Raw genomic sequence first — 72089 nt, 5'->3', positions numbered from 1 at the left:
AACCACGGCCCACATTTTCTTAAATCCCACTTAAGACTCCACTCATCCACAAGATCGCTCCGTTCCAACAACCAAAAACTTTTGCTTATACCACGAACCAAAACAGTCACTTGGGGCGACAGACGCTTCTTGGTGGCTGCCCCCAGACTTTGGAATTCCCTACCAATAACCATCAGAGAAAGCCCGTCCTTGATGCAATTCCGAAGAAAAATAAAGACCTGGTTGTTCGTTCAAGATTAGCAGCCGACTTAGTCTCTGGGAACTTCACGCACAGTATCTAGCGCCGAGACGCCTACGGGTATTTGCTCACGCTGTACAAATTGTAAAATAAATAAATAAATAAATAAATTTCAGTTTGAACCCAGCCATAACCAAATCAGCCTTGAACCTGCGTCTTGTCACTGGGGATGAGTGTCTGAAAAGTGTCAGCGCTCCGTCCATCATATCATTGTGTTTGCTTTGTTCGCCCTAAGTTGGCAGGGTATGCCCAGACGTGGGTCCCTTGCTCACTTTGACACTGGATTCAAGTTAACCGGGCAGGTGAGGGGTGTTACTCTAAAACCGGTCCCAGGATGCTTGTTTCTGGTCCAGGGAAGACCTGGCTTGGCAGTTTGGGCTGGACTGTTCTCATGAGGGACAGGGACAGGGACAAGTCTGATTTGCATACGGCTGGGTCTGGACTGGGGTGGCAAAGTGAGCTAAAGAACGACTATGGATTCAACCCAGATCTGTGACTGTGGGTGAGTGTCTGAAAAGACTTGGCTGGCGGCGTATTTAACCAGTCGTTGAAGTTTTATACTGTCTGGTCCAGGTTGGTGGTGATGTTAGGCTTTGTGGTGCTGAGGGTATTAGTCTACTGTTGCTGAGTAACCTTGATTCAGATGTGGCAGGGGGATGCTATGGTATTTGGGAGCAGTGCAGAGAGGTCCAATGAGGGTGAAGTGTACAATGGACCGGTCCGACCAGGTGAGTTCTGAGGTGTGACTTTACCTGATTCTGTTGTTGGGCGTAAAAATTGGGTCCATGGGTGTTCTGGTTTGTGTGTGGGATGGGTGACTACTTACATGAGGCCGATGTTGTATAATCTTTCCACAAGATTGATGGAGTTGGTGTCAATGGAGTCATCCAGGTGGAAGTTGAGGTCTCCCAGGAAGACAAAGTGTTCAAATTCAAAAGCAAGCTGGGTAATGAATTCAGCAATGGTGTCCACTGAGCCGTTTTGTGGTCCTGGCAGTCTGTATGCGAGGTTGCCTTTGATGATGGTTTTGTCATCGGTGCGGAGCTGGAAGTTCATGTGTTCCATGATCGATGTGGTATCGCCATAGATAATGGTGCAGGTAATAGATTTGGTGTGTACATTGGCAATGCCACCTCCGTGTCTGTTGGTGCTGTCGCACTGTTTCATCTTGTAGCCACTGGATGTTGCTGTGGCAATGTCTGAGGCAGATGTGAGGGTGAGCCAGGTCTCAGTGATGAAAGTCATGTTGGTTGTGGGTGCTGGGGTGGAGGTGAACTGGCAGAGGATGCAGGTGAAAAGTCCTGCTGTGGAGAATGGTAAAATGAGGCATCAGTTGTTGCATCTGGGGTCCATAACACGATAGTCTGCGATGGAGTATATGTGGGGGGTGCAAAGGGCCAGGGTTCCTGGCGCTTGGCACAGTTCAGGCATGGACAGGCTTGCCTTCGGTGCACCTTCAGCGTGCATTTGGTACAGCTGCACATCGGCCTCCATAAGTAGTCCTGGGAGGGGCTGTCCATGAGGTGGGAAGGCAGGGGATGGAAACAGTGAGAAAGCGGTTCAGGCGACAAAACAATAACAACAAGCAGTGAGAGGGAAAAATACTGCAGAGCAGTATTAACAATGCAGGTGAGGTATTGTGGAACAATTCTAATTAAATAAAGCAGTTTAAATTAGAGCAATAACAAAAGTGAAGACAGGCAACACCAAACTGCAAGAGGGACCTCGACCGTGCCTCTGAGCTACAAGGAGCACCAGTTGCAGCAGCGGCCAGTGCAGGAAAGAGCGGTTGGGCGAGATTGGGAGGGGATTTAATGACCACAAGGCAAAATGTCCAATATAATTAATTTTCCCTCATCATCGTCTTTCGATCCCACCGCCCCCACCCCCGCTCTTACCTGCAGGGGCCTCAGCTGACCTGTAGGGGAGCAATGTGAAGACCTAGAAGGTCTGCATGCTGGCTGTTGATTGGTTTCAAACTGAAGCACATTCAATATTTATTTCATGCAATAAAAAAGAAATCCGTGTAATCAGTGGCCCTTTGTTTGCTGAACAATGCAAAGGTAAGCAGAAAAACCGCACGGATAAATGTTATTTAAAAACACACAAAAAATCTCATAACATAACCAGCCATTTTTACTGCAGAAAGCAAACAATCAAATATTGAAGTGTAATATTTCAGTGCGTTAAATAAACAATTTTTTCCTTTAAAATATGTTTCATATATCTATTGATGACTACTCCAAACTAAACACCTGTGTTATGCTCCATCAACGCCATCTTGCAATTCTGTTGAAATTACTATAATACATACATACATACTCGGCATTAAACCTTCTGCTCTGTCAGCAGAGTTTCTTGATGACATGAATAAATACACAGTTTAGCATTCTGTATTACAGAGTGATTGACAGCGACCCTCAAAATTATCTTTTTGAAAACTAATAACTTTCTTTGGCTTAGTTTGAACTTGTGCAATTCCATGTACCTGCAAATAGTGGGAGTAGCATACTCTGTCTATTGCCGAGTAGGCACACAGGTCAGATACTAAGCAGCATTGTATCTGATTCTGAATGCCAATCCCCGGGCCTTGTGTACGATACGTGTAATGCACAGTGCTATGCCTTGTAGTAATGGCGAGGCCAGGAACCAAGCTGCAGGGTGGGTTGGGCTGGCCACCTCACCCTGTGCCCAGTACTTGTAAAGTCAAGCTGTATGCAGGGTCATGAGGGCACTGAAATCAAGGGAATTCACCAGAGTGTCGGTACATATCCCTAACGCATGACACCTAAACCATGACTATTGTATTCAGGAACAAGGGCAATGGGCAAAATTTGTGGTCAAAGGTCACACCCTGTGTCCTGTGCCTGCTTTTCAACGGGTCAGCAGCAGTAACTGAGGATAGGTGTAGAGGCAACTTCTGAGCAGTTGTTTAAGCATATACAAAAGCCAAAATATTTACTGAAAAAACCCTTTTGTATGTTATGGTTATCTACTAATATACATTACCAATGAAATTAATAAAAACACTTATTAATCCCCTGGTCACAATCCTAACCTTAACAGCTCTGATATTTCAAAATATGTGGTTATCCACATAACTATAAAGCCTCTAATGCACTGCTCATGACTTCAGAAGCATCACAGACCCCAGCATTCTCGTTTTATAACTTTTCTGAGAGGCATCTAAATACCTATTTGTTATTTTGAGAAAAACATTGAATGGCTTTGATGAAGTGCAAGGTCACTAGCCTGGATGGAGATGGTAAGATGACTTTTGGTGTGCTGTATCATTTTTGTTTGTAGAGAGGAAAGTGAAAGTTATCTGTGCTAATTTTCTCCATCCAAGCATCATACTTGTCTTCTCTTGCAAATAAAGATGGAAAGTCATGATTTATTGAAAAAAAAGATTACGCTGTTTTTACTTTATCATTTTAATGGTCGTGACTTCCTTTTCCTTTTTTAAAATATACAAATATATTTGGTCCCATTTGACCAATGTGTACCAGAGTCAATGTTCTCAAAATAGTTTGTTCAACCAGGGTAACGCCAGGATGAATGCACCCTCATTCGAGGGAAGATCAGAGCAACCTCGATAGTAGAAAATTACCTTCATATGAAAAAAGCCTTTTATAGATTCTAGGTCAGCAATCCTCAAAATTGGGTCTGGCGGCAGTTTGCTTTAGGCTTTCCTCCTATCAGTCTCGCCTGCCTTGCTTGGGCTGTGGAGTGCATAAACAGTTCTTTAGCTGTCGTGGCTATTACTGGGTAGGAGCTGATGACTCAAACTCGGCCTCACCCAAAGTACTTCACTGGTCTTCAAAAGACCATTAATCAGTTGATGGGTCTTTGTGTATTTTAATTTCTACTGACCCCTCTGCTGTCCCCACTCTTGTAATGGACTGTTGCAGCCCGAGTGGGAGAAGGGATGAAAGGATTTAATTTAAAATACAAATGTGGCCAAGTAGCACAAAAATACAAAGGGCCCAGTTACTGACCTGGTTTGCAACTAAGCTCCAAAACCGAAACTGAACCCTCTACATGGTATATAATTCATCATTGTAGGATGCTGGCTTTCCATATAGTGTAATAAAAATAAGTACACTGTGCAGAGAGTCCAGAGAATCCCCAAATGGTACACAGAGGTAAGCAGATAATTCTAATGATCTTTTGTGGTAGGGTGGTCCAGCAGTTAGGCTTATCAGAGGGTGGTGCTAAGCGTTTGTTGTACTCAAGAGGCAAGATATGAGACACATACTCAAGATTAAATCTGAGACCAATTAATAAAAATAAAGTCAATTTTTATATATTTTTTAAGACCAAGAAGATCGTTCTAAGGTAAGCACATCCGGAGTTACGATTTTTCAGCGTTTGGAAAATATGTCACTTTAGTGCGCAATTATGCACCATAGGAAACAATGGGGAGGAAAAGAGAAAGAATGCATATACAATCAGACAATGCTTTCATGAAGTTCACCTTCTCATTTTAGGTCAATGACGGGACCAGATCCAAAGTTCCAGCAGGAGAAGATCTGGAGCATCCCGGATCAGGCAAGAGCAGAGTGCTGAGGGTCTTGGAAACTGGGAGCAAAGACAAAGGGGGCCGCTTGAAAATGCACTGCACAAGTGGACATACAGGTAATTCCGGTGGGTCTCCTTAGAGGGAAGAGGTTGCAAGGGCTTGGGGACCACTGGAGCAGAGCTGGTTAGTCAGTTCTCGGGTCAGTGGGGTCGGGTGCAGAGCGAATAGGTCAGCCAGCTTCGTATGTCTTTAGGGTCCTCTCGGTCAGGAGCAGGCAATTTGGAGAGGCGATCACGGAACAGCTGGGCCACTCAGGAAGTGAGTCTTGGGTGTCTCAGTGTTCCTCGATGGATGCTTGCTTCTGGTGCTTTAGGAGTCTGGAGTGGACTCTTTTTCTTGGTTTTTACATTTGAGTGTTAGATACCCCAGGGATAGGTAGGCCACAGCAGGTACTGATGCCTCCAAACTTGGTGGAGAGGCAGATCTGACTCTCCAGAGCTGTTGTACCTCTTCCTGCTTTGGTGCTGCATCAAGTTAATCGGGGAGCAGCCAGTTGACAAACCAGGCTTTATGGGATTGGTGCCTGCGGTGCACAGTCCAGTACCTTCACTCCAAGGGAGCTTCTCAGCAATTTCTCAAAGGTTTTAGGTGCTCCGGCGTTCTTGGAGCCCTTGCAAGTTCAGGATGACCCACCAGGCAGAGATTGTTGAGTCCTTGGAGCAGCTGGCAGGGTTTGGCAACTTTTCCTTTTGCAGCAAGGTTTCAGTTCTCACACAGCGGGTCTTCTTTGTCCTAGTCTTCTTTGGTCCAAAGAATCTGAGGTTCAGGTATTGGAGAGCCACCTAAATACTGAATTTCGGGTCATGACAAGGGGAGACAGGTACTAGACAATGGGCTATCTACCTTTAGGGTGTCTACACCCTTTAGTGACCAACTTGAGAGGAGGTTTTATCACCATCTCAAGATGGTGGAATGTCAGGATAGAGTTTCACCTAGCCTGCCAACGGCTCACATTTCAAAAAGTATATTTCTTCAACTTGGCAGCATTTCATTTAATTACACTAAAAAGAATTTCTGCATTGGCTGACATTTATCAGGATTCACAGTTTCCAAACTTAAACTTTGAAACAATCATGCCTGCCATGACGATGCTATGAGCAGGGCTACTGATGTTATGCAATTCAAGCGTTTTTCAAAAAATATTGGATTTGCCGCATTTGCCACACAATCCTTTGTCTGCTGCATTATCTGTAGATCTGTAGATTTTGTTAAATTTGTATTAATAAGGTGAAATCTTTCAGATACAGTGTTACCATGGTGTAAAAATGACAAAATAATTAGATAATACTATCTCAAAATGTGCCGAGTTACGACACCTTATGCCACATAATTTGCCTTTTCTTGATGCATAATTTAGTCCACACTGATGCATAATTTGGTCCTCTGCATTATTCCTGTGGCCCTGGCTAGTAGTGAACCAAGAGACAAGTCAGTTGGCATGTGAACCCCGCTTAGATTTTTTCCAAAATGAGACCTGCAGGCCTCCATTACTCTGGCTCACTCATGCACATACTGCCTGTACTACACAAGCCACAAACACACACAATCCACTTGGATGTTAGTACTAGGATCTAGGTTACACATTGATGCAGAACTTACCAATAGTTGGCCAACTACACATATAGAAAGTTTGATCACAACTGTGGATTCTAAAACACAGTGTGCTGACACTACCGCTGTGCATGCTAAACCCATGACAGAGGCAGAAGTCCACTGTCAGCAAAATGAGAGCACAATGGGTGCACCCCTCTAGGTCACAGGACAGTTGCAGGATTTCATTTGTGTCAGAGACAGGGGTAGGCCTCTATACATGTTATATTAGCGTGAGCCTATAGCCAAAATCAAAAACGTGGGATATTACTGAGTCACAGTCAAGCACTCAGAACACAGCAACATGACTGCACTCCCCGCAGGGAACATTCTCAGTCCAACAGCAGGTTCAGGCAATATTATGTTTTTCCTAAATTAATAGGGCTTATCATATGGTCTTTTCACTACATATATGTTTACTTGACTCCGATAAATATGCTATTTTGTGGATACTTAACAAGCCCATATTTGCATCTCAATGTATAGTCTTTGATGTAAATAAACTAAAGGGTGAGGAACTTGGATGTTTTGCTTTCTTTCTTCACAAAAATGATGAGTTGTCAGCAATTAAAGATGAGCGGAGCCAGTAAAGTCAACACTCCTTGTGACCTGGTGGCTGCCTTGCTCAAGGGAGACCTGCTGTATGTCCTGGAGTGCTTACCTGCAGGCTGTAGAGCTGAGAGCGGCCACAAACCCTTAACACAGAAGTTTGAATAGAGAGAGACAGTGAGGGGCCTTCAAATCTGATGAGAGGCCTCAAGGTCACAAACGACAGCTCTGCTAAAAGACTTCAAAGGAAAACAGGTCCGTCAGCCATAATACCTGAAATAGTAGTATCTTAGAACATCCTGATTCCTTGGTAGTCTGCAGGCCTCATCACTACTGGCCCTTGCTCCTTGGAGGGCAAACCTGCATTACATTTCACCCACCAATTTCACTCTTTTTTAATCCCTTCCCTCTGCTCAACCACAGTTCCAGAAGCTCAATACAGTTTACCAGATAACAAAACAGAAAAACATTTAAAGCCACTCACCTTTAATTTCATCCAGGCTTCATCAGTCCTTCGTCAATGTTGTAAATGCCTGTGTGGGCAGCAGATTTGCCTGTAGACCCAAGCCAATGACTAGCTCTGCAGCCAATACAGTCAGAACAGTCAACAACTCATTGAATATAGGTATTTTCCCAAAGGAACTCTAATACCTTGGGAAAGCCTCCCTAAACCGACCAGGCTTTGAGCCAAGAGATCATTCTAACCGCTTATCAATAACAGATTGTTTTTCGTCAAAAAGATACAATGATAGAAAGATATGCCTCAAAACATATACCTACATTCAAAGAAAAGGACCTGCTTTAAGATTACCAAAACAGATTCTAGTATGGCTGAAGCAGCAGTGATTTCCACATGGGATGAGTTTAAAACAACAGTGGATTCAAACGGGCGTACCGCACGCCTGTTACTTGAACTCTCCCTTGCCTTTGATACTGTTCACCATCTCAAGCTTCTACAGAGGCTTAACAACATCAGAGTGCAGGGCGCCTAACTGAAGCAGATTGCATCTTTTCTATCAGACAAATCATCATTTCAATGCTCCTTTAATGTCAGCTCCATTAATTCACAGCTAATGTATCAAATATCTTTAACCCCTCTTTAACATTCACCGTAACTCTATGTTGCATCCAATCTGCTCCTTCGCTTTCAAGTGTTACTGTTAAGTTGGTAATAAACAAATCATATATAAGTATAAAAACTCACCTAACATTGACTCTTACTCAAGCAGGCAATATCTCAAAGTCAAATAATGAATGATTTCTAACCACTTCAAAATAAACACGCCACAAATCGAAATATCCATATGCAGTAAATGGATCAAACACCGGCCACCAACAACTTAGCCTAAGTTAGGAATCTTGGGATAAATGCCTACTCCAGTCTGTGACTCATAATACCATTGTGTTTGTCTAATATGTTTAACCTCTTTGCTGCTGGGCCTTTCCCTCTGTGCTAAGCCTTTTTAGGTCGAGCCTATGGCAGCGCGCATGCGCTGCTTTAGGAAATCGGCCTCTTGCAATCGATTCAGCTTCGGTAGAAGCTCGTGCATGTGGTGCTCACACGCGATTGGCCTTTGTGTCTGGCTTCAGTACGCAATTGGCCAAAGGTGTGTGGATGTCCCAGCTTTTCAGGAAAAGTTTACTTCCAGAGCGTTTTGCTCTCGGGAGCCAGCAGCTGAGCGCATGGGTCATGTGTTTTGTGTCAGGTGTCATGCAGGAATGCGCATCGCTTTATCTTTCGCGGCCGCGGGCATCGCTTGTTTTCTTTTCATTCTGAGGCTTGTTGTTCTGCTGGTTAAGCATTACTGGGGCTTTCAGCGTGCAAAGAAAGGACTCAGCAATTATGCACCAGCCATTTTCAATATGTTTTTTAACTGTGGAGAACTAATGTTGTCAGCTTCTTAATGTATATCTTTGACGTCTCCCAGTTTTTCTGTCGGAAGTACTGGCGGGGACAGAGAAGAGCTGTCAGTGGTTTTACTGCATTTCCGACTGACCTCTTTCTTGAGCTGGCCATCGCGGTGACGACATGTGGATCGTCGAATTTCCAAGAGTTTCGGCAGTGACGCTCGATATTCTCGACAATTGTGAGGTGGGGCAGCGCCTTTGTTCTCATCGCAACTGGAAAGTGTCCCTTACAGTTATGGCGCACCATCACTAGCTTTCCTCCCGCTTCGGTGCCGAGGCATGTATGGTTAATCCCCCCTTCAAGTGAGTAGATTTCGGGCTCTCTGTTGATGAGAGGCGGATCGCATATGTGGATCTAGTCTCCAGCGAGACATGCGCACAGATATTGTCCCTCTCTTGCCTTGTGCCGCTTTGCCCGCGAAGCTAATTCTCCAGGTCCTGAGGAAAGGGCCCTCCGGTAATTAACTCGGGATGTGGCTTTGTCGATCGAAGCTACCAAACCTTGCCTTTCTTAGTTAATGTGGCTACCGTGTCTGCACGGTTATTCATTACTCATCCTTTTCATCTTGCCCTGCCAGACTTCTTTGCCCAGCGTCATTGACCAGTATTTCAATTCACGGCCCACTGCGTCTGCTTTCAATGTGGGTAAGTGTTGGGGGTTGTATATGGTGGGGTCTCCCTACTACAGGTTTCAAAGCTGCGGCGCGGTGTATGTCAGGCCACCTCACAGCCATTTAATGAATGGCGATGCATTCCGTGTCATTCTGCGGAGCAGCCTCGCGTCACAGTCAGAAGGACTGTTGTGGCATCTTTAATTGGGAAGAATTTGAGGTGAACATTGTCCGAAAGTCAAATCAAAACAATTTGGTTGGCGCCGTGTTTTTTTACCAAAATGTCCCTTTTACCTTTTGTGAGGCCACATACCTTTGCTTCAGTGGCAAAATGAAATGCTGAGAAGCGCCATGGTGCCTTACTGATGGTATATATATGTGTATATACACGCAGGTAACTGACTTTGCTGCCTCTGAAGAAATGCTTTTGCCAGCATGAAACGCGTCAGGCAATTATGAACTTTGGCGATTGTTTACTGGGTCTGCTGCAGCTTCATGAAATAAAACAGTACTTGTACCTGCCTACCAGTGTGGGGCTCTCCTTCAAGGGAAAACCTTTGTGTGTTGATACATATATATATATATATATATATATATATATATATATATATATATATATATATATATATATATATATATATATATATATATATATATATACAAAAGCTTTCACATACTGAAGAAACACGGAAGAAGAACATACACTGGAACCTGTCATTTCAACAACGTAAAGCAATTACTAGTCTACAACAAGATGATTCTATAGTAATAAAGCCCTCAGATAAGGGCGGGAACGTTGTTATTCTAAGTCGTGAACAGTATTGCAAGGAAGCCCTCTGTCAATTACAAGACTGCAATAATTACATGCCTGCAACGGAACGAGAGTATCAGGAGAGTATCCGGAATTACCACTCCCTAGTTGATCAATGGTATGGAAAGGGCATACTAAACAGGGAGGAATACTCATTCCTACAGAATAAACAACCGAGACTACCGAGTTTTTATCACCTCCCCAAGATTCATAAACACTCCACGCAACCACCAGGGAGGCCCATCGTGTCATCCATAGGTGGGCTAACTGAGAATATGTCGAAGTTCATCGACTCATTTTTGGCACCTTGGGTTACAGAACTGAGTTCCTATACCAAGGACTCTAAGGATTTTTTGAGGCAGATACAAGACGTGGAGTGGGAGGAGGATCTCCTGATGATTACTATGGATATCTCGAGCCTCTACACGAGCATCAGTCATCATGATAGTATTGCAGCAGTTAAGACATTTTTGAATCTGCGACCCGCCCGTTACCTGCAACATAGTCAGATGATTTTGGAGTTCATATCATTTTGTTTGAACAACAATATCTTTATTTTCCAAAATCAACGATACAGGCAAGTAAGGGGGACTGCGATGGGCACCTGCTTCGCCCCCAGTTACGCGAATCTTTTCGTGGGCTGGTGGGAGAAGCAGGTGGCCTGGGCAGATGACAAAACCCCTTGGGTGGAGAAGGTGATATGCTGGAGAAGGTATATCGACGACCTCTTCCTTATTTGGAGGGGGTCGGAACAGTCAGCTCTTGAATACATTAAGATTCTTAACCAGAATGATCTTAACCTGCATTTCACCTGTACATTAAGCAAGAGTGAGGTAAACTATTTAGATCTCAGAGTTTTCGTTGATGCAGGCAAAATCCAGACCGCCCTCTTTAGAAAAGAGACGGCGGGCAACTCTGTCCTCCACGGACGCAGCAGCCACCCGACCTCCCTGGTTAAAAGTATCCCCTACGGGGAATTGTTGAGGATTAAGCGCAACAGTTCTCTGGAGAGAGATTATACAGAGGCCGCTCAACAAAGCGTTAAACGCTTTAAATCTCGCGGCTACTCTATACCTACCCTCCATCAAGCTGAGAAAAAGGCAGAGAAAGTCAATAGAGATACCCTCTTACAGGACAAGAAGGTAGGCAGCCTAAAAGGAGGAAGTGGTATCATTAGACTTATCACTAACTACTCAGTGGCAGCTAACAAGGTTAGAGCCATCATGGCCAAGAATTGGGGGATCCTGAAATCCGATAATGTAATCGGAAAGGATCTACAACCACACCCCATGATTACCTTTAGGAGATTAAGATCTTTGAAAGACAGACTAGTCACTAGCCACCTACTGAAGGGCAAATCCAAAGGAGAACTGCAGTCGATGCATGGCTCGTACCCATGCGGGAAATGCAAAGCCTGCAGTAATAGTCAGAGGGTATTGAGCTACCAGGTGCCACACAGGGACTCAAAAATTAAAATCAACAAGTTCATCACTTGTTCGACCACATTTGTGGTATACTGTCTGAAGTGCCCCTGCGGACGGATGTACGTAGGAAGCACTACGAAAGCAGTAAAGTTGAGAATCTTGGAGCACCAACGAGCCATTGCGAATAAAGATGAAAATTATCCAATGGCCCGGCATTTTGCAAGCCACCACAATAGCGACAGGACAAAACTCCGCTTTTTCAGCCTAGACTGCATCCCTCAAGACATTAGGGGTGGAGACTTAAAGAGGCGATTTAGACACTTGGAGTCCCGATATATTATCGACCTCCAAACGAAGTCACCAGGAGGCCTTAACGCAGGGGAGGAGTTACTATCACACCTATGAACACTTTTCCTCGTTTCTGAACCACGCTACTGTCTGTAGTGAAATTCCTCTTTTACTTTACGTAAGGCGTAGTTATCACTTGGCCTACAGAAGAACAAACACCCCCCCTCCTCACACCCCTTTCCTTTAGTTAGGGTTTATGTTGTGTGGTTTTGGTAACACTGGTATCTGTGTTTATGGCCATCCAGGCCTCAATTATTACCATAGATTAAGAAATCACGGGGATTGTGTTATTTCAACTGTATACCAATACGATTATAAGATCAGTTGAGCAATGAATTTTTTCATTGAAGTGGAAATTTGTGTTTAATCAGCCCATCCAGGGCCCAATAAGCTAATAACACGTTAATTGAATGTTTAATAATGTACAGTTTACTTTCATTGCTGACAAATGTGGAATGCGAATTGTAAATAGCGTTATTTCATCGTTACAAGATGGCGCTTTCATTTGTACTTTTGAACCTTCTTTTGTTTCAATGAATCTAGCCTTATTAATTGCTGCACTGCCGACGCCAGCTGACACTGACGAAGGCAAGTGCTGAAACGCGTCTGATTTCATTTTCTTTGCGCTAATAAACCGGACTTGGTTTATATCTGCTGTGAGTGCCGTCTTGTTGCTTTCTGCTGCCGGTCCCCGGTCGCAGAGTTGCGGAGCTTTAAATATATATATATGTATATATATATATATTGCAGTACTCTATGCTTCGGGAATCCAGTAGCAAACACGGACTCAGATAGACAACGCGGACCCAATTTCTTTGTGCGTTTTCTTCATTTATTTAAAGTTTTCCGCCCTGCATCATTATGCCGCCATGACGCGTTTCGGTCCGACCTGGACCTTGATCACATGACGCGTTACTCATGGACCGGTGCCAAATTTAAAGTGCAAGATACAAAAAATTGCTAACAGCTGTGACATTACATTCATAGAACTGAAAAACAGACTATGCAATGCACCATACAGAGATCAGACTGCAGAACAAATACATTAAAACTCCAGTGGAATGTACAGGTTAAAATCATCATAAAAAGATTTCATAAATGTACACCTTCATATATACAAAAATATATATATCTTTATAAAAATATATACTTTTCTAAATAAATAAAGAGAGTTTGTATGTTACTCCTCAATTAATTTTTTGGAGCTTCAAACACATCAATTCATGTGTAGAATAACCACTGGTCACACACTATACGTGTGTACAGATGCAGTCTGCAATTAGCTGTTTACATAATACTGCCCAAGTGGGCAAGCACTTAAAAAGTAGGCAACCAAATCCAAGTGTTAGATGATCGATTATATCAGCTGCCTGAATATCATAGGCAAGAAATTCTGTGATATACTTAAAAGTGAATCAGTGAACAAATAATAAATCAAAATGGATTCCAACATATAACCACCAGTGTGTTCAGTGACAGTGAATTGTTAAAAAAAACAATACTTAGTTACAATGTATAGAGCGCAGATGTATATGTAGAGAAACAAATTAGGGCATGATACGATCGACAATGGAAAGTTGTAGCAGTACCATAGTAGTATAATTAATCAAAAATTGCTCCAAACAGATAGGCAATATAAAGCTATACACATCTTAATATCCATAGATTCAGAAATCAGGAAATCATAACCTCACGTAAAAGATGAGACTTGATTTATATACACGTATATAAATCCTCTGTAGTGTTAAGACCCATAGGAGCTTTGGAATTTAATTTCAAGATGTATTTAGTCTCCAATACCCGTAAGGCCCTATCTCTGTTTCCACCCTTGCGAGACGGAGGTATACAGTCGATGGCAAAGTACTGAAGAAGAGTATTGTCACTGGCATGTTTGGCTTCGAAGTGCCGTGCAACTGGGTATGTTTGGTCCTTGTTATTAATAGCCCGAAGGTGTTGCAGGATCCTCATGTGCACGGGTAACTTAGTACTGCCAATGTAGCGTAATGCGCAAGGGCATTCCAACACATAAACAACGTATTCAGTTTTCCATGTAATGCGTCGCTTAATTTTAACAGGTTGGGGCAGAAAAGGAGTGTTATATTCCTTAACATTTTTAGCATGCTTGCATGCTTTGCATGTAAAGCATTTGAAAAAGCCTTTCTGTTTGGAAAGCCAATTTGATGGGGGCCTAATTTCAGGATTGCATTTGTCAAGACAATTTCCCATGGATCTGGCTTTGCGAAATGTTATTTGAGGAGTATGGTTGTTCTTAAGTAAATCCTCACCAATAACAGGATCCTTCAACAATAAATCCCAATGCCTCCTGAGTATTTTTCTAATGGCCGCCTGTTGTTTATTGTAGGTGACAATTACCCTCACCTTTTTACTGGCACCATTATCAGTGATTGGGATTTTGGGGGCTAAAGCACTTTCACGAGTTAGAGACTCAGTTTTGTGAATAGCTTTCTCTATAATCGCAGGACTATAGCCTCTTAAAAGGAACCGTTCTTTGCAACTCTTCTGTGCCAGTTTGCATTCCTCCACATCATATATATATCATATATATATGTATATATATATATATATGTATATTCCAGCCAACATGTTCGCTTAGGACCCCTGCCGCTTTCAGTGGCGGGCCTCGGACGGGATAGCGAATCCCCACAAATCCAACCTTTCACTCCTCTTTTGGAAAAGATTATCCGGGCCACTTAAATAAGCGTGTCTGTTGTTTATTTTTATTGGTATGCACTGGTGTGATGCTAAATACCATGTGATCATTATATTATACACTGGAAACAGTTTACTCGGTCTCGTGAGAAAGCGTGTTTTACCTGCGAAACGCGTTGAGCGAAGCTTTCCTAAATAAACACGCTTTGAAACTTCAAGTGGCCCGGATAATCTTTTCCAAAAGAGGAGTGAAAGGTGGGATATATATATATATATATATATATATATATATATATATATATATATATATATATATATATATATATATATATATATATATATATATATAGATATATAGATATATATATATATATCTCTATATATATATATATATATATATATATATATATATATATATACATATACATATATATATATATTACCTACTGGCGGTCGCCAGTAGGTATATATAGTTAGGATTTTTTCCCTATGGGATTTTTGAAAATTCTATGTCTAATAACTTTGGCGTTTGTGGACGGAATTGGCTGAAATTTTCAGGAAAATGGCACATTTTGTTTCTGAGCAGCCCCTGAAAATTTGGGGGGGGTCGTCAAGGGGGGGCCGAGAAAAAAGGGGGGTCCCAAAACGCGTTTTTCCCATTCATTTTTCCATAGGGCGGTTGGCCTCACTTTTAGCTCGAATGGCTGAATGGATTTGCAGGAAACTTGGCAAAATTGTAGGGACTGTTAGCCCGATGTGCCTTTGCTAGGTCTCAATATATGTGCTTCAGTGGATTTTGAGAAATTAACGTTCAAAAAAAGATATATATCTGTAACAGCGCTCCGGGTAGCGCTCCGGTTCGCGTACTTTTCGCGTAACGGAACTTTGCGATGCGAAGCTGATTGGCTCTCCGGTGTCTGTCAACATTCTAAACAGTCCGGAGCGGCCGCCATCTTGTCTCTCGGTAGGATCGAGAGACAAGAGGAGGCCAAAACAAAGGGGGAAATTACCATAAGGGGGCATAGTAGATCCTCGTTGACCCCCTAGGTTTTATGTGGAGGTTTTAAAAGGGCCCAGCAGGGCAAAAAAAAAAAATATTTTTTTTTTTTTTTTGCGTGGGGAGCGCCCAGTCCGCGAACCGGAAAGCGTTCTGGGCAGCGTACTATAAGGAAAAAAGAATGATAGACTTTTCTAATACTGTATGTTAATTGTTTGTTGTTTTTGTTGATTATTTTTTCATTTCTTTATTTTTTAAGCATTTTTTTTTATTGTGATTGTGTTTCATAATTTATTAAACTTTCTAACATTTCACTGTCAGAAATTTCATAATTCTCATTGAATATACTTTGTAGTCTCTGAGGGTGTAAAATGTCCTCATTTTTAAGGAGGTCATCTACTGCTTGCACACATTGCAGTAGTTCTTGGTCCCTAGTTTCATCCATAAATTCATTTTCATTTTGATAAATGATTTCTTGGCTGCTCTCTTGCAGGACAATTTTAAATTCAACTTTCTGTTCGCCTTCCATTTTGCCTGAAATTTGGATAAAAAAAATATATATTAGTAGAGATAGGGCACTGTTGGGATTAATTTTAGATAGGCAGTTTTTATCAGTGAATTTATCTTTTGGCAGTGTATAGTATCAGAGTGGAAGTAGGAATATAAAAAAGTGTCTGTGATTTAACCAAGAGAAGCCTAACTCCATCCATAACTATAACAGAGAAGTCTATCTAAATCTATAACTACTACAGAGGGATAGTATATAACTATCAGAAAAAGTTTACCATATTAACTTATAGTGCACAATATACTTCAGTTTTAAAAATAACAACTTACCTTTACAAACAAGTTGAAGTGTTTAGTGATAATTCAATTGTAATGTACAACAAGAAGTAGCAGTCAAAATGGCTGTGTTTCCTTCTCTTCCTTTATATATATTCAGGTATATAACCAATCAAATGTCAGGTAATAAAAGTAGAAAATGAAAGTAACATTTTCATTGGTTGTCAATTCCAACACTTCAGATGTGTTTTGGGAAGTAATTTACCTCACGGTATTTAGAGAGGCCTACAGGCTAAATGGCTAAATGGAATTTCAATAAAATTTGTGAAAATGAAAGGGATTGTTATGTAGTATGAGCTAATCTATATTTGGTGAGAGTGTCTCCAGTCGTTTTTCTGTGAATTACTTTCCCACCTTTTTTATTGGACCGCTTCCCGGTATGCGTCCCGGTCCGCGAACCAGCAGCGTTACGGGAGTCCACCATTTTGTGTTTCGGTCGAATCAAGATACAAGATGGAGGGCAAATAATGTTCAGAATGGGTAGAAGGGGGCACGGTAGATGTATCTTGACCCCCTAGGTTTTCTGAGGGTGGCTGAGGAGGACCATATGTGCTGGAAAAAAACATTTTTTTTAGAAATTTTGCGCGGTTAGCTTCCGGTTCGCGTACCCGGTAGCGCTCTGGGAGCGTAGTTTGTTGAAAATTTGAGAAAAAAGTTAGAGAAAAATAATAATTGTGAGTGATCAGATGTAGGGTAGCTCTGAGAAGAGCTTTTGGGTTTATGGTACATTTAGGTACTTATAAGTAGGTACCAATGCACAGTCTTAAATTCAAAATGAAAATTCTGTTGCCCTCATCTGAGAAGTGAACTCCATCTCCTCTGTAGATATCTTGCATGTAGTAACGCAAGTTATTGTTGTACATGGAGCCCATTCCATGGTCTCTCATGTAAGCTGAAACAGATTTGTTTACATGCTTCCTCGACTTCTCAATTTGTGGACAAAATTGGTTGGATCACCTCCATTTCTGTCTTTGGCATATATTGGAATATACCAAGGCAGTTTGAGGAAAAAGTGCCATTAATTGCTCAAAGGTGTCCTTTAAAAGCATTTCCAGACCTACCCCAGTCAAAGTGCCCAAATCATTACCTCCACAGTGCACAATTAATAGGTCAGGTTTTGGCAAATGCATAAAGGTTTTCACCAATGGTATCAATTGGTGACATTTTAATCCTCTTTGGCCCAACCACTTAATTTCCACATCTTGTAAATTGAGGTTAGGTAAATTTCTGTTCTCAGCATACCTTTGAGCCCAGTAGATGTAACTATGTCCAACAATCCAGACATTAAACATGGTTGGAGAAGATTGTGCTGCAGTCAGATGAAGTGTGGTAATGAAAGGGCAGTTGAAACAGTAGGAGTTTGTAAAGAAAAAAAACAGTGGATTTCCAGTGCTAATGATTCATTAGCAGTGATTGGTGCATTTCCATTTCTGAAAACAGAACGTTAGGGTGCATGGATGTGTTCTTTGAAAGATGTAATTTGAATGGTCAAGGAAAAAACATTTAATGAAAGATTGCACTGGATACGCAGGTGCACTGAGAGTTCAGAGTTCAATTGAAACATTGTTGTGTGAACTTGCAAACATGAGAGGTTTTTCAGGAGGTGGTAGCTAAGCAAAAAAGGCAGAGAGGGCAGAGGGGGGAAGGGTTTTGATTTGAAAAAAGTGAGGGAAGAGTTTTGATTGGCTAATAAGAGAGATATGTGTAATGAATATCAGCATTTCTGTGCTTTCTATAGCTGCAGCCTCTGGAGTGCATCCTCTTTGTTCTGCTGAAGACAATTTGGTGTATTTTTGAGACTGTTTTGAAACTCAAAAAGTATTTGCTAAGGTGAGAAAAGATTTATTTAATTTAGATAGAGAATAGTATGATTTAAGGAGAAAATGATGAAGAAAGCTGTGTTTTTAAAATGTTGCTTTGTCTCAAGTGATATACAAATAGATTTTGTTTCTTTGAGAAATTGTAATTGCATATTCTGTGTAGAAATCTGGCATGCAGTAACACAAGTTATTGTTGTACATGGAGCCCATTCCATGGTCTCTCATGTAAGCTGAAACAGATATGTTGTGTTTAAAAATGATTTTTGAAAACAATTACATTTCTGGATATGTTCTGCTAGAGCTTCATAGGTTGTTTGGGCCATATTTATAAGGCATTTGAGTGTCTCTGATGTTATTGTTCCCATTTTAATTGAAGAGCTTTCTTCATGGGGCTAGTTTCTTGTAAATACGCTCCCACCTGTGCTTGGCAAATTTAAATTTTGATTATGGGAGTTACATAGCCATGTTAAAAATGTCCCAAAAATGGTGCAAGGGCATTCAAAAAAACGCTTTCATGTGTCTTAAGGACATTTTTAGTCATTTCCTCTTGAATGTAGGTATACAATTGATTTATATGTTGTGTTTAAAAACGATTTTTTGAAATCAATTACATTTCTGGATATGTACTGCTAGAGCTTCATAGGTTGTTTGGCCCATATTTATAAGGCATTTGAGTGTCTATGATGTTATTTTTCCCATTTTAATTGAAGAGCTTTCTCCATGGGGCAACTTTCTTGTAAATACGCTCCCACCTGTGCTTGGCAAATTTTGATTTTGATTATGGGAGTTACATAGCCATGTTAAAATGACCCAAAAATGGTGCAAGGGCAATAAAAAAAAACGCTTTTATGTGTCTTAAGGACATTTTCAGTCATTTCCTCTTGGATGTAGGTATACAATTGATTTATATGTTGTGTTCAAAAACGTTTTTTGAAATCAATTACATTTCTGGATATGTACTGCTAGAGCTTCATAAGTTGTTTGGAGCATATTTAAAAGGCATTTGAGTGTCTATGATGTTATTTTTCCCATTTTAATTGAAGAGCTTTCTCCATGGGGCAACTTTCTTGTAAATACGCTCCCACCTGTGCTTGGCAAATTTTGATTTTGATTATGGGAGTTACATAGCCATTTTAAAAATGACCCAAAAATGGTGCAAGGGCAATCAAAAAAAACGTTTTCATGTGTCTTAAGGACATTTTAAGTCAATGAGGAAACATAGGTGAAGTAATTCTGAAAAAAGGAAAAAAACTCCACTTTTTTCAATTACATTAGTAGTGTTTCCTAAGTTTATGAATGACATTGTGCAGATGAAGTTTAGGTCTGACCACAGATTCAAAACAGGTCTGGCCTTTGTTCAAGAGTGAAGTGGACATGACTTACTTCATTGGTAGGCCTTCACATGTATTATCTCCTTTGTATTCTTCAACAAGCGAAAAACTCTTCTGCAACCGTGAGTAGGCCTCACCTTAAACAAACCTCTGGAAAGGTCACACCTTATCGTCATCCTGAATCAATCATTTAAAATGTTACGGAGAGATTTATGATAGGTGTATGCCTGTTTTGTACCACTGTGCGTCACTTTTGTGACGCAGTGGTGGTGCAAAAGATTTGCTATGTTAAATAATAAGTAGGGTGTTAAGTTTTTGATGACTGTTATTCATTTACTGTTTGGTAATAGTGGTTAATAACCTTTTTCATTATATTTTTCCACAGATTCAACTGCAGATCATTTCAAAATTTGAAAATGCCAACTAAGAATCGAATTAGAAAGGCTAGAAAACGTCAAAGACAGCAGGATCATCTATTATTGCAGCAGTCCTCTCCCAAAAAAACTTGTGAAATCACCAAGAAAGCTCCGGGTAAGACCACGAAATCATTCATAAGAAATATTTGTAGTAAAAAAAGTATTTCTACAGAAAATGTTTCAGTCCAGAAAAAGAGAAGCAATTTAAATGGAAAGGAAAGACCAATCAAAAATGTTACTGCTAGAGCAAGAGATAACTCTGTGCATGATAGTAGAAGGAAACAACAGTTTAGGGACATACGAAAACGAATGTTCCGCAACAGGATAATAGTTAATTTATTAAAAAATATTAAGAAAGGCCAACAGAAAGTGGCATTTTATAAGAAAAAGAAAAATGTAGAGAAAATTATTGATCATGCTTTGGAAATTAAGCGAAAGTTGTTTATTTTGGTAATCAATAGAATTAGGACACTAAACAAGGTAATTTCTGATTTCAAATCAAATAGTAGATGGAAGAGAGTAGTTAATCGTAGTAACTTTTGTGAAGTTTTTTCCGGAGAATGGATGCATAGTTCAAGTTGTGAGGCATTTTTTAATGAGGAGAGTTATTTTCAGGATAATGATTTGGTGTTTGCAGTTGACACCAGTGGTCGAGCTTATGAAGTGAAGGATGGTTGTCCGGTTGAAAAAGAAAAACTTGTGACAACAGAGATAGAAGAGGTGTTAGGTAATGAGGTTTTAGAAAGACGTCCTAAAGGTCCTGTGTACATTTGGAAGTGTAGTTCTATTTGCAGTGTGCGACAGGATTCCATCAATTTGCTTTGTGATTTTGTACGGACATTTAATAAGAAAAGTTTGAAGCAGAAAATGAAGTTGTTGCAAGAATTAGATCCTTGCAGAGTGAGACAAGTGACAGGTTTGCGTGGTCATTCACTGGCTTGTCTTTCCAGGAGAGTATGCCAGAGTGTTTTTCATCATTTCAGGATGCTAGCAGTGCATCATAATAAAGTGAGGAAATTAGTGAGAATGTTGTATCATGCTAAGAGTCCAGCAATTATGCTTAAACAATTATGTGCTGCTCTTTTGCATGGTTCTGAAATAGATGTCAAGAATATTTGTGAAGAAATTGAGTTTTGTTACTTTGGAAGTAAAGATGAGAATGTTCAAATTGACCCAGAAGTAGAGGGTAATGTTGAAGATAATGTACAGGTTTCCAGTACAGATAATTTTCAGAAGGAAATTGCCACGTTTCAGATGAAATCAAGTGAGAGGCCTAATTTCACTTGTGTGTGTTGTCGACGCACTTATTACAAGAATCAGATTAAGTTAGTGGATTTATATGCAAAAAGTGAAAGGGAAAATAATAGTGAATGGAAGGATTTTGCCACATACTTGATGGTAGAAAATTGTTTTGATTTGGGATCGGATCAACGTGTGTGTACTTATTGTTGTAACAAATTAAACCAAAACCAGATGCCTGCTAGGGCGGTTCATAATAATCTGGAATTGGTTGAGATTCCTTCTGAATTGAAGGATTTAAATACTTATGAATCTATTTTGATTCAAAGTATCCATCCCTTTCAGGCTATTGTAAGAATGGAGCCAAAGACAGGGAAGTTGCCTCCATCAGATTTACAGAGAGGATTAAAGGGAAGAGTTGTTTATTTGCCTCTAGATTTGAACAAAAACATAAACACAATTGGAGTAGAAAAAGTGGAAGAGGAACCTCTGGTTATCTTAGTTAATGGGGTTCCGACAAAGAATAAGAAAATATGGCAAGATTTAGTGGATGTTAGGAAAGTCAAAAAGGCAACATTGTATTTGAAGAAAAATAATAAGTACTATAAGAATGTATATGTTGCAGAAGAGGAAGTAAGTGATGAAGAGGATAGCGATTTGTGTGCTGGCCAAATTGAGAAAGTAGAGGCCTCTAAAAGTGAAGAAATATATGAACATTATAGTGTTCATCCTTTGCATTCCAAGGAAGTCATGGGGAATGCTATTGAGTTGTTTCAAATGAAACAAGCCAAAGGGAGTCCCATTAGTGTTTGGGAGGAAAGTTTGGAAGCTCGGTGTTTCCCACAGCTATTTCCAACAGGTCAAGGAGGAAGATATGATGAGCGACCTCATCAAATTCCTGCGTCTGAATACCAGACTTTACGATTGTATGCAGAAGATCCTAGGTTTCGTCAATGCATTCCCTATTTGTTTCATCTCCTGTTTGAAAGCGATCTGTCTGGACTGTCATATGCAGTGAACCACATCTTAAAAAGTGGTATACAGATGCGAAACATCTCGGCAAGTGACTTTATGCATAAAGTCAATGTCCAAGACAGTATTTTGGATTCTCACCTAATTAATCTCATGGCGTGTCAGCGTGGTACTAATGAATACTGGTACCATCATCATGGTGATTTAAAATGTATGCTGAGGAACTTAGGAGCTCCGAAATGGTTCCTCACTCTGAGCTGTGCCGAGTATGGCTGGGAAGACTTACTTGAATTTCTACGAGAGGCAAATGGAAACATTGAAAACATTGAATTCAAGACACCCGGAGAACTGTGCTCTTTGGATCCAGTGAATGTATGCAGGTACTTCAATCATAGATTTGAAGCTATGATGTCTTTCATCACAAATAAGAAGAATCCACCTCTTGGAGAGGTGTTGGATTTCTTCTGGAGAAAGGAGTACCAAGCAAGAGGTGCTCCTCATATACATATGTTGCTGTGGATCAAGGATGCACCTAAATTTGGAACAGATCCGGATGACTTAGTGATGAATTTCATAGAACAGTATTCTACGTATGCTGTTCCAAACGCAACGGAGAAGAAAAGCCTAAGAGAACAAGTTCTACGTTTCCAAAGCCATCGATGTGGAAAGTACTGTCGTCGTAAATTCAGAAACAAGGACAAGTTCTACACCAAATGTCGTTTCAACTTTCCACGACCGGTGATTTCTAAAGGAAGAGTGAACAGTTTAATGTCTTCTCTGCGACATAATGTGACGAGGAAATCACCCAAAAATACATACAATTTGAAAAGGAACGAAGAGTCCAAGTACATCAACGACTACAACCCAGTGATTTTGTCCATGTGGAATGCTAACATGGATATACAGTTTGTGGCTGACAACTGTATGGCTGTGGCTCGGTATGTGACATCTTATATCACCAAAAAAGAAAAGACAGAATTGAAGGATATGTGGGAGGACATTTCCCATGAAAAGAGCCTCAGTAAGAAGTTGTACAGTTTCAGTCTGAAGATGTTGTCGCATCGAGAAATTGGAGCTTACGAATGTTCTGACCGGTTGTCTTCAGCAAGTCTTTATTCTAAATCCAGGAGTATCGTTTGGGCGAGTCTTGGTCTTGCTGCAACGCGTAATCGAGTTCTGAAACCTGTGCGGGAAATTGAGTATTTGGCGGAAAAGGAGCCAAACAGTACCGACATTTTGAAGACCAACATGTTGGATACATATTATCCAAATCGAAGCACTCACCTCGAGAATGTTTGTTTGTATGAGGTTCTACAAAATTACATATTCAAAAGGAACATCAAAGAAGATATTGAGAAAGGAGTGTATGCTGTAATTGGAAGTGAGGGATGTCTGGTGTAGCAAAGAAAATGCCACTTGGTAAATCATCGAAAATTGAGTGGCGAATCTCCAGAAAAAAAGGAGTTTTTCTATTTAGCACTTTTGCAACTGTTCAAGCCTTGGCGTGCAGAAGAGGAACTGCTTGGAGATTTCCTCTGTTACGAAGACTCTTTCACTGCCGCCAAGGAGACCATAGAATGTCCTGCTTTTCCCAAATATCAAGAAATGTTGACTTTGGAAATTGAGCAGGAAGCAACGATTGCAGCCGAGCTTGCCAGAGACAGTTCTCAGGACAGTCAGAGTTCTGTTTCATTGAGTCAGGATCCACTAGTAGGACCTATTATCGAAAATGAAGCTGCCACTGCTATGAATGAAGTGGAAAGAGCCATGGCACATGCTCAGGAGGATGCGGTTAACTTAGAAGACTTGGAAAAACAACTCAACGTTGAGCAGAGGAAAATATATGACGAAGTTACCAAGCAAATTGATCATGGATTAAGTCATGAGAAGAAAGAGTGCTCATGTACGTCGTTGAAGCCTGTCCGACTGTACGTGAGTGGAGAAGCGGGAACTGGAAAAAGTTTCCTTATTAAAGCAATTTCTTGTTATTTGCAGGAAAGGACTGAGTCATCGCTGTCTTGTGTTGTTACCGCTCCTACTGGACTGGCAGCACATAACATTAAAGGTATTACTTTGCATCGTCTACTGATGCTGCCAGTGGAGCATGACAACAAATTACAATACCACAAGTTATCTGGGGATGCTTGTTGTGAAGTTTCAAGAGTCTTGAGGAAAATGAAACTTCTTATCATTGACGAAGTAAGCATGGTTTCCAATGTCATGCTTGCCTTTGTGCATTTGAGAATGCAAGAAGTTCTTAAAACTGAGTATGATGTGTTATTTGGTGGCAAACACATCATTGTTTTCGGAGATCTTCTACAGCTGACACCAGTAAAAGGACAACCTGTGTTCAAAATACTCACGCATGAAGATACCAGGAAGTGCCTAGGGAGCATTGGCAACGTCAATATATGGTTAAACTTCAATTATGCTGAACTGCATGAAAATATGCGTCAGGCAAAGGATGAAGATTACAAGAATATTCTACAAGATATTAGAATTGGAAAAGTGACCGAGCATGGAAAAAAAGCATTACATGCACGATTACTGTCAAATTTATATCCAGAACAAGACGTTGTGCCTGAGAATATTTTTCAGAAAATTACTGAGAAGAAATCCGGAATATGTTTGATGCCAACTCTTGCAGAATGTGCCATCTTCAACAACAAAATGTTGAATTTAGAAAAGCAAGAGATTGTGAAACTTGAAGCTATTGACAGAATAGAGCATATGGGATCAACAATTATTTTGTCTGAGAATTTGAAATCAAAATTGGATTCATTAGAGAAGACTATATCTAAAACAGCGGGTTTTGAAAAGACTTTGAATGTGTGTTTAAATTGCCGAATCATTTTGAGAAGGAATTTACATGTTGAAAGAGGTCTGGTAAATGGATCAATGGGTAATGTTGTTGATTTTGAGAAATACAGAAGTAGAGATGGAATTGAATTTTTAAAAATTAAATTTGATGGCATTGAGGAAGTACAGCTAATTGGTCGTTGTTCTGCAAGGTTTTTGCTTGTTAAAGACTTATATGTTCGCCGTAAACAGTTTCCTGTTTGCTTGGCATATGCGGTGACAATCCATAAATCGCAAGGTTTAAGTGTAGATAGTGCATTGGTGAATATAGGAAGTTCTGTGTTCAAGGAAGGTATGGCATATGTGGCTTTGTCACGAGTTAGATCTTTATCAGGATTGTACTTGATTGACTGTGATGTCACAAACATTTGTGCAGATCTAGATTGTGTTAAGGAATACAATAGGTTAAGAAGAGAGTATGCGCCACATTTGCCTCAATATCCTTTGTTTGAGAAACGTGTGGTAGGCCGGAAACGAAGAAATATCAGTAATAGTAGGGAGGTTGTAGCAAAAAGCCCAAAAGTCGATGAACCGAAAATTGTAAGCAGAAAGAAAATGGATTCTGTTGAAGATGTTGTCGGTTTTCAATTTGAAAACAGTTCTGGTGTCAACTGCTATGCTAATGTAGTGGTTAATGTTGTCTTTTCACTAGAGACTTTAAAAGAACAGATTGTGATCAATTCTGAACAAAGTTTATGCTGTTTGTTGAATTCTGTGTTAGAGAAATGTAGCACTGATAGAACAAAAGTAGAAAGTGTGTCTGAAGTTCGTTATCTGTTAGACGAATGTTCAGGTCAAACAGACTTCTCTGAAAATATTCAGCAGGATTGTCAGGAGTTTTTAATGTATATGCTTGATGTATTGCAAGATGAGGGTGTAGATGTAGATCACCTGTTTGGGCTTTCTTATCAATGGCAGCATGACTGCGAGAACTGTAGGGTATCAAGTACTACTAGTGTAGACTCAGAAAGATTTATATATTTAACTTTGCCAGACAGTAAATCAGTGTCCTTTAATAAGCTAGTAAAAGCAGCTGATCACAACATGGAGTGTAGCCAATGTAAATCTGAAATGATGTCAACATTATTTATACGAAGATATGGCCAGTATGTCATTTTAATGATCCAACGATGTAGGCCTGATGGATCAAAATTGACAACTTTAATAAAAAATGTTGTTGCTTCGCAGTTGTCAATATCAGGAAGGACTTTTGTAACTGCAGCAATTATCTATCATGATGGTCCTTCAACAACATCAGGACATTACACAGCTTATTTAAAGTCTAGAAACGGCTGGTCATTCTGCAACGATTCTGTTGTAACTTTCAAAAAAAAATTGCCGTATGACCTTAAAAATTCTTACCTGGTGTTTTTAAAACCAAAATTTTAAGGAAAGAATCTCGGGATTTGCTCTGAGGAATTGCAAGAGGTTCATGGAGTAGAGGGAATGTAAGTCTGCAATGCTGTCTAGATTATTGGTCCAAAACTTTTAATTATAATGTCATTTTAAAAATCCAACTATATAAACCTGATGCAAGTAAGTCTGCTTCATAGTAAGCAGTATCAGTGTCATAGGAAAAGTAGAACATGAGTGAGCAAGAAGGGTAAGATATTAGTAGTCCAGGATTGTGAAAGTAATCTTAAATGTTTTCTTTCTGAAAGTTGCGAAAATAGAAAATGACGGGATTTGATTACAAGAATTCCAAGAGTTGTAAATCGCTCCAACATGATTTGGCCATGTGGAAACATGTGGTAGAATGTGAGAAGTCTTTTATCGTATGTAACATATTTTTCAAAACGATGGAGGTTTTCTTTCAGAAAGTGGCGGGCTGAAAATATTAATAGCACAACAGAGTGTACGCTGTTCATAGGACATCCTTCGACGTTATGGAAAGTAAGTTAATTTTAAGGAGTTTTGAATTCAGATTTCTTATGTTGTATGGGTTTTTTAAACACAATCATTTTGATTGTGTTTTTTTTTCCCCGCTGTTACATGATGAATACCTTCAAGTCACTGATTTAAGTGAAATTTGATACATTCTGAGAACAGCAAAAATAAACCATTTAACATGTATAATTAATGTTCTACTTTTTGTACTTATGATATACATTTAGAAATGTGAGGTAGACATGGAGAAACTGAGGCTTCTGTAAATATCAAAGTTAATGCATACACTGCTGCACTTCTGGGTACTGTTTCATATGCTGGACTACATCTGCACTATGAGATACCTAAGCAAAGGCAACACAGGTGATGTGATTGTGAAATGAGCAAAAGAAACTCCACGTTTTTCAATTACATTACTTATGTTTTCTAAGTTTACGAATGACATTGTGCAAATGAAGTTTAGGTCTGTCTATGGACACAGAAGAGGTCTGGCCGTTGTTCAAGAGTGAAGTGGACATGTTTTACTTCAATGGTAGGCCTTCACATGTATTATCTCCTCTGTATTCTTCAACAAGCATACATTTGATATGCAACCCTGAGTAGGCCTCACCTTAAACAAACTTTTGGAGAGGCCACACCTTATCGTCATCCTGAATCAATCATTTAATCTATCACATTTAACTTCTATTAGTTCTACTGCTTCATTTGTTTAATCCTTACTTTCCTGCGTTTGCTACTTCCCTCATTCCTTTCTCTATTACTTAATTATTCTACTCCTTCCACTATTTTTCTCAGTCCCTCTCTTCTCATACTTCTTCACTCTTGTTCACTCACTCTGTCTCTATTAATGTCATTGTTTCTGATTGATCACAAAAATGTTTTTAAAAAAAGAACAGTAAGTATAAGGGAAGGAAACAGACAGTTATGTTACAAGAAAGACAGCTATAGGGAGTAAAGAAAAGATACTGTTACTCGCAATCCACTGCTGATGATGTCATTAACCATGTCATGAATGATGTAATATGTGACATCATCAGCAGTGGATTGCGGGTAACAGTATCTTTTGTTTACTCCCTATAGCTGTCTTTCTTTTAACATAACTGTCTGTTTCCTTCCCTTATACTTACTGTTCTTTTTTAAAAAAAAAAATTTTGATTCGCTCCCGGTTCGCGTACCGGAGTGCGAACCGGGAAGCGAACTAAAAGAAATAGAGGTTGGCAGAGTTCCAAATATTCTACCAATTTTTTTATAATGGGGAGGTAGTTCTGAAAAGAACTTTTTTTTTTGTTTTTGTTGTTTTATTTTTTTTTATTATTTTTCAGAACATTTTTTTAATTTTTTTGTATTTTCTGAACATTTTGATATTTTTTTGGTTTTTTTGGGGGAGAGGGAAAAACAAAAACGATTCATTGTAAAGGGCTCAACAGGAGCAACAAAAAAAAGAAGAATTTATTGTTTGGGGCGTTTCGGGCAAACATGATTATCAATAGCTTTGATAATTAGAGTAATGCTACTTTCTCTGTAGCAAATGAATTGATTACAGCGCACGCACACTTGTTTCACTTCCCCAAACTTAATTTGTATGTTTGGGACCATCTCCCTCGCCTCTGGTCCCGTCACTTCTTGTACAACCGATCATCTGGCCATCGAAGGGGGATTTTCTTGCTCGTCTCGTAACTGGGCAGCACTATAGTTGTTAGGATGCCACCTACTCATATGCCGATGCATAGTGTAGTTGCCGAAACTGTATTTTTTATCAGTCCCCCTGGACAGTCTTTCTTTACATATACAGCAAAACACGTAGCGTGCATTTACTTTCTTTTGGCCCTCGGGAAATTTAAAAAATTGCCAAATATAGTTCTCCTTCCGATTATACCTCCTGGGCTCCTCTGGCAAAAACAGTGTCTCTTCCTGCTCTTCCTCCTCTTCCTGTTCTTCCTCTTCTTCTTGAATAATAACTTCAGCAGGTGGTCCTCTCTTGCTTGGATGTGGTGGACGTGGGGGGGAAGAACCAGCTGAAGCTACTAAAGAAGCCATTGCTCAATGTTAATAAAGGGTCTTTCTCTCACCAAGATGAAAGTCAGAGTGAGGAAAGAAGGAGGGGTTTTCATCATTTGGGAAAAGCAAAAGTTCTAAACCAATGAAAAGTGTTAATTTTAGATCACATGACCTAGTATTACATCATTAGGAAACCAAAAGTGAAATGAACCAATGAAAAGTGTTATTACCGAGTCACATGACCTGCTCTGTTTACGTTTCGCGCTTTGCGCCGCGTTCCAGTTCGCTTCCGGGTACGCTAACTTGGCGCGTCACATGACGTATTACGCGACAACGCAAAACGTCATGCTAACGCAACAGTTACGCAAACGGAACGTTTACCGGTTCGCGGACCGAGTCGCGGCTCCAAATTGAGCTAACGGGAAGCTAACCGGTTCGCGGACTGGGAGCGAAACAAAAAAAAAATAAAAGAAAATTGTATCAAAAACATGTAAAATATATTTTAAGATTTAAAGAAGAATACATTTTTCAGCTACAGATATTAGCTTTTAAAAAACCAATGAAATTCACTGAAAAAACCATAGGTTATAGACCATATATAGTTAGGAATTAGCATTTACAAAACCTTGAAAATTCACTGAAAAAACCATGGGTTATAGAACATATATAGTTAGGGATTAGCATTTACAAAACCTTATTTTACTCACACAAAACCATTGAAATTTCATATATAGTTAGTTGCACTAACTATATATCGCGCACCCGCAATCCACTGCTGATCATGTCACATATTACATCATTCATGACATGGTCAGTGACATCACTGATGACATCACTGATGACATCTCAAATGACATCACTGATGACATCTCAAATGACATCACTGATGACATCACTGATGACATCTCATTTGACATTACTGATCACATCACTGATGATATCATTCATGTGATAATACGATGAACCTCTTCAGACTCTAATATAACCTTAGATACAATCAGTGTAAACAGACACTCACAGACTGTCACTCATCCATGGAGTTACTCACACACCTAGTCAGTCATGCAAAGAATCAATCACACCTCCATTTCCTCAACTATACAGTTATACAAACTTTACTTATTCAAACATATACTAACACATATTTACTCTCTTATACAATCCCTGATACAAGTTCACAATGATCCATACAGCCACTCACACATTCACTGGCTCTTATGCACAGTTATTTATATATGTCAACTCTCACATGTACTGTGTTTTACATATGTATTTACTTTGACATGTAGCACTGAGATATCCATTCACTCACCAATAGACTCATGCACACAGTCAACCGCCCATACAGCTGTTTCCACATGCACTTTTGAACCCATACATCTAGTGAATCCACTGCTCACACATCTATGCACAGAGTCATACACCTCCCAGCCACCCACACACACACTCATTGTCCCATACAAATACTTGGGCAACCAATCAATAACCCATATAGTTGCTCATATAGCTACTGATCAACACATGCAGCAGTTTACAGAACAACAGACATAATGATGCACAAATTAAGACAGTTTAGTCACTAACCCATGCACTCAGTCAGACACATTTAATCACTCACTCATACAGTCAGTCATGCACCTACTAAATCCTTCATCCAGACACTTATACATCCACTCATTCTTCAATATGTAAGACATATTTTAACTTTACAGAAACATACAGTCACTGGATAATGTCATCAGTGATGTCATCAGTGATGTCACTGACCATGTCATGAATGATGTAATATGTGACATGATCAGCAGTGGATTGCGGGTGCGCGATATATAGTTAGTGCAACTAACTATATATGAAGTTTCAATGGTTTTGTGTGAGTAAAATAAGGTTTTGTAAATGCTAATCCCTAACTATATATGGTCTATAACCCATGGTTTTTTCAGTGAATATATATATATATACATATATATATATATATATATATATATATATATATATATATATATATATATATATATATATATATATATATATATATATATATGTTTAACACAAGAAAAAACATTTAGAAAAGTGAGACTTTTTTTTCGAAGTCTTATTAAAATCTGCATGGATTTTTGAAAATTCTATGTCTAATAACTTTAGCGTTTGTGGACGGAATTGGCTGAAATTTTCAGGAAAATGGCACATTTTGTTTCTGAGCAGCCCCTGAAAATTTTGGGGGGGGTCGTCAAGGGGGGGCCGAGAAAAAAGGGGGGTCCCAAAACACGTTTTTCCCATTCATTTTTCCATAGGGCGGTTGGCCTCACTTTTAGCTCGAATGGCTGAATGGATTTGCACGAAACTTGGCAAAATTGTAGGGACTGTTAGCCCGATGTGCCTTTGCTAGGTCTCAATATATGTGCTTCAGTGGATTTTGAGAAATTAACGTTCAAAAAAAGATATATATCTGTAACAGCGCTCCGGGTAGTGCTCCGGTTCGCGTACTTTTCGCGTAACGGAACTTTGCGATGCGAAGCTGATTGGCTCTCCGGTGTCTGTCAACATTCTAAACAGTCCGGAGCGGCCGCCATCTTGTCTCTCGGTAGGATCGAGAGACAAGAGGAGGCCAAAACAAAGGGGGAAATTACCATAAGGGGGCATAGTAGATCCTCGTTGACCCCCTAGGTTTTATGTGGAGGTTTTAAAAGGGCCCAGCAGGGCAAAAAAAAAAAAAATTTTTTTTTGTTTGCGTGGGGAGCGCCCAGTCCGCGAACCGGAAAGCGTTCTGGGCAGCGTACTATAAGGAAAAAAGAATGATAGACTTTTCTAATACTGTATGTTAATTGTTTGTTGTTTTTGTTGATTATTTTTTAATTTCTTTATTTTTTAAGCATTTTTTTTATTGTGATTGTGTTTCATAATTTATTAAACTTTCTAATATTTCACTGTCAGAAATTTCATAATTCTCATTGAATATACTTTGTAGTCTCTGAGGGTGTAAAATGTCCTCATTTTTAAGGAGGTCATCTACTGCTTGCACACATTGCATAGTTCTTGGTCCCTAGTTTCATCCATAAATTCATTTTCATTTTGATAAATGATTTCTTGGCTGCTCTCTTGCAGGACAATTTTAAATTCAACTTTCTGTTCGCCTTCCATTTTGCCTGAAATTTGGATAAAAAAAATATATATTAGTAGAGATAGGGCACTGTTGGGATTAATTTTAGATAGGCAGTTTTTATCAGTGAATTTATCTTTTGGCAGTGTATAGTATCAGAGTGGAAGTAGGAATATAAAAAAGTGTCTGTGATTTAACCAAGAGAAGCCTAACTCCATCCATAACTATAACAGAGAAGTCTATCTAAATCTATAACTACTACAGAGGGATAGTATATAACTATCAGAAAAAGTTAACTTATAGTGCACAATATACTTCAGTTTTAAAAATAACAACTTACCTTTACAAACAAGTTGAAGTGTTTAGTGATAATTCAATTGTAATGTACAACAAGAAGTAGCAGTCAAAATGGCTGTGTTTCCTTCTCTTCCTTTATATATATTCAGGTATATAGCCAATCAAATGTCAGGTAATAAAAGTAGAAAATGAAAGTAACATTTTCACTGGTTGTCAATTCCAACACTTCAGATGTGTTTTGTGAAGTAATTTACCTCACGGTATTTAGAGAGGTCTACAGGCTAAATGGCTAAATGGAATTTCAATCAAATTTGTGAAAATGAAAGGGATTGTTATGTAGTATGAGCTAATCTATATTTGGTGAGAGTGTCTCCAGTCGTTTTTCTGTGAATTACTTTCCCACCTTTTTTATTGGACCGCTTCCCGGTATGCGTCCCGGTCCGCGAACTAGCAGCGTTATGGGAGTCCACCATTTTGTGTTTCGGTCGAATCAAGATACAAGATGGAGGGCAAATGATGTTCAGAATGGGTAGAAGGGGGCACGGTAGATGTATCTTGACCCCCTAGGTTTTCTGAGGGTGGCTGAGGAGGACCATATGTGCTGGAAAAAAACATTTTTTTTAGAAATTTTGCGCGGTTAGCTTCCGGTTCGCGTACCGGGTAGCGCTCTGGGAGCGTAGTTTGTTGAAAATTAGAGAAAAAAGTTAGAGAAAAATAATAATTGTGAGTGATCAGATGTAGGGTAGCTCTGAGAAGAGCTTTTGGGTTTATGGTACATTTAGGTACTTATAAGTAGGTACCAATGCACAGTCTTAAATTCAAAATGAAAATTCTGTTGCCCTCATCTGAGAAGTGAACTCCATCTCCTCTGTAGATATCTTGCATGTAGTAACGCAAGTTATTGTTGTACATGGAGCCCATTCCATGGTCTCTCATGTAAGCTGAAACAGATTTGTTTACATGCTTCCTCGACTTCTCAATTTGTGGACAAAATTGGTTGGACCAGCTCCATTTCTGTCTTTGGCATATATTGGAATATACCAAGGCAGTTTGAGGAAAAAGTGCCATTAATTGCTCAAAGGTGTCCTTTAAAAGCATTTCCAGACCTACCCCAGTCAAAGTTGTGACACCACTGCGTTTGGTTCTAAACATCCCTGTTGTTTCAGGGGCCTAGAGACAGATCTGTCTCTGTAGAGCGCACTATACAAATTGTTCAATCTAATCACCTGGTGGTGTGTAGATAAGTCTTAAGAAAATACAAAAATAATGAATGGGGCCCAGGGCATGTTTTTGAAGTTACCAGTGTCCTTTAAAATGTTAAGTGTGATTCTCTACGTAGTTCCCGACAACAATGTGATGGTTCTGAACGCAACAACAATACATCATCCCAGATATGCCTTAAAAAATGTGAGAAGTAAGGTTTAAAAAAAAATTACAACACAATCAGGATTAAACCTGAAAACGATCTGTTTGGTTTAAAGACCCCTCACCCGAAAGTAAGTTCTGCACATTGTAGGCACACGTACGTCCTAATGACGACACTCTAGGCTTGAGCCGGTCTGTTTTATTGTCACTTAAAGTGAGGTGTGGTAGGAAGAGGACGTGTGGCGTCAGGACAAAGAATCGGACGCCTGCCTGTGATGTGATAGATAGAGAAGAGAAAGACATCTTCGTGGGAAGTCACAGGCAGAGAGCTCCACAAGTGTGTGATGTCATAGGCAAGGGACATGTCACACGCAGAGAATGGAGCTCCTTTGTGTTATGTGATTTAGATAGAGAGTGGCCGACCCTGTGCTACGTCTTTCAGGTGAGCAGACATCCACCAGTGCCCTTTCTCTGCTAATGACATCAGAAGTGTACACTTGAAGGACTTGACATCAACACACTCACAGTTCACACACAGCCACTCTACATATTATATAACCCCCTTCTATCTGGCTTTAGATAAAGCCAAACCCCAATCACACGTCTTTTGTATCTTTCCAACTTCACCAGATCCACCAATCACAGTCGCATATTGCCCATCCTCAGACGCCTGACCTCAGAAGCAGAGGAGGTGTTTAAAGATGCAGAGGAGAGAACGGAGCTGGACAAGACCTGCCAGAGGGTGACCTGCACCGTCTTCAGAAGCAGTGAGTGAAGTGGATGTGGCATGTGTTGGTGTCATTGCTGGAAACCAAAGGTGAACTCACATTTCATGTAAGTGCACCATGACAGTGAAAATAAATGTGGCCCAAATGCCCGATAGTGCAAATGTACTAATCAGTGCACATTTACACATGAATTAGTATAGTGCAAAGATCAAACTGCAGTTTATTACTGCAGTGGAGCTCCATGTGTGCATGACCACAGGCCATGGTCAGCAAGGACTGTGGATACAGTGTATTAACAAGCACTGGCATAGCCAATAAGTCTCGCCTTTGGGAACTTATAAGTAATTAGTTATCCAGCACAATATCCTTGGTACTGAAGGACTGGGCTATTCTAAGGCCCAGCGGTGCCAGGGGACAACACCTGAAACCTTCGTGGGTTACCTGTTCCGGCGTACAAATCACAGAGACACGGGACACTTCCTTCGGCGTCAAAGATCAGCGTTTATTTACTGCAGGGATACAGAGATCGCAAGAAGTACAACAAAGTGTAGGTTCTGAGAGTCTGCTTCGAATTGCAAAAGTGAATCGCTCCTTTTATACACTTCTTCGTCACTGCACAACATGGCGAACAAAAGGTTACAACTCAGTTCCCACAGTAAACTTCAAAAGGGTTGCATTCATGTTTTCAGGAGCCCGGAACATAATTACAGTAACATCGCCAATTCCCAACTGTAAAAGTACGTTATCCCACCATTAAGCACATTCCACTCTAGCCGTAAACGAGCTAAGAGAAGAGACAGAAACAGGTGCAAGGAAGACAAAGACAGACAACAGATTGAAAAGAGTGTAGGGGGCAATATCGGAAGCGTGATCACAGGATCAAAGGATTCGAGCCTAACGCATGCTAGGCTGAAACAATAGACCGGCACAGCAAGATGAGCCTCGAGCGGAGCCATCTGCCTTTTCCGTATCATCCCCTAGTCATAAAGACACACTCAAGAGAACATGTGTCTTCCGCAAGGGTTTGGGAATCCCAGGGTCATGAAGCGAACATCGTCCGTTCGCCGGCTACGTGAGGGCAAGAAACAAAATGGATGCTGTATCTAAAATGGAACCCGTGGGTTCAGATGGAGAAACCCACGAATAGGACGAACGCTGCAAAGTAGAGTAGCAAAAACGCGTACACCCACTAAACTCGTCATTTGCGGTTCATAGATACCAAACTCGTCCATATTCGAACAAGTCCAAAACGTCATTACGATTCTCACGGAACCTCAGACGCTCCTTTTGCCCTCATGTAGGCAAGCACTAGTTGATATCAGAATCGATTTCGATATTCATCAGATCGCTTAGTTGTTGCTGGAACATTATTCTATCCATCAATGTCTCTTTGGTAACAGATGGCCTTCTTATACACGTTGTAGCACAAAGGCCACATAAGGCAGGACCACATTGCACGCAAAGACAACACGTGAACAGACACGTCACAACAACCCCTACGATCATCAGAATCTTCCAACCCCAAGTCGACATCAGACCCCAAAACCATCCTAGAAGCGTCCAATCACCTTCGTCCACGTGTATGGACTCGGAGATCTTGTGCAACTTCGAGATGGCTTGATAAACAGTTGGAGCGTTATCAGGAATGAAAATACAGCAGCTCGAATGGATCACCTTGCACACACCACCTCTATCTGCAAGTACAACGTCTAGAACCATACGGTTCTGCAACGTCATAAGTCTGCTGTCAGATTACCAAGAGCACTTGCAGTTATGTTAGCAGTCGATTCTACCACACGAGTCAACTGTCTCAGGTTCCTACTATTGACCATAGGTCCCCAAAACGGCAAGAACCCCTTAAAGAAATCTCCTGCTTCTTGACCGGCAGTGTCCTCTTTGCTAATAACGCCTCTCACAACTCTAGTCTTGTGATAGTCTGAGGCAACTGTGAAAGTCGGTGGCAATAGATTAGCGATATAACAGGTGCCCGAGAAGTCACGAGGCAACCACGTATAAGCGCGATCATAACATACAAAATAGGTACCCTTGGCAGTTAGGAAGACAGGGGAAGAGAGCATCGGTAAAACGTACGTCTCAGTACAAGCACTCTTCCCAAGCTGAGCTCTCGGATTATGACCAAGACCTTGCAAGCAGAAATTACCGAGGTGGGGTACGATCCAGATCGGAGACGAGCTCTTAAGCTGTCTATCACCCACTGACATACTATACTCAGCCTCACTCAGATCCTTGTATGCTCGCACCTCTTCCTCTGGAATAAGCGATGCATCAAAAATATCTCTATCTAAATCAGCAATCGCTATCGCCAAGGACTTGTGGTACGGGCCGGGACCAAGGTCTGTAGAGCGTGGCTCTCGACGGGGGTAGGAATCTAGTGCACTACGAAACATGGTTTGAAATGCTCGAGCTGACCCCTGGGAGCTGTAAGGAAGAACCAAATACGGAATACCCTTATCCATGGTATGTGGCATTAACCCGCACACCCAACAGTTGGTAGTGTTCATCACCAGCTGATGTTGATGAAGAAGTTGGACAAAGGAGTTGTTCATAAATTCCGCACGTCTAACCTGTTCATGTTGGGGCAGAAGATGAAAGGAATGTGGAGAAACAGTGGGAACAGAATTCAGTTCATGAGAAGGAGAAGTAGGTGAAGTGGAAGGCAATAACGACTGAATTCCAAAATACACTCCACCCATCAGTAGCATAGAAACAGTTAGGAATATCATGAAAACCTGAAACTGAAAACATTTTGTTCGCAAAACCTTATGCAATTTGGATCATTGCGCCGACATCCTCTCTATTTCCGACAGCTTAGAGAACTCCATCCTCTAAAAACCGTCCATAACGTTCTTGACGCACTTCGTTCTGAGTAGCGATTATCAATTCCCAGGAGTTCCCAGGAATCGACAAAAGTAACCGACCTAGTGTCAGAAACCTGCTAAACAGAAGGAGGTACCCGCACGGCCCTACGGTCAACCCGGATGATAGGTTTTCTCAAATAAACATTCAATTGAATATAAGTCTCCTAGCTGTACAGAAAAGGAACACACATGATGTATAAAACAAGAATTGAAAAACTCAAAATCAATGGAAAAATGCAAATGTTCACAATGTTCGTAACAACAGTGAGGGGGTAATGTGAAGTTAAAAACACAAAAAAAAGATTTTATTAATCCTTGTCTCGCGATCGAAGAAAATATCGACTTTTTCCAGGTCGAGTTTGCTCTTCAAATAACGGTTCAGATGACAAAACAGTGTTCGATCGTTCAGATGACAGTTCAGAACTTGAATTCTCCAATGCTGAAAACGAAGGTACAATTCCAGATGATTCAGCAGGTGTATCTAACTGAATTGAATTGTTCTCTACAGGTTGAGCATCACTGAATGGCACGTAGCGTGGAAGGGCCTCGGTCTCCGTTGGGGCAACTCCAGTTTTTACCCAGTTCTCTGCTGGCACAGGAAGTGGAACCTTCTTCGTATGGGTGGCATGCACCCAGTGCTTCCTGCCTTCCAACCGAACTGCAGTCCTTGTTGCCAGCAAAACTTGGTAAGGTCCCACAAATCTTGGCTCGAGATTACGTTTTCTCCCAAAATTCCGGGTGACAACCCAGTCACCAGGTTGGAGCCGATGTCCAGGACCTTCTGTTCGTGCCGGTAGAGCTTCAAAAACCTGTCGATGAATCAAACTCAATTTAGCAGTCAGATCATGAAGATAGTCAATCAACATTGGATATTCAAGACTGTCAAAATGCTTAGGCCTCGGGACTCCCCAAATGTTCGCAGGACGGCCGAACACAATCTCATATGGGCTAAGCCCTACTCGAGAGTGCACAGTCGCCCTGGTCGATAAGAGAGCTAGAGGCAGTGCATCAGGCCATGACAGACCAGTCGTGGCTTGAATTTTGGCAAGTTTTAGTTTCAGAGTACCATTGTACCCCTCCACTAAACCCGCCGATTGAGGATGATTAGCGCTATGGAATTTTTGACGTATTCCAAGGCCCTTACACACACTCTTCATCACACTTCCCACAAACTCACTTCCGTTATCCGACCATACGATCTGTGGCATTCCATACCGAGGAAAATATTCCTTCAGTAGGACTTTTGCTGTAGACAGGGTAGTATTATCCTTAAGAGGGTAGGCCTAGATCCATCTGGAGAACGTGCAAACCACAACCAAAACATATTTCAGGTTATTGCATCTCTCCATATGGATGAAGTCCAATTGGATAACTTCAAAGGGACATGTAGGAGGAGCAAAATGACCAGGTGGAGTGGGGGTGCCCTTGCCAGTATTATACATCAAGCATACCATACAATTCTTAACCACCCTCTCAGCACACTTAGCAATCCCATCATTCTTCCATACAGGAGACAACAACTTACATATACCTTTCGCGCTAATATGTGACAAACCGTGGGCCATAGTAACAACGGCAAGCACATATGCATCCGGTAACATCCACCTCTGATATTCTGACAAATCAACCCAACATCCATGCGTGTCTAACTTTCCCATGCTTTCTTTCCACTTAGTCTTTTCAATCTCGGTAGCATCATTCTGAATCGCTTTCACACTCTCCACAGTGTCCTCACACATACCAGTCTCCGACGGCCACCTCACCGAACTAGTAACATACATTCGAGTTGTCAGATTCTTAGCCGTTTCCTTAGCAATCTCATCCGCAAATGCGTTACCACGACCAACATCATCCGTAATCTTTCGATGCGCGCTACATTTAATGATTGCCACCTGCTTAGGCAATGTAAGTGCATCCAAAAGATCGTTCACGAGCTGTCCGTGTTGGATCTTCATGCCATGCGACGTCATAAATCCTCTTTCTCTCCACAATCGACCAAAGCTATGGGCTACGCCAAATGCATACTGACTGTCTGTAAACACATTCACTAGCTTTCCTTTAGACAAAACACACGCTCTCGTTAACGCAATCAACTCTGCCGCTTGCGCTGAATTCTGACTCAATCTCGCAGTTTCCACAACCGTACTCAACGTCACTACAGCATACGCAGTCGTCACATCACCATTCGGCAACTTGAAGCATGAACCATCAACATACAAAGTACCATCGGGATCTACCAATGGAGTGTTTTTCAGGTCAATACGACCCTTCGTTTCTTCTTCAGTTCTTAAATAACAGTCATGTGGTGTTACATCATCTGATTCCATATTAGTCGGCAACAATGTCGCTGGATTCAGCACATTACAACGCTTTATCTGTATATGACTTGCCAAAAGCGTCAACTCATAACCGGACAACCTTGCGCTCGTCAAGTGTTGAGTTTTTGTTCGATTCAAGAGAGTGTCAACTGCATGCGGAACCATCACCGTAAGCATATTATCCATGACCAGGCCTGCGGATTGTCGAATGGACACCGCAGCTGCCGCTGTCGCTCTTAGACAACTCGGCAACGCTCTAGCTACTGGATCTAAGGTCGAGGAAAAATATGCACATGGACGCTGTTTGCCACCAAATTGTTGCGTCAAGACACTCAACGCACAACCTTCTCTCTCGTGAACGTATAGTGTAAACGGCTTACTGTAATCAGGAGTACCTAACACAGGAGCCGAACACAACGCATCACGTAATTCAGAAACACTTTTCTGACACTCTTCAGTCCAAGGCAAAGGAGTCGGAACATCCTTGCACGTGAGAGCTAACAATGGCTTCGCTAACAATGAAAAAGTTGGAATCCATTGTCTGCAGTATGACGTGATACCTAAAAAGGCACGCACATCTCTCTGAGTTGTTGGCACAGTCATTCGAGCAATCGCTGCAATTCTTTCTGGGGTCAACCTTCTTCCCTCCTTTGAGAATAAGTGACCTAAATAGGTTACTTCTTGACAACAATACTGTAGCTTAGAAGGTGACACCTTGTGATGTAAGTCACATAGATGCTGTAACAGCGATACTGTAGCAGTTTTGCAAATCTGCTCAGTGTCAGCAGCCACTAACAGGTCATCAACGTATTGAATCAAGGCCGCACCAGCCGGTAATACAAACGCATCAAGTTGACTCTTAAGGGCTTGGCTGTAGATCGATGGACTCTCACAGTAGCCCTGAGGAGCGCGTTTAAACCTGGTGCTGCGACCATCTAATGAGAAGCCGAATAGATCTCTGCTTTCCTCAGCAATCGGAATGCTAAAGAAAGCATTCTTCAGATCGATCACCGAGAACCAAGAGGCAGAGGCTAGAATCAGGGTCAGCAAAGCTGTAATGTCAGGCACCACGGGAAACTGTGGGATCACGATTTTATTGACTTCTCTCAAATCAATGACAAAACGGTACACAGGAGGTTTGGATGGGTCAGTTCGTTTCAAAATAGATAACACAGGACTATTACACACATTTCCCCGAGTTTCTTCAATGACATCCTTCTTGATCAAATCATAAATGATCGCTAATAGCGCTCGCTCACCATCAAGAGAGATACGATACTGGGGGATACGTGGTAATCGCACATTTGATTTCAATTGGACGACATAAGGTAATATGTCCAACAGGCCCACATCATTGGGACCTGTTGCCCACAAAGACTCAGGAAGAGAACTCAATTCCGGTGGGAGCTTATCAGTTGACAAGTACATAGGAGAGATCACTCTCTGACCTAATGTAAGCTCCACTCCCGTAGGAGAGCAGTACAAAGTCGCATATAACCGCTTCAACAAATCCAGACCCAAAAGATTCTCACCACAACCAGTAGTCAAAATCAAGGGAGCCTCTAGCTCACGTGGCCCAATTGTAAGGGGCAAAGGGCTAGAAACTGGATTGCTAACCGGGGCGCCAGAGAATCCAACGGAAACATTCGTTAAACCAGACAAAGGTGCGCCAGGGAGTTTCGAATGCATGATGGAACTTTTCGCTGCACCAGTGTCCAACAGAAAAGGCTCAACTACGCCCGATGTGGCAACTGCGACGTAAGGCCCTCTCTGATCAACCGGAACTGATACTACTCCCTCTCTTTGTCTATGGCTGTCCTAGTAATTGCTGTCTGCACCAATGTCATGCTCGACGTAATAGTCATCCACATGATACTGTGCAGATCTACCGGACGATGAATCGCGCTGATCAAAACAATTGTTCGAGTCCAATGAAGAAGTAGAACGCTCATTCTGATTTTGAGAGGTACCACGACCTCTACCTCGAGATGCCTGCTGAGGACCACTACGACCTTCTCGGGCCGAAACACCATTATTTCGGTCACGTAAAACAGGACAATTAAACTTCAAATGGCCCTCACCCCTACAATATGCACATTGATTATACCCAAGCATAGATCTGGGTGTAGAAGAGTCAGAACGCGACTGCGTCCTAGAAGACTGCGCCTGTGGTCGATATTGCTGTTGCGAGTCATTTTGATTCGAGCGCGGAGGATATGCTTGCTGCAATAAGACCTTAGTTTTAAGCTCCTTCGTTTTCTTATCTGCACGATCATTTTCTTCTTTTTCCCTATTTTCATAATATTGAGCTGTTGCTAATATTTGAGCAGTGGTTGAAACAGCCCATGAACTTTCAGAATTTTTCAATTTGTTGCATAGCTCAGGCAATAAATTTAACACAAACTTATCGACAAACAACCGCTGACCTGCTTCAGTGCTCATATCCTGACCACTATGATCGATAAATGCCTCCTCAAATCTAGTAAAGAAATCGGAGACACTCTCGTCTTTCTTTTGTTTGCAAGCAGACAATTTATCCCAGTTTACCCTCATCGCTGGCATAAGTGTTTTCATGAGCGTAATGATTCTTTGGGGCAGATCCGTGATTAACTGTTCAGGCTTAGCCCCACCAACTTGCCGTCCGTCAGCCGCTACAAGAGCAGCCCAATCACCACCTAACTCAGCTGCGTGATTCTCTTGACGGATTTTCGCCCAAATCGGTTGCGGTACTACGTTACCAAACAACATGTCAATATCGGCAAGGTTCATAATAGTAGCATCCACAAGTTGGGATAACTCCTTGTAATAACCTGCCGGATTTTTCCGCGGGTCAGGTAAAGATTGTTTCACCTGCAAAACTTCCGAACGCTTCCATGGGAGGTGTATCCAAACTCTCTGGAAGTGTGGCAAAATTGCAGGATTGACAGTAGCATCACCTGGCATCCACACTGGGGGAACTTCTCGCATGGGATACTGACCAGCTTGTGCTTTCGAATCATCGGAGTCGTCGTCAAACGACACTCGAGGAGGCACTGTAGATCTAAAAGCTAACAAACGCTCTAATGCACGCCGTACATTACCGCCAACAATCATACCGTTCGAAAACTGATTCTGAAGTTCAGTCATATCGGGCGGTACATTATCTACCTCATCATTATCCCACTCTTCTCTCAAGGATTTACACATTTCCTCGAACACGAATCTTTGTGTGGGCTCATTGAACTGAGAGAACGTATCGTAAACTATGCGCGGAGTGTACTTAGCAGGATGTCTAATCCACCTACGCGCCATAGTCACTAACGTCTCACTCTCCCTTCCACCAGGAATTTGACTCCGTCTCTGAGAGACGTCAGAGACATCGGACCCAAGTATCGGTCTGAAAAGTGGGGAATAGAGATTAGCAACAGCATTAGGTATACGACTACGAACAGAAGGAGAAGGGGAGAGAAGTACAGGAGCAACAACATGAGGACTGAACGTAGGAGCAGTAGGAGTAGCTGAGATAGCAGAAGTAGCAGGAGCAATAGACTGAGAAGGTATAAGCAAAGGGGCAGTAGAAAGAAGGGCAGGTAAGGGAGCAGGGACAACTTGAGGAACAAGAGGATTCAGAGGAACAGGACCAACGACAGGCTGATCAGCAGCCGCCGGAACAACAGGTTGAGGGAAAGGAGGAACAACAGGGGCTGCAGTACCCTGTACATAAGGAGGTGGTGATTTTAATAAATAGGATAACAAAGGATCCTCTGTCGATTCCTCTCCCTTCTTATCGGAACTTGACGGTAAAACCGGATAACATTTATCCACCGCCATACGATGCAGTCTAGTAAAAACTTCCTTTTCCTTCTCGTCTTTGTCTCGCTGATATTGTTCTGCACTTTGCATCATTGTAATGATACCGTCTCTCTTATTTTTCTTTATTTGCTTGATTTCTTTCTGTTTGGCCTCTTTGCGCCATAACCGAAAGGAATCAAACATGGCCGGCCTAGCTTTCTTCTTAAACAATTTTGCTTCGAGATTATCTAAAATTTCAGTTTCGAAACTACCATGGGGTGGCCATCTAAGGACACCATCATTTTTCGTATAGCGGACCCAACATTCATTATAAGCAATAGGACCCACTCCGTGTCGACTATAGAGCTGATAAACCGGAGTTCCAACTGGAGGTATCGGACATGAGTCCTCCAACCGGGAATCCGTGCCGCAACATTTAAAGAAACCAAACGAAATACTACGGCCAGGCATCGTGCACACTAACCGAGCTTACAAACTTCAAGGGCTATCAAAGTATGATATCCTCGCAAAAATACGAGACCCTCGGTTTTTGACAATTGCAATCGTCAAATAAAAACCCAACAACTAAGAACCAACAACTAAGAACCACAAATGCAATGGAACCATGCAAACAACCAAGTTTCAACAACAACAACCAAGGTTTCTGGGAGCGACCCACAAATACTTAACTGAAAGAACAATGGCGTCACCAGGAAGGCCCGTCTATCGTCTCGCCGTACAAAGGACTACGCCAGGCGCCAAAACAGGTCGAAAGTCAGGGCATCAGTCCGTCGCAGCCGTCAGGAGGCTGGAATCTTTGCGGGAAAAATCTTCGGACCACTTATTTCGACAACAGGATCGATGAAGCAGGGTGCACCTTCCCTCAGAGATTTCACACGAAGTTCCTCACGATCGTCGGGCTTTGGACCGGTACCACTGATGTCGCCCCACGTTGGGCGCCAACTGAAGGACTGGGCTATTCTAAGGCCCAGCGGTGCCAGGGGACAACACCTGAAACCTTCGTGGGTTACCTGTTCCGGCGTACAAATCACAGAGACACGGGACACTTCCTTCAGCGTCAAAGATCAGCGTTTATTTACTGCAGGGATACAGAGATCGCAAGAAGTACAACAAAGTGTAGGTTCTGAGAGTCTGCTTCGAATTGCAAAAGTGAATCGCTCCTTTTATACACTTCTTCGTCATTGCACAACATGGCAAACAAAAGGTTACAACTCAGTTCCCACAGTAAACTTCAAAAGGGTTGCATTCATGTTTTCAGGAGCCCGGAACATAATTACAGTAACATCGCCGATTCCCAACTGTAAAAGTACGTTATCCCACCATTAAGCACATTCCACTCTAGCCGTAAACGAGCTGAGAGAAGAGACAGAAACAGGTGCAAGGAAGACAAAGACAGACAACAGATTGAAAAGAGTGTAGGGGGCAATATCGGAAGCGTGATCACAGGATCAAAGGATTCGAGCCTAACGCATGCTAGGCTGAAACAATAGACCGGCACAGCAAGATGAGCCTCGAGCGGAGCCATCTGCCTTTTCCGTATCATCCCCTAGTCATAAAGACACACTCAAGAGAACATGTGTCTTCCGCAAGGGTTTGGGAATCCCAGGGTCATGAAGCGAACATCGTCCGTTCGCCGGCTACGTGAGGGCAAGAAACAAAATGGATGCCGTATCTAAAATGGAACCCGTGGGTTCAGATGGAGAAACCCACGAATAGGACGAACGCTGCAAAGTAGAGTAGCGAAAACGCGTACACCCACTAAACTCGTCATTTGCGGTTCATAGATACCAAACTCGTCCATATTCGAACAAGTCCAAAACATCATTACGATTCTCACGGAACCACAGTACAACAACATCAACTGTTGCATAGCTAAACACTTATAAGGTCCCAAAGGTGAGACCTATTGGCTATGACAATGCTTGTTTGCTATTTGTGGTAGTTCATGCTTAGGCCCCTGTAACTTTTTGTCCACATCAGGTATTCATGCCAAATGTGCGCCCTTTTCTTCCAACATTTTGAGGATTCTAAAAGTACCTAGGGTTTGTGAATTTCTATGGAGGGGAACAAGAAATTAGCCAAAAAACAACTTAATTTAGTATTTTCAATAAAATGGGGAAAAATTGCTGCAGAAGAAAGCTTAAGTTTTTTCCCTGCAAAAGGTATCAACAAAAGATTTGTAATGACAACATCACAATTTTCTTAGATTTCAGGCACAGGCAGACATTTGTCAGAAAACCTAATATTTCTACACAGTTATGGCATGTTACTGGGACATAGCCTGTTTTTCCTATTTTATGTGCTTTCAACCTCCTTCCAGTTAGTGGTAGAAATGGGTATGAAAGCAATAATGGATCCCGGATAACTGTACATTTCTGAAAAGTAGACAAAATCCCAAATTCACTAGCAGTCATTTGTGTAGATCCTTTAAGGTTTTTCTATAGAATCTAACAGTTAAAATAAAAAAAATATTGAAATTGAGTTGAAAAAAACATCCATTTGTGCCTATGTTTTTTAAAGCAATATATTGTTTTGTCCACTAGCCCCTTCTGGTTGACGGGATATATAGGACTTGTAGGTTCACCCAGAACTCGAGGTACACTGAGCTGCGCTCTTGCAATGGTTTTTCATTGTGTACCGGGTATATAGCAATTCATTTGATAAAATATAAAGAGTGAAAAATAGGTATTGAGGAAACCTATATCTTTCCAAAATGGGAACAAAATGTAGAGTTTAGAAGCAGTAATTATTTGCACATCTCCAAAATTGTGGATACCCATACTATTGTGCATTAGAGGCCATTTTTCAAAATGACATTTTTTACACATTGTCAGACATTTGGAAGGCAGAAATGCAAAGAAAGTCAATCGGTAAAAACACTTGTTCTACTATTCTGTGTTCCTCTAAGTCTCCCGATACAAATGGTGCCTCACTTGTGTGGGTAGGCCTAGTGCCTGCGACAGGAAACTACCCAAAACGTGGCACAACACATTTTTCCAGTGAAAACTGACCCTTTTTTTGCAATGTGCCTAGCTGTGAATTTTGGACCCCAGCTCTGTTGGCACCTAAGGAAACCTAGCAAAACTATACATTTTGGAAAACTAAACGTCCAAGGAAATCCAGTATGGCGTGACTTGTGTGGGTCTCACCAGGTTCTGTTACTCAGAATCCCTTGCAAACCTCAAACTTTGTTTTTAAAAAAACACATTTTCCCCACATTTCTGTGATGGAAAGTTCTGGAATCTGCGTGGGTCCACAATCTTCCACCCACCCAGGGTTCCCCCAAGTCTCCTGATACAAATGGTACCTCACTTGTGTGGTAAGGCCTAGTGCATGACCGTGACAGGAAACGGCCCAAAACGTACTGTGGAGACTTCAAAATGATCAATTACAAAAAGACCTTGTTTTGCAAGGGAGTCACCCTTGTTTTTGATCCCAGGCTCGGCAGCCGTCTACGAACCCCTACCAAGCCCAGACATTTCTAAAAACTAGACACCTGGGGGAGTCCATGGAGGTGCGACTTGCGTGGATCCTCTAAAGGTTTCCTACCCAGACTCCCCTGCCAACCTCAAATTTAGCTGAAACAAAGTCAAATTTTTCCCACATTTCTGTGTGGGAAAGTTCAGAGATCACTGGGCTGACACAAATTTCCTACAACTCAGCGTTTCCCCAGGTCTTCCAATAAAAATGGTACCTCACTTGTGTGGGTGGGCCAAGTACCCATGACAGGCAAGGGCCCAAAACCTATTGTGGAGACATAAAAATGATCTATTACAAAACGATCAGGGGCCATTGCCTCACCTATCCCTTAGGGGAAGCAGGAACGCTTTGGTACCCATTTATGTGAGGTGGGGGAGTTGCCAATCCCATTGTGGCTAGCACCTACACCTCTTTTATTAAAACAAAAACTATTGTCTAGTGGGCTTTCTGCCTCCCCCCAGAGGGGCAGAACGGGGGTAATAATCCCATATACCCCCCAGGGGGGCAGAAAGACTGTCCCATTTGTGTTTGGGGGATGGGACATTGCCATGCCTATTCTGGGCAGCCCCCACTCCTACGTATATAAAAAAAATCCCTGGATCCTAGTGGGCTTTATACTCCCATGGGGGGCAGAGAAGGGGCTATTGCCCCCATCTGCTTCCCAGGGGGGGCAGAAAGACTGTGGAGAATTGTTTTGAGGGGGTTGGGGCATTGCCAAGCCCATTCTGGGCAGCCGCCACCTCTACGTATAAAAAAAACCCAACATAATTCATGGTGCCTAGTGGGCTTTCTGTCCCCCTGGGGGGCAGATAAGAGGCTATTGCCCCCATCTGCCTGAGGGGGGCAGAAAGACTGTGGCAATTTTCATTTGGGGTGGGGGCCTTGGCCTGCCCATTTTGGGCAGCCGCCATCCCTACATATAAAAAAACCCAACATAATCTCTGGTGCATAGTGTGCTTTCTGCCCCCCCAGGTGACAGATCAGGGGCTATTGCCCCCATCTGCCTCCTTGATGTCAGAAAGACTGTGGCTTTGGTGGGTGGGACATTGGCATCCCCATTTTGGGCAGCCTCCACCCCTGAACTATGAAAAGAAGTAATCCCTGGGTTACTGATGGGCTTTCTTTCCCCCCGGGGGAGCAGAACGGGGGATATTAAACCCATCTGCCCCCCAGGGAGGGCAGAAAGACTGAACATTTATGGAAACATTGGGTGGGAGCAAAAGCCCTTGCCCAAGGGGCTGCTCCTTCCTCCCTAGTATCTACTGGGTGGATGCCTGCTTGGGGACTGCAGTACTGCTGCAATCCCAAAGCAGGGATCTACTAGGGAGGGCTACCTTTGGAAAGGGGAGATTTTGCCCTTTCCAACGATAGTTCTCCCGTCTATCTACGTGTTTTGGGGCTGAGATATACCCACAAGCACATGTGCAGTGATACTGAAATGAGACTTGCGGCTCATTTCAGTTTTGGTTTAAGTGAAATGACATCCGCACACGATGCGCTCATCGTCATTTCTCTGAAACAATCAGAACAGCCTTGGGAGGAGGGCAAGCTACAATATTTCACACTCCATTAAGCAAAATAACTGTTCACACGCAAAACCCCATACCTCCATTTTAGATAAAGCTGCAATGTTGTACATCCTGGGAGAGTGTCAAAAACTGTTCATATGCAGAGATGATCTTGAGATATAAAAACGAGTCTGTTAGGCTCCCAGTCTTTAGGCACTTCCTTTCACTCAACCACAGATGCTCCTTTAAATGGTCTTTGACCAAGGCGCAAGAAACTAACTTAGCCGTATCCGGGGTGTCCCAAACGGAAGGCAAGCCTTTCTCATAGAGCATGTGTTTGATGTAGGCAAACAAAAGGGATTTCTTTACAATCCGGATATGTTAGAAGCACCTTAATCAAGACTCTAAAGGAGTCCAATTCATCTGTAATCCATAGCCTATCCCAGTACATAATGGGTCTGGGGATAACACTAAGAGTAATCAAACCTCTAAAACTGATTTAGCCAGACTGGGGAACAGCAGGAAGAAGGTTATTTGGGATTTCCTGATAAATTGGCGTCCTGGTTAAATAGCAATTATCTATTCTGCGAAGTTAAGATCATTTACATAATCCTTTGATCCTATGATTAAGCCTCACGGGAAGCTCTCAGACTGTGTTAGGCTGTGTTGCATCTCTTCAGTATTGGTCTCCAATGGCAAAAAGGCTCACAGCAACAATCACCAGTTTTAAGTAATCAGAAGAGAGTATGACCATCCTCTCCTCGACAACGAGAGGTCAGCAACAGGAAGGGGGTTTGTCTGCCACTGGTAGGTGGGTGACAGAGATGCGGGGTTTGCACCTCGCGGGCCTACGTCTCGTAACTGAGCAACAGTGGCAGCCTGCCAGTCTCCCAGTTGTCTGGGGTTAGAGGCGAATGAGGGAAAAAAAACACTACGAGTAATCAGATAAATACTAATATCCATGAGTTGGAGAAGACGGGGCACTCTGCGGGAGATTAAGAAGACTCCTGACAAGCCTGTTTTCGATTTTGCAGAGATCATCAACCCTTGTGTGACCCCAGAGTTCTGCCCCAATCAGAACTGAGCTTTTGACTTTTAGGTTATAAATCAGCTCCACTGCAGGAGCAAGGGAACATGCATGGGCTTTCTTATGCATTTTGGACACAGCATCAGATTCTTGCTGAAGTTTCAAAAAGCTCTTGCAAATGAGCATGGTTCAGCTCATTCTGTGTGTTAAGCAGACCCCCAAATACACAAACTCCTGAACTTGTTCGAGGGGCATGCCCTGCACCAAAATATTAGTTCTGCCTGATTTATAAGGATTAAACACCATCAATTTAGTTCAGTTAATATTGAGCTCAAGGCCCGAACGCTACAGAAACATTAAAAAATGGTCAACTATTGCCTGTAGACCACACGGAATTTTAGAAATTAAGAGTGTGTCATCTGCGAATAACAGTGTTGTGATTTTGTGTAGGCCCAATTTAGATGCATCATTGCTAGGAAAATCAAGCGCTTTTACTAGATCATTAATGTAAAACGTAAACAGTGTTGGTGCCAGCATACAACCCTAACATACGTTGGTCTCTATCTTAAAGAAGTCTGTGAGCTCGCCTTTATTCTCATATCTAACACGGGCAGTGTTATGGACATGCAACCTGAATAAGACGGACGATAGGTTGGCAGATATCTCTGCCTACATTGCTTGAAATGCTTGTCCCTCCCCAGTGACTGAAGAGTTAACCCCTCCCTCCGAAAGGCGGGTCTAGTTGAGCCCCTGCCTCCTATCACTCTCGATAACTAAATTGAGGGTCAATTTAAATTAATCTCTCTCTCAACTCAACCTGCAAATCAACTAAGTAACTTCAAATCAAATCTTTTGTCTCAGAGTGCTCTGAAAGATCTTACTGATTCTTCCAACAGCAAGCCAGAAAGATCTTAATAATTCTTCCAACAACATGCTGGAAGACGTGGAATTTGCTATCATGTGACTCTGGGATTTCTCTCTATCTCTGTGTTTCTCATTGTCTTTATGTGAAACTTCATATCTCCTGTTTGCTTTATTTTAGGCCTTCCCCACCATACAGCAGGCCTGTGTTACAAATTGCAGATGGTTCAAAACGCCGCCGCCCGGCTGGTGGGGAGAATTCCTGCCAGACATCATATCTCCCCTCACCTCCGTAAACTGCATTGGCTACCCATTGCGAAAAGATGCGTCTTTAAAGCAATGACGCTGGCTTTCCGTGCATCTAAAGGCAATGAGTCGGCCCATCTGAAAAATACTCTTCGCCCTTATGTCAAATCTAGGGCACTATGCTCCAACTCCCTATTTTTCCTAGAAACTCCCCGATTTAAGCGTTCCCGTGCTGGTGGTAAAACCTTTGTGGTCTGTGCCACCAAGCACTGGAATAAGCTTCCGTTAGCTCTTCGCACATGCCAGACAGAACCAGCATTCCGTAAATCCCTTAAAACCCTTCTTTTTTCTTCCTAGTTTGGTACCTCTGACCTGTCCCTCTAGTTCTCAGAGTCTCCCAGCGCCGGGATGCCCCGTTGGGGCAGCTGCGCGCTTTACAAAACACACTAATAATAATAATAATAATCCAACCATCCATAAAGTGTGTACCAGATTCAGGCCAGGTTCTAGCGGGTGGGCCGGGTGGGCCAGGCCCACCCAAACATGAGCCTGGCCCACCCAAACAGGATCCTTGGCTCTCACAGTGAGGCCTTAAAGACAGGGGGGCAACGCCTTTGGGATCAAAGTGCTACAACCCTCCCCCTTCTTGTGTGTCAGCCCGGGCCGTGACAGCTTCTCCGGGCGCACGCACGGACAGTTTTACAGATTATCACAGCCGCCCCGAGTACTTCACAGGTCTTTACAAGACCATTTACATGTTAACAAGGCTTTGCTTATTTTTTCACCACTTTATCTCTGCATGGCAAAAGGCGACAAATCCTTTCTTTCACAACGGTAACCTTTGGTAACCTTTGCCTACTGTCATGCTGCATTGATATTTCCTTTTCTATGTAGCGCAGGAGAAAAGAAGTTTGTTTATTTATTTATTTCCGTATTTCAGGTTACTTTATTAGCAGAACATTTATATACAAATATATAATATGTACATTTAAGATTGCTCATTTGCACAAGAAAGAAAAATAAATCAAAAAGTGTAATTCTTTGTGTGTTAAGCAACTCCATGGGCACTGAATAAGCCAATTTGCAAATTATGTGCAACAGCTGCATTTCTCCGCCGATCCTCCTATGCACACATACCCCTGGCCACATTTATCGCATCCGGGAGGGCAACAGGAGCAGCAACTTTTTTTTCGAGGATGTGCATTTGCAGTTCTCACACTTGCACGACCCAGTACATGAACAAGAGCCACCGGTGGCACAACCGCAGTCTTTAGGGTCCATGTTTTGAAGCAGATGTTAGCTACGGATTATCAGCCCAGTATTGAAAAGTCTCTGTAAAATTTGTTTATTTCTATTCACCTTTCCTGACCCCTGCCTTGGCTTATCACATAAGGCTGTGACACAAAGTTTGACTCATGGAGTAGGTAAGAGAATGCGTTACTAAATTTTTTTTCTTTTTAAAATCTGCACAGGCCCAGCAGGACAAATACTTCGTGTGTGCTTAATTTAAACAGTTTTTATCATTATCATGGCTGATGCAGGACAACAATAATAATACAAAATGCCCAGATAACGCTGGTGATTAATGATCCTGCCGGAGAGCAATCATTTGTCTGTTAGTAGTTTTTAAATGCTGATGAACTGTATTTTATGTGGATAAATTCAGGGCTTTAAGTGGGATCAAAAAACTGGGGGGGTCTCTCAAAGGGGCGTGGCCAATGTAATTGAGGACGTGGCTTAAAAACAGTACATTAAAAATCTGTGTTTAGCAGTGTGCGGCCCGACTTGTATTTTGCTGTTTGTCATTGTATCCAGGTATATGATACAACAAGTAACATCATACCTACAAGCCAGGACTATTGGCTTTGTCAATGGTTGTTAGTTGCATAAGATAAATACCAGCAACTATGGCTTGTATATAATATTGCAAAAGCTTCCACTTAAAGCCCTGATGACACCACAACAATGTTGCTGCTCCTGAGTTTCAAAAAGAGAAGGGAAATCCAGAGAGAAAATGACTCTCTGTAAAGGATTTCCTTTTCCCTTCTCCCTACAACGCTCACCTGGCATGACGTTATGCCGTAACTTTCCACTTGTGAGTAGTGTGAGCAGCATACACCGATGTGCCTGCTGTCTCGAAACGGGTCTCTATCGGGCTCTGTTTTGTGCCCTGGCACTTTTTTCCAGACTGCAGTGACAGCAGACTGCTGTCACTGCAGTTCGGAAAAAAACGGACTACCTGTGACCAGCGCACATAACGGAGCCCGATAGAGACCCGTTTCGTGGCCCCCTTAAAAAACTGCCTGTGCTCAGACCCAGTGAAACCCGGCCCACTTAAAGCCCTGGTTAGCTCAGTGGGTTACTGCCTTTGTTATAGAGATCCTTGTGTTACTTGCAGTTCAGAAGTTACAATCCTTACATAGGACAGTAACCAATGAACTGTCATCAAAGAGCTGCATACAAACATGAATGGTATAGTTAGAACTTCGCTTTTTTTGTTTTGTGATCCGAGGAAGAGGTCATGGGGTGGAGGGGGTAGTTAGGGAGAGATGAGGGGCACTTGTGGCGTGTGGCTGTGAGGGAATCCAAGGCGGAGGTCAATAGGGGGGCATTGAGAGATGAGGGGCACTGTTGGAAGGTGGGAGTAAAGGCGATTTACGGAGAAAGAGGTTATTGGTGCGGCGCCAAAAAAGACTTTCGCAGCAGCGCTGAAGCCAGCCTTTCTGTGTTTGTTTATTTAATTAGCTGTTGGGTTATAAGGGTTACTGTGGAACATACTTTAAAGTGCATGCTAATTATATTTACTACTTTATTCAATGTTTTAAGTTTGAAGGTGATTTTACTAATGTTTTTAACGGGAAAAATTAAAGTGGAGCCCGATGGTGCCTGATATGGGGCTGGGGCCCAAGGTCTGCTGTGACATAAGGTGCACTGGAGAGGAGTAGTGGATATTCAAACCTGTATGGGAGTGCGTTGCAGAGTCCGTGGTCAGGTGGAGGTAGTAATGAAGAGGGATTCTCCCTGAAGGCTCCCACAGAGGGAGCCCGTGAAGTGTCACTTGCCTGATACTCCCACCTCAGAAACCTCTTCCCATCAAAAGGAGCATTACATGGAAAAAACACTTTTTGAGAGTGATAATATTTAGAAAGAGATTTGGAAAAGAATGCGTTTTACCGGGCCTTGTAAGGCTAAGAATAGATAAAGGAGGGCCCTGAAGCAGGCCTGCCTAGACATATATGCGACAAATCGAGCCCGCAGTGGCCCACCCAAATGCACCCTTGGCCCACCCAAATAAAAATTCCTGGAGCCGGGCCTGACCAGATTCCCAAAGCTGTATATTTACAAGTGATTCTCTATGTCGCAGAGCCATGGCAGGCAAAAGTCCTATGTTTCTTTAACATTGTTTTCACCCTTATATTCTTTCTTGCTCTTTGCTTCTCCTAGGCAGATTTGCTTATTCAAAGCAAGATCTGCAAATGTCGTATTGGTGGCCAGTATTTATCTTGCCAGTCTAACCTTGTCCAAGTCCTTCCTGACTTCTTGATTCTCTGGATAATTTTGTTAAGATATTAAACAGTAGGCTTTCCTCAGCTTCAACCTAAATCCAGAAAGGCATATTTTGTGTGCTCCAGTTGCACTTCGGAATAATTAGTATGTTTAATAAATGGAATTAATTCATTCAATGTCTCATTACTGTGAAATAAGTGCATGGTAAAAACCAATTAGAGAGGTACTACGTGAGCTCCAAAGCTGTCTAAATATCAGGATATCATTCCTTGCAGAGGGATACTACTATAGCTTGGTGTATGTTTCCATTCTTGAATAAGAGAGCATTCGGAAACTAGGGGGCATATTATCAAGGGGGTTTATCTCCGCTTTTTTGGCTTTAAAAGCCAAGAAAGCGGAGATAAAATTATCTCCCTATTACCAAGCTTTCGCTAACACCAGTTAGCGACAGCTAGTAGGAGATAGCGACCATCTTGGGCCCCACTTTGCATGTCAGTGATATTTATCACTAATGAGATGCAAAGTGGGCGTGCCAAGATGTTAGAGACTGAAAACAGTCGCTAACATCGCTTTCTCCTATTACCAACTTTTGGAGATATTCGCGCTAAGCGGGAATATCTCCAAAAGCTAACACCTGCCCTGAGCAGTTCTTAGCCATGTTATCCAATGGGAGGTGGATAACGTGGCTAAGAGCATTTGCTCGATAATGCATGAATATCGCTGACTTTTCAGCGATATTCATGCATTTCGGCCGTTTTTTATCGCATTTGTGATAAACCTTGTTAATAGCAAGGTTTATCTGCGATAAAAATCGCCGATGTGCGGCGATAATTTTTGTCTCTAAACAAGTTAGAGACAAAAATTATCGCTAGTTGTTGGTAATATGCCCCTAAGTGTTTTGTATTCACACGACCAATGTGCATTTTTCATGAAGTATCCCAAAATTCACCCACCAGGTCCCTTTCTTTTCAATGTCATTCGCTACCTGGTACTATATTTACTGGAAAGGTACATAGAGGGTCTGCGTGTGTTCTAACTTGAACCTTTATCAAGGAATAAAGTAAAGCAAAAGAAAAGAAAGAAAATATTTGTATTGCCTGAGCCAGAGACCTTTTTAAAGTCTGGCTTGCAACGCAGCTGTCATTAGACTTTACATGATGAGCAGAGAAACTGCTTCCAGAAGCACTACTGAGAAGGGGGGGGTGCCTGTACCCATTTTTTGATTGCCCTTAGTACAGTAATTGATTAGACAGAAGTTGCCTGATTACACTGAAAAAGAATGCTTGTATATCACTTTCTATCTTTTTGGAAAGTCTATACTCTATTTACAAGGACTGAGTTGGCTATTGCAGCAAGCCAATACTCAGGGGGATAGGCCTGATCTGTTTATCATGAAAAGTTATGAAGCAAAAGGCCTGACATGAAGGAGCACACAGTGGTTAGAGACATCAGAAAAAAGGTTCAGCTCAATGGTTTGGAGTTGCTGTGACTGATTTGGAGCACTCCCCCCAAGCAATGACATCCCGTGGGTACGAGTTTCTTATCGTTTTCCCTTATCTATGAATGAATTATTCATATGATGAATTACTCTTGTTTTGATCGCATTTGTAATTATGGATTACTGATTAGAACAATTATGCATTGCCTGTTTGATTGCACATTTTTGTGGATGGATCCCTCACTATGACATGTCGAAATATTTATGAAATAAGCCTTTGGCTATTATAGCGTTAATTTATTCTGACAGAGATTTACCTTTTGTTTATGTAACCTGCAGAGGATGGTGTAGAAGTTCTTTTTTTTCATACTTATTTCATATGTATAATCTGAATAATCATAATTTTTTTATTGAGAGCCTTAGGAAAGATAGATTCACAGTGGACAGAGAGAGCTATATTTAGCCTTTCTGCCTTGTCTATCACATAAATGAATTATTGTGATAAAATGTTGTTTACTTTATTATTTGCTTACTATTATGGTATATCTGTGGGTCATTTATTACTTTTGGCAAAATACATTTTATAATATTTTTTGCTTTTGGAAAAATCACTGTCATTATGTGCACTTGTGTGTTTTTACGTACTGTTTCATGAGTCCATCTTTGGCTATGTTTGTTTATATATGTGTCGCACTTAGAAGGAACATGTGTGAACTAGGCCCTATTGAGTCGAAACTGTCATTGTGCGCACTGGGGTGTTTTTACATACTTTTTTATGAGCCAAACTTTGACTATGTTTGTTTTTATAGGTGTCATACTTTGAAGGAAAATTTGTGTGCACTAGAACAGAGGCGCAACTAGAGCCAAATTTCGGGGGGGCTAAGAAAACATTTCAGGGGGGGCTGAACCTTTAATCAGTAGGCAGAGTGGAGCTGCAGGGCCTCCAACAAGGGGTGAAACAACAGCAAGGCCTAATTAACATTCAAATGGTCTTTTAAAGACCTGTAAAACGTTCGGGTGCGGCTCTGTGTGTACCCGGGATCTGTCTCATCCCGGGCTGCCACACACGACGGGGGGCTGAAGCCCGGTGAGTCCAATGGGTGTTGCACGCCTGCACTAGACTCTATTGAGTCGAAACTGTCATTGTGTGCATTTGGGTGTTTGTACGTACTGTTTCATGAGTCCATCTTTGACTATGTTTGTTTATATAGGTATCACAGTTTGAACGAAAATCTGTGTGAACTAGACTCTTGAGTCAAAACGCGTTACTTTCTCTACCTTTAATAGAGGAGCACGGAAGCATACCCGTATTTGGAGTGGCTCGCATTCCTTCTCACCTTCCCTGTCACATCTTCAAGAGGTGGACTTAGATGTATATGGCAATTACCACTGTGTCCATGGGAAAAGCATTTATTGTTTTGCTAATAACTTTGATGCCCCTTGGTGAATCTTCACAAAGCTGTGCAAAAAGAAAATAGATCCATTGCAGCTCCACCCTCGAACGTTTCTGGGTGATCCCTCCAGTGGAAGCTGAGTAAAAGGGGGGTCCAAAAACACGTTTTCCCCATGCAATTCCCCTTAGGAATTTTAAGAAGAGATTTAGAAAAAAAGGCCAAATGGAATTACACCAAACTTGACAGAAAGTTAGCTCTTTACTCAGAAAGCACAATTTTTGTGCTTTGTTGTAAATCTGTTAACCCGTTTTTGAGAAATGATAGTTCAAAAGTTAGTGATATCTGGACAGCTGGTCCTCCTGTGGTACCATTAATTAAAAAAATAGAGCATTCTGATTGGCAAATACGGCTTTTTCCTATCAGCCACTTCAGTACCATAGGGCCAATGCCAGTCCCCTGATAACGAGCAGCTAATTGGCTGGCCACACATCAACAGAAATGCTGAGCTAGCCATTACAGGACACAGGCACTTAGTCTGTGTGTCCTAAACTTAAATAAAATAAGCCATAAGGGGGCATGATAGGGTATCCTGACCCCACGGCTAGAGGACTTTTCCAGGGCCCAAAAAAATTGTTTTATTTAATTTGTCCCACAGTACTTTTGTGGGCCCCAGCGCAGTCCTCCTATGTGGTCCCGCAGGTGTACGGCAGTGCAGAGAAAAAAAATCAAAAACAATGAGTGGTTGTTGTCCATGGGAGGTTGCCTGACTGTGCTGCGTTGGCAAGTAATGGGGTGTTTGCTGAGGCCAGGCCTTGAGGTCAACCCTACACTATGGACAGCCAAAGGCCATGCACGGCAGTGGGTTCGCTGCTCACAGGGGTTGGGCACAGAGACTGCCAGAGGCCAGTCCCTGCATGCAACCTTCTACTAAAAAAACAAAGGTTTAAGTGACATTATAGTTAGGTAAGGTAATAATATCTAGCTCACTGATACAACGAAAAGTTAAAGTGACATAATTGTTAAGCCTTGTAATAATATAACTATTAATGTGTTAAAAGAAAAAACATGAAATCCACCAGATATAGTTTACTGAGCTACGTATAACTATGCCCCGGCCATGAACTGCTTATAAATGTATATATTACATCATTCCTGACATGTAACAGAGAGCAGGTCCAGTCTTCTTCTGTACTTCCTTAGGCCCAGCAGTGTTCTGAAGTGTACCACATTTATGCCTGGCACGAGCTAGAGAGTGGGAATGACTCCTGGGCATATCATAACCAATGAGGTAAATGTTCCCGGGTCCAACTCTACCCAACAACACTCCACTCTACAACACTCTACAGCACTCTATGCCACTCCACTTTATTTTTTATTTTTTTTAAAGACCAACGGTCCCAAACTTTATTTAGTTTCACAGATAAGCCAGTAGTTATTCATACAATGTCATAACAATGAAGTATTGTCACAAACGGTACTCAGCAAATAGCACATGTTGACATGTCAGTTATACATGAGTGAAAATAAATAGTAGCTGATGGAAGTGCATTAGTCTATAAGTGACGGTGCCAGGAAATGTCTCATGTTGCAGTGCTCGCAGGTCGTAGCACTGCAAAAGGACCAGCGTGGTCACGAAAGCCAACAGTCATTGTTTGAAGTTGAGTTCCCTGATCATTACAGCAGCGGGTAGAGGCGGTATCATACCCTCTGTTGTCGTATGGGTCGCTGGGTGCCCGCTTCCTGGTCATGGACGCATCCAGTCTGCCTTATGCGAAACGTAAACAGGGAAGGGGGATCGAGCATTATCATGAGTACAGCATGAACAGCCTCTGTGTCAACCAAAAGGTATAACTGGGTAGTATAATACAAGGGGGAGGGAGAAACATTTCAATAACTGTTGGACTTGCATTTGCGTGTGTAGTAGTGCATCTAGAACCCTAGCTGTGTGTGGTGTATCCTGTGTGGGTCGCGCAGGGGCGGGGACAGATGAGGAGGCGGTGTCGCTGCGGCTGCAGGGCGAGGGGAGGGGGGGGGCGAAAGGCGGGGGGGAGAGCGGTAGGGGACATCTCTGTCGTGTAAGGCCTCAGGTGTCGGGGGAGGAGGCGGGGGGGGGGAGGAGGGGGGGGCAGGGCGGTGGGGCGGGGGGGGGGGCGGTGGAGCTTGTACCAGGTATGGGCAGCAAGCAATTGGGCCCCCTCTATTCCGTGTCGGGACGGTACTCTATGCCGGCTTGGGCGCACGCTCGGTGATATGCGATCAGGGTAGCATCCCAGTCCTGGGCGATCGGGTATTTCCGTAGGCCAGCGGTTTCCTCCCTGTGTAGAGACACACTCTCCGCACAAGCCCAGTTGCCAAGAGAGCGACGCCAGTCCGCAGGGCGCGGCGGGCAGCGCTTTTCCATCGTCTTGTGATAAGACGCTTGGCCGTAATGAGGCCTAAGTCCCAAAAACGCGCCCGTAGTTTGGTCTGCTTGGTTCTCTTGTAGAGTCCCAATAGGCACACTTCCCACGTCTTGGGGAGGGTGTCGCCTGTGGCCGCCGTCAACATGTCCGTGACCGCCGACCAGTACGGGGTGAGATGAGCGCAACTCCAGAGTGCATGCAGGAAGTCCGAGTCCAGGAGGCCGCATCTGGGACACGCCGACGAAGCGAGTCCAAAGTAGCGATTCAGTTTGTCCGGAGATAGATATGCGCGGTGAATGATGTAATATTGGATGATTTTGAATCGCGCGTTGCGGGGAATAACTCTGGCGCCCGCTAATATAGCGGCCCACTGTTTGTCCGTCCAGTCTGTGCCTCGGTCGGTCGCCCATTTTTCCCTCAGTCTCTGAGAGGAAAATTGCGTATGACTGTGTAGGGCTTGTGCAAGCCAATGCACAATGTGGGACCCATCGCCCATCACATGTAGGTACTGGATGAGCAGATGAGGGGACGGCTCATGGCTGAGGTCACCCCATGCCTTCGTCAGCTCATGTAGGAGTCTGGCGTGCGCCAGGAATTGACCCACTGGTAGCTCTGTGTCCGCGGCCAAGGCCTCGAAGGGCAACAGCTCTCCGTCGCTATACAGGCCGCCCAGGTCGTCCAAGCCTGCCGCAGTCCAGCTGCGCAGCTCGGTCGAGGACAATGTGTCAGCGCCCAAGGGAGTCCCCAGTAGAGGTAGGTTCGGAGCATAGGGCACCGTATGTTTGGTGAGCTTGAGTCTCCGTACGAAGCACCGTTTTGCTACCGCCACATGGACCTGCGTGGGGGGCCGGCCCTGCGTTAGGGGGTGGAAGAGCGTTATCACCTGTACGGGAGATAGGGTGGTGTCGGCGGTGGCCGTGTCCATCAGGTTCTTACCGCTCAGCCAGTAGGCGACCCATTGCAGCTGTGCTGCTAAGTAATAGAGCTCCTGATTGGGAACCGCTAAGCCTCCAGCGTCTGTGGCTGCGTACAGGGTCTTCAGTGCTACCCGGGGTCTCCCCTTATTCCAGATGAGGCGTCTGGTGAGGGTTTCCAATCCCTTAAATATGCGCGCCGGCACATACACTGGTAGGTTAGTATAATAATAGAGGAGCCGGGGAAGCATTATCATCTTGGTTAGTGCCACTCTGGCCGGCACATTCAGTGGGAGGGAGTTCCAGAACGTGACCTGGGCTGTGAGCGAGGATATGGCTCTCACTAGGTTTCCCTCCAGGAGATCCACGGGGTCTCGATAGATTAAGATCCCTAGGTACCTGAATACCGTCGGGTGCCATCGGAGCGTCTCCCCCATCATGCGCACATCACACTGTGGCATCTCGCCATCGAATGCGTAGGCTCCCGACTTGGCCCAGTTAACGTGGAGTCCCGACATGTCTCCAAATGTCCGAAAGATGTCTGTGATCGCCGCTGGTATGCGTGTGAGGTCTCTAACATATAACAATAAATCGTCGGCAATATATGAAAAATAACACTCCCAGGCGTACACTGCAGAAATTACACAATAGATTTAACAAACAAACTAGTTCGGTTTAGAAAAAATACATTTTTAATTTGATTAAAAGAAAATATTAAAATTCAGTGCATTGGTCATAATTGATAAAATAACAATACAGTGATACATATGTATTCATAAAGCAGATTAAAAAGAGGTTAGATGGCATCCGGTCGACGCGTTTCGACATACAAAATATGCCTTCATCAGGACTTTTACCATCAAAATTCTAAGTTAGTATTTGTAGTTCGTGGATACTACTGTGACCGTGATGTAATGGTAATGGATCAAAAGTGTAGTCGCAACTCCTCAAAAATCGACTTTGATGTATAGTTCGTCTGGGGTCTAGTAACTCAGTTGAATGACACCATAGAACAGTAGTGTATTAAAACATTCTTAAAATAAAAGCGTTGTTTGCCGGTTATTATGGTCCTTTCTCGCAATTGCTTGTAAATCTGCAACAGATATGGCGTGGGCGTCTATATGTTGACTCTGTTCAAGGAACGTCTCCTTATAATTGCGCAGCAGTTTTTGTAAAGACGGCGTATTTTCCTCTATAAACGCGTGTTGGGGTTTGGAAAGCCGGCGTCTTGATGTAGACTGGGTGCCGGGTTGACGTTCAAAGTCAAGCGCACGTTATTTCGTGAGCGCAAGCGGGAACAGCTGCACTCTGACACGCGTGTTCGGATATAAAATACCGGCGTCTTGATGTAGACTTGGTGCCGGGTGAACGATAAAAGTCAAGCGCACGCTAATTCGGCAGTGCAAGAAGGAACAGCTTCATCCGGATATTCCGCCAGCGGGTCAGGTTTCAAGAAAGAGCCCTTTCGCTTGACTTTGAACGTCAACCCGGCACCCAGTCTACATCAAGACGCCGGCTTTCCAAACCCCAACACGCGTTTATAGAGGAAAATACGCCGTCTTTACAAAAACTGCTGCGCAATTATAAGGAGACGTTCCTTGAACAGAGTCAACATATAGACGCCCACGCCATATCTGTTGCAGATTTACAAGCAATTGCGAGAAAGGACCATAATAACCGGCAAACAACGCTTTTATTTTAAGAATGTTTTAATACACTACTGTTCTATGGTGTCATTCAACTGAGTTACTAGACCCCAGACGAACTATACATCAAAGTCGATTTTTGAGGAGTTGCGACTACACTTTTGATCCATTACCATTACATCACGGTCACAGTAGTATCCACGAACTACAAATACTAACTTAGAATTTTGATGGTAAAAGTCCTGATGAAGGCATATTTTGTATGTCGAAACGCGTCGACCGGATGCCATCTAACCTCTTTTTAATCTGCTTTATGAATACATATGTATCACTGTATTGTTATTTTATCAATTATGACCAATGCACTGAATTTTAATATTTTCTTTTAATCAAATTAAAAATGTATTTTTTCTAAACCGAACTAGTTTGTTTGTTAAATCTATTGTGTAATTTCTGCAGTGTACGCCTGGGAGTGTTATTTTTCATATATTGTTTACCCTGTCCCAGGATACCTATCCGTACCAGGGGGTCCTTGTTACCTACAAATAAATCGTCGGCATACAGAGACACCGAGTGTATGCCATCCGCTAGTGGGATGCCCCAGGTGTTTCCGGAGACACGGAGCATTTCCGCCAATGGCTCCATCGCCAAGGCGAATAATATAGGGGAGAGGGGGCAGCCCTGTCTGGTACCTCTCCCGATGCGGATCCTGTCGGAGAACAACCGTCCAGTCCGGACCCGGACCTCGGGCGCTCGATAGAGGAGTCCCACCATCTGGACGTAGGCATCGCCCAGCTCGTACTTCTCGAGGACTCGGAGGAGATATGGCCATTCCACCGAGTCGAACGCTTTTTCCAGATCAAGCACGATGCACCCCGAGCGTGGCCAGGTCGGGGTTGCATATCGTTGGACCCTGAAAAAGCGGCGTAGATTGTAGGACGTGCTCCGGGTGGGTACGAAGCCATTCTGATCAGAGTGTACCAGAGTGGGGACTAGTGATGCAAGCCTCCGGGCCAGCGCCGCTGCAAATATTGTGTTGAGGAGCGCTAACGGGCTGTATGAGCCGAGTTCGTTCGCTTCTCTACCCGGTTTCAGCAGGGAGACCACGTTAGCTTCATTCAGGGACGCTGGGAGTTCAGCGTCTTCCGACGCCGCCTTATACACTTTCAGCAGTTCCGGTATTAACACCAGTGAGTAGGCTTTATAGAACTCCGCCGGGAGTCCGTCAGGGCCCGGTGCCTTGCAATTGGAGAGGGAGAAAATCACCTCCCGCGGTTCCTCACCGGTGAGCGTAGCACCCAGCTCCGCTTGTTGGGCAGCAGTGGCTGTCGGGAGCTGCAGTGTCGCTAGATAGTCCGTGATCTCCACCACTGTGGCCCGCAGCCGTGAGCTGTACAGGGACTTGTAATGCGATGTGAACGCTTCTTGGATCTGCTTCTGGGTGTAGACCTCAACGCCCTGGGCTGTACGGATTGACAGGACCGATGCGGATTGTGTGTCTTGTCGTACCAACCACGACAGTAACCTGCCGGGCTTGTCACCTGCGTTGTGGGTGCGCGCGGAGTGTGCTGCGAAGTTAATGTTCTTTAGGCGCTCCATCAAAACAGCGTGGTCCGCCCTGGCCGAGATCAGTTGGGAATCATCGCCCCCCGTTGCCTCCCGTTCTTTATCCAGTAGTGCCTCCTCCGCCCGTGTCAAATCTCTCTCCACTTGTCTACGTAGGCCCGCTTGTACACCGAGGCAGCTTCCCCGGGTCACCGCCTTGAAGGCGTCCCACTCGGTTCTCGGGGAGGAGGTCGAGTCAGTATTGTCCTCGAAATACTGTAAGATCTTCCCGGATATCTCCTCTCGGAATGGGGTGTCAAGTAGGAGATCCGGTTGCAAGCGCCATGTAGGCACGGGTGGATGTGGGCGCTTCCATCCATAGACCAGCGTGTGCGGGTTATGGTCCGAGTGCGTCCATCCTAGGTAGTCAGCGTCTGTCACGGAGGGAATCAGGTCACGGGACATCATGTATCTGTCCAACCTGACATGTAGTGAGTGGGCTCCCGAGTAGTAGGAATACACCCGGGCGGTGGGGTTTCTGACGCGCCAGGCATCTTGTAAGTTCCACTGTGTTGCCCAGTCAAGTAGGGCCCTGGAGGTTGCCTGCACTGGGGCGAGTGCCGCTGGGGGGGACGAGCGGTCAAGGGAGGCATCTAACACGCAGTTGTAATCCCCGCCCATCATCAGGGGTATGTCTGGCCAGGGCGCAATTACTGCCGATAATCGCGTGAAGAATTTCCCCTGTTCTACATTAGGTGCGTATATGGAAGCTATGACAATCTGCTGCCCGTCTAGTCTGCCCTGTATGAAGACATAGCGTCCCTCAGTGTCAATATTGCTGTGTGTCAGTGCAAATGGAACCCCGGGCCGAACCCAGATCAGGGTCCCTCGCGCAAATGCTGAAAAGGTTGTGGCAAATATCTGTCCCCTCCACCTACGGCGAAGTGTGGCCACCTCAGCGGCGACCAGGTGTGTCTCCTGCAGTAATGCAATCTGGATCTGATGTCTTTTAAGATAGGAGTACACCTGGTATCTACGTGAGGGTGTGTGCATGCCCCTGACATTCCAGGTACAAAATTTAATCGTAGCCATCACAGTATTCATTGCGCCCAAGTACCCATCCCCCCCCCGGCCCCCAACCCGCCCCGCCCACACCCGCACAGCAGCAGCGAACAATGAACATTTTATCCCCCCGCCCTCTCCCACAGACCCAAGGATGCACGCTGTAGCATTTCAGTGCCAACACTAGTCTCAAAATGAAGAACTTGAACATAAACATAATACCAAAAGGGCAACAACAAAACGAGTCGCCGCCCAAACGCTCTATCGAGCTCAATCAATCCGTAAGTTCAATGGGGGGATGACTAAGTACAGCACTTGGATAAAACAAGGTAGTTTGTTACGCCAAAAGAGCCGTGGTGGCTCCCCTCCACGGGCAGTGGGCCAAAAGGGCACCAGGAGTCAGTGGCAGCGTCCGCAGATAGGTCGGAGTTCCCAATGTCACTGGACTCGGATAGTCGGTCCCATGGTGGGATCACATCCTTTATTCCCCCGGGGGGGCACTCACCTCCAGGGGTCCGTCCACCCCTCCAAAGGTATGGTCCCGGTGGCACTCCAGTGGAACAGCTCCGGCTCTCCTCCCGGTGCCACGGCGACTCCGCGGCAATCCGGTAGATGGGGGGGTTAGGGAGTAGAGCACAGACCCCGGGGATGGGGGTGTTCATGACTGCCGGGGTCTCCAGGAGCGCCGGTGCGGACCCCCGATCGGGCCATCTTCGGAAGCAAACTGACTATTCCACTATGTTAGTTGCAGTGGTCTAGCCAGAGCTAGGCTGGGGAGGATTGCTCATGCTATCAGATCCGATGTTTGGGGCGTGACTTCTGGCAGGCCCTCTGGGTTCGAGTCATCTGGTAGTCCGTACATGTAGTCGTCGTCCTCGCTCCCGCGTGATCGTGGGCTGGCGTTGGAAATCAGGATAGGCGATTGTGACCCGCTGATCTCAGCTGTTATGCGGACGGCCTCCAGTTGTTCATGCTGTATTTGCTCCGGGGTGGGGCCGATTTCTGCTTCCACGGCCGGTGACCCGGCCCTCGAGGCGCGCCGTTGTCTCCGCCTGCGCGCACCTCGGTTTCGGCGCTGCTCCATTGGCGCGGGTCCGGGGTTCGTGTCCACTCCCGAATCCAGCCAGGCCATTGCCGCCTCTGGGGTGTCGAAGAAGTGGGTCTTGTCTAGTGCCACCACTCTGAGGCGTGCCGGGAATAGCAATGAGTATTTGAGAGTCAGGTGCCTGAGCCGTTGCTTCACCTCGAGGAAGGATTGACGTCGCCGTTGAACTTGTATGGTGTAATCAGGGAAGAACATCACCTTGGCGTTGTCTACCTGTATATTCGACAGTTTCCGCGTTTCGCGGAGGATGGCGTCCCGGTCACGGTAGTTCAACACCCGCATGAGCATTGGTCTCGGGTTGGAGCCCTCCGGGGGTGGACGGGATGGTACTCTGTGTGCCCTTTCCACTACAAAGTGTGGCGACAGCGTGCCCTCCGGTAGTAGCCCTCTGAGCCAGGTCTCCATGTGTTCCGCCGTCTCTCTCCATTCCCAACGTTCCGGCAGGCCTACTATGCGCACGTTGTTCCTTCTGGCCCGTCCCTCCGCGTCCTCCGCTCTATCCTCAAGGAACTCCACCCGGTTGAGCAGGTCTCGGACGTGCTTGTCCGTCTGTGCCAGCTTGGGTGTGGTCTCCGCCATCGTATGTTCTAGAGTCGTGGTGCGGTCGGACAGTTTCTTGTGGTCCGCTCGGAGGAGTGTCAGGTCTACAGCCACCTTATCAATCCTGTTCTCCAGTGACGTACGGGTCAGCTGCATGGATTCTTCCAGGCGCTCCATGGCCGCCAGCATAGTGTCTAGTTTGGAGGCAGTTTGGTCAGCCTCTGTGGTCTTCACCATTTTTCCTTTGCCTAGTGTCCCTCCGGTGCCAGTCTTTGCCCTGGTCCCCCCTGACATGTGGGTGGTCTTTGCAGCTGGGCAGCCGAGTGGGTATGCTCTCGCAATGCGCAGTGTTGGGACCCGCGTGTGCGAGTCTCCCGGTCAGGCTCTCCATGTCACCCGTGGTGGATGGTGTGTGGTCTGCGGGTGGGGGGGGGGGGGACTGCTTTACCGCAGGGCTTCAGGATTCTGCGCTATGTTACCGTCTGGGGAGGACGAGGTGGTCGTGCAGTGGCTGGTATGAGATCCCCCAGGTGTGTCAGTCTATGCCGTGAATGCCTTTATTGCAAATCGCCTCTCGGCTGCGCTATGTGGTGGCCCGCCAGGCCGGGTCGCTAGGTCTCTCTGACTGTGTCCGTCCACAGGGCCTGGGAAGATGCACCTCGCCGGGTGATGCTAGGCGCCACCAAGCGCGGCGTGGGGATCTGCGTAGTCCAGCAGTAGTCTAATAGAGGTGGGGTGTGCGGGCCGTTCAGTGTCCGCACCTGCGCCAGCTCGGGAGATTCCCTTAGTGTTGGGCCGACCGTCAGGGGGGCCGGTGCAACGCGGTTTCAGTCTGCGTGTGGCGCGGCCTGGGCCCCTCGGTGCCAGACGGGTCCGGCGTTGATCTGCGATGGCATCCAGGTGGTGGACGGGTACAGAGGCCCAGGGGATAGGGCCGTGCGGCCTCCGGTGGTGGTCGGCTGGACCCAGGGGTGACGGCGTCTGTGTGGACCCCGCAACAGCCGAGCCCGGTGATCCTCTGGTGTCCGCCAAGCCCGGCTGGGCGGCTCCAATGTCGGTAGGCGAGGCGGGCTGGCATCACAGCCCGCCACGGGTCGGTGTGACTTGGTTACTTGCAGCTCCCGGGGCCCACGAGTGGTCGGGTCGCCGGGGGTGTTGGGTGTCGTGGCGCGGATTCCTTCCCTTGGCCGGGCCTATGTCAGGGCGACGGGTGGGCATGGGGGGGCAGGGGACCGGGCTGGTCTGCGTCCGTTTTAGGCCATCAGGGCCTAGGGGCAATGGTGCCAATGCGGGTCCCCAAACAGTCTCGCGCACTCTCCCCCTGGTGCACACGGAGCTTGGCGGGACGTCCCCAGTGACGGCCGGCAGGGCGGGCTGTTTTCGCGGCTCGCCGTGGGTCCAGATGGCAAGCCTTCTGCTAGTGTCTGGGGCCCCTGTGTAGCTGGGCCGCCGGGGAGTGTCCGGTTTGCGGGACGTGGGCTCTGTTCCCCGCTTGATTGCGCTTCGGAGGTCACACGCGCCGCGGCCTACCTCGCAGGGCCGGATCCCCGGTCTCAGGTAGTTGGGGTCGCCGACCGGAAGTGCGCTCTGGGCGGCCAGCTGCCGGAGTTGCCGTCGGTCGGAGGGTCAGGTGCTCCGATTCGCCTGAAAATTGTCCTGGTGGTGGATCAGGTTCCCGGGTGCACTCGGTTTGAGTTTGGGCCCGGTACCACCAGAAATGGAGGATAAATGGCCCGTGGTAGGGGAGCTTCACTCGGAGCTCAGCCCAGGCACGTCTTCTCACATCGCGTGCTTGGCCACGCCCCCCATGCCACTCCACTTTATGACACTCTACTCCACTCTGTGACTCTACTTCACTCCATGACCCTCCACTTTACGGTACTCTGTGACACTCCACTGTAATCTACGACACTCCACTCTGTGCCACTTTACTCCAAGCTATGCCACTCCATGACACACCAGTCTATACCACTTTACTCCACTGTACGTCCTTCCACCCAATTACCTTCCACTCAACTGTTCTATACTACACTCCACAACAGTATACGCCACTCTAAGCCCCTTCACTTTATGACCCTACTTTCTACCACACCCTACTCTACAACACTTTACTCCACTCTATGCCACTCTATGACAATATACTCTATGCCCCTTCTCTTTACAATACTCCACTGCACAACACTCTATGACATTCTATGCCCCTCCACTCTACTCTACAAAACTCTCCTTCACTCTATACCACTCTACGACACCCAACTGCACTCTATGACACTACTCCACTCTACTCAATTCCCTCTTTGCCACACCACAACACTTTACTCCACTCTACACTACTACACTATACTCCACTCTATGCAATTCCACTCTACGACATTCTATGTCACCCCACTCTACTCTACTCTATGCCTCTTCACTCCATGCCCCTCCACTCTATAACCCTCCCCCAACAACACTCCACTCTACAATTTTCCAATCTACTATAATACACTCTACGACACTCCACTACACTACACTTTACACCACTCAATGCAACTCCACTCTTTGACACTCTACTCCACTCTACACCACCCCACTGTATGCCACTCTAAGCCAATCCACACTAAAACACTCAATGCCACACCATTCTACAACACTATACTCTACTCTAAGCCCCTCCACTCTACTTCCCTGCACTCTATGCCCCTCCACTCTACACCTCTCCAGTCTATCAATCAGTCTATCAGGGAATTGTGAAGCGCGCTACTCTCCCGTGAGGGTCTCAAGGTGCTGGCGAATCTCTTGCTGAAATATTGGGGTCCGATGTTGTTGGGGCATTTGTATGCATGGGTGAGTATCTTGAAAGTTACTCTCTTCTCAACGGGAAGTCAGTGGAGGTCTCACAGGTGTGGGGTGATATGTTTGTGTCGGGGGATGCCGAGGACAAGTCCGGCTGCGGTTTTCTGTATGGTCTGGACCTTGCGGAGCAGGGATTTGTTGATCCCAGTGCAGAAGGTGTTTCCATAGTCTAATGTACTGGTTATGAGTGCATGGGTGATGGCCTTTCTTGATTCGGGGGATCCATTTGAAGGTCTTGCGAACGATGCAGAGCGTGTTTAAGCAGGTAGAGGCAACTGTGTCGATCTGTCAACCATGCGGAAGGAGTGTAAAAAAGCTGAACGCTGCTGGAGAAAGGAGTATAATGACAGTGATAAAGCCCTCTACTTGTCTAAGTTAAGACTTTATCACAAAGCTATACGTACTACGCGTGCATCCTTCTATGCCAAGGAAATTAATTTAAGCACCAATCCCACTAAAACGATTTTTAAATTAGTGCAAAATCTCCAAAACAGTTCCAACCCAGTATCATGTATTACTTCTTCACAACAGTGTGAGGACCTCGCCACTTTCTTCATAGAAAAAGTGAAGAAAATATACAACACCTTCCCACAGGATTTTCCTGAGCTCCTTTACCCCCTTAACCCGTCGGCCGTAAATTCTAGGCTGTCACTTATACCCGAAATATCCCATGACGACCTAGCCAAACTGTGCAGACAGGTTAAGTCCGGCTCCCCCACAGATCCTATGAGACCGGCCAAATTCCTTGAATCTTTAGATTTTTTTCTCCCTCCCCTGGTCACCCTACTTAATCTCTCCTTTTCCTCGGCTGTGGTTCCTACCTGCTGGAAGCAAGCATGGGTCTCCTCTATCATCAAAAAGCCTACGTTAGACCCCACAAAGCCAGAAAACTTCAGACCTATCCCGCTGCTTCCATGGGCGTCCAAAACTGGCAGAAGCCCATGTGAATAAAGTCTTGTCCCACCACATGGTCCAAAATAACATCTTGGACCCATCCCAGAATGGTTTCAGACCGGGACACAGTACAGAGTCTGCCCTGCTGACTACCACTGAACACCTCCGGAACATACTAGACGCTGGTCAGAGTGCTGCGCTGATTCTACTTGATCTCAGCGCAGCCTTTGATACGGTCTCCCATAATATCCTGTTAAAACGTCTCGAGGATATAGGGATTTGTGATCTTGCCCTTGAGTGGTTTCGTTCCTTCCTGAAGGATAGGTCCTTCCGGGTTTCGGCCCCTTGTTGCATCCAAAGAAGACAGATCCAGTCCAATGGGTTAAGAAGATTTATTCTTAAAGGCAAGTACAGCTCTCAAACTGCCAGAGTGTCTCTCTCCGTCAAGCTCCAGTCTCAAGTGAGCAGCAGGAGCCTAAACATTCTAATATTGCTAAGCAACAATGACAAGATAACAGGGGCTTAAAGGAGAAACATAGTATTAACAAGAACTAAGAGAAAACATAGGAAAACATAATATGTACAAGGGATATAACACACCTCCTCACCTGTAAAACAAAAAGTTAAGTGACATAATCATCAAGATACCTTGGAGTGGCCCTGAGCCTGGAGCTGACTCTAATGGAAGGATCAGGAACAAACTCAGGACCGTCCAAGACAACATCCGGAATGGTTAAATCATTATTTACCGAAGATTCAGTGACAGAAGAAAAAGTAGGAACAGACGAAACAGTATAGTAAGGATCTTCAACGGAAGTGGAAAAGATAGGAGACTTGTCACCTCCAACCCTAGCAATACGTCTATTGCTCCACCACTTACCACCTGAAACCATAACAGAATGTTTGCCAACTTTGATAATAGTAGTTTCAGGATAAAATCTTGACCCTCTGACTTTATTTGGTCTCCTTATTCTGACTTTATCTCCAACAGAAAAACCTTGAATCTTAACGTGTTTACTGTCATCATATCTGATCTTAGAACGAATTTGAAAATTCTCAACCCTGTTTTTTACCACATTCAAATCAGGGGAAATTCTGCCCGAATTGGTTTTAGTAACCACCCATTGAGGGGACAACTCATTGAAGGATTCCCTACCACGTAGCATAGCAAATGGAGTGATGCCCGTGGTAGAATGGGGAGTGTTGTTATATGACCACACTCTGTCACTGACAACATCTTGTACAATTTGTCCAGAAGCAATGGCAAGCTGAACAGAATCTTTTAAAATGCGGTTTACCCTTTCCACTAAACCATTGCCCTGTGGACTGTACAAAGCAGTAGTAAGATGTTTAACTCCATAATTATTTAAGAAATCTCTCATGTTGTGTGAAACAAATTGCACACCATTGTCTGAGACTATGAAACCAGGAATTCCTTCTGATCTAAATAGTTTAGACAAAAAACGAATTACGTTTTCTGTATTGGGGTCTTTCATAAATTTAAAAGACACCCATTTAGAGTGATAATCCACCACAGTTAAAATAAACCTAAAACCATGGTTTAAACCACCAATTGGTCCCAGAAAATCTATACCTAATTTCACCCAAGGATTTTCAGGAAACTTTACCGGAGACAAAGGAGAATTGACTGTGCGCAAGGATTTTTCAGCATGAGAACATTCACAACAGTTGTTCAATAATGTCTCAACAGAAACATCCATACCCGGCCACCAATAATGCAATCTAAGTCTTTTCTTGGTACTAGTAATTCCACCATGTCCCTTATGAGCTAGAGCAATTATTTTGTCCCTGATAGATATAGGGGGAACAAGTAACGATCCTCTCATAACCAAATCTTCTTCCAGACTCAAATCGTCTTTAACCTTAACAAAAGGAAGCATGTTCTTGTCAATCTGACTTTCTCTTGGCCAAGCATCAGATATCCATTTCTTCAAGAGAGTCTGGGAATTGTCACTATTCGAAGCTTGTAACCAATCCGATTTGGAGATGACCCCTTCAGTTAATTTTAAGCCATCAACTAAACTAATTACCACTTCCTTATCATCAAGGATGGATTCAACCTCCGAAGAATTCACAGGACATCTAGATAAGAAGT

The 72089-nt window shown here is 43.7% G+C and overlaps 1 pseudogene; it reads right to left on the bottom strand.

Moving 5' to 3' along the window:
- Positions 1-51779: 51779 nt before the first annotated feature.
- On the bottom strand, positions 51780-52001 carry LOC147732577 (metallothionein pseudogene; annotated as a pseudogene).
- Between the last annotated feature and the right edge of the window lie 20088 nt (positions 52002-72089).

Source organism: Lissotriton vulgaris, chromosome 2_1, assembly GCF_964263255.1.
Source record: "Lissotriton vulgaris chromosome 2_1, aLisVul1.2, whole genome shotgun sequence".
In the NCBI taxonomy this organism is placed as follows: Eukaryota; Metazoa; Chordata; class Amphibia; order Caudata; family Salamandridae; genus Lissotriton; species Lissotriton vulgaris.
This window is presented reverse-complemented; position numbering and strand designations above follow the sequence as displayed.